The 72,089-nt window shown below is 38.2% G+C and overlaps 1 long non-coding RNA gene across 1 annotated transcript; it reads right to left on the reverse strand.

The window, feature by feature from the left end:
- Positions 1 to 5,649: 5,649 nt before the first annotated feature.
- LOC144456721 (uncharacterized) lies at positions 5,650 to 59,244 on the reverse strand. Its single transcript, XR_013485751.1, has 2 exons — positions 59,106 to 59,244; positions 5,650 to 6,509 (listed from the first exon to the last, which is right to left on the reverse strand). It is a non-coding gene; the product is annotated as an uncharacterized LOC144456721 (long non-coding RNA).
- Between the last annotated feature and the right edge of the window lie 12,845 nt (positions 59,245 to 72,089).

Below are 72,089 nucleotides of genomic sequence, written 5' to 3' on the forward strand. Positions count from 1 at the left end.
ATTTGATGGTGTCATATTAGCAGTAAATTAGAAGATGACACCCTCTCCATTTTCTTAAATGTCAAAGGGCTTATAAAAGAAATGTAAAATGTACCCTGAAGAGAGGATACCCAGGGAGGCAACTTTTTTTTTATCTTGGGGCTCCTTGGGCTCTGCTAAGTTCCATTTGTGGAAAGAGAGAAGAATTCTACCCTTTGGAACAAGCCAAAGCCCCTGTCTATTCTCTTTGTATGGATGAAACATTGATTTATATGCTCTTGGAGTGGGAAAGGACTGCAGAGATTGTCAGAGAGTGAAAAGAGGAAAAAGCATAGGTGTCAGAGGTCTGTGCTTTGTATCCCTCCTCTGATGCTAACTACCTGCACAAGCTTGGGTAAATTACTTCAACTCTCTGGGCTTCAGTTTCCTCATTTATAAAGTGAGGCTGTCAAATGAGATGGCCCATATATCTCTAGTTCTATGGTCTAACTCAGGGGTGGGGAACCTGCAGCCTTAAGGCCACATGTGGCCTTAAGATTTGTTCTGTAAAATTTGGATTCAGTCAAAAGGCTACATTAAGGACTTAGAAGGCCATATATGGACCTAAGGCCACAGGTTCCCCACCCCTGGTCTAACCAACCCCATACCTGAATAGGAATCTCCGCTAAATAGCCCTCTAGATAGCAGCAAGTTGTGGCCACATAACCTGGGCTCAAAGACTTCCAGTGGAGATCCAATCTTATAAAGAAGACTGTTCTATGTCTGGACAACATTTCAGATGGACTTTGGCAAGCTACAGAGTATGGAAAGTAGAGTGACTGGGAGGGTTAGTGATTTGAATAGAGGTTCAATAAACTTAGGATATTTAATCTTAAGGAAACTTAAAAAGTACATAAAAACAATTTTATACTATTTTACGGGCTCTTCTATGGAATGGAAATCAGACTTTTCTTCTTGGTCCCATGGATACTAAAGGCCAGAGCAGGATTTGCAGAGAAAAAATATTTGGATTTAATGTAATGAAAATACATTCCTAATAATTAGAGCTATCCACAAGTGGAATGGGAAGAAATAAGTTGTGACCTCCAGTAGGAGGTTGGAAGCCTTTGTGCCAAGAACGCTGCAAAAGAATTGGACCAGATGACCTCTAAAATCCCCTCTGATTCTGAGGTTGTGTGAAACTTCTCACTAGAGACCTATTTTTCAAGTGTTAATTATTTCTTCCTCCCACTGCCCCTTCCCTTATTGAACAATTTTTGAAAGAAAAAAAAAGAATGCTTCATAACAAATATGTATCATCCAGTAAAACAAATGCTTGCATTTGCAATGTCCAAAAATTTATGTCTCATTCTACGTTTTAAACACTTCACCTCTCTGGCAGGAAGTAGGTCACGTGTTTCATCTTCAATACCTTGGATTCATAGTTTATCAATTGCATTGATCAGAGTTTTAAAGTCCTTCAAAGTTGTTTTTCTCCACTGTTGCATTAACTTTTTAACCTAATTCTCCTTACTTCAATCTGCATCAGTTCATAGAGGTCTTCCCAGTTTCCTCTGAAACTATCCATTTCATCATTTACCATAGTTCAATAATATTTCATTATATTCATATACCATAAATTTTATCCATTTCACAGTTGGAGAACAGACCAATAATTTCTAATTCTTGACTACTATGAAAAGATCTCCTATAAATATTTTTGTATATATGGCTCCTCTCCCTCTTTCTTTGATCTGTTTTAGGTAGAAACCTAGTGGTGGTACATTTGAGTCAAAGGGTTTATACAGTTTCTTGACTTTGGGGACATAGTTCATATTTCCACCACCAACTTACATCATTCAGACAAGCCACTCATCACCCACAGATTTTCTCTTCTTGAGCCCAGAAGGGTAAAATGAGTTGGTCAAGGTCACATAATAAACAAATGGCAAAGCTGAGACTAAAAAACTGATCTAGATTCCAATTCACTGTACTTGCCTCCATATCTCTTCTGCCTCTTCTGAACTCATGCCATAATTCAGGAGGCAGAATAATCATTATAACCATAGCATTATAGAGCATTAGGAATTATAGAGTGCCGATCTCTCAGAAAGACTGTAAGGATACAATGAGCTCATATTTGTAAAGCACTTTACAAACTTTAAAGCTAGCTGAATGCTAGCTATCATCATCACCATCATCTCAGCATATGGTCAAAACCCCTAGTTTTATATATTCATTTCTAAACTTAGTAATCACTATCAAAAATAAACGAGCAAAATAATCTCTAAGACTATAAACAGCAAATTGTTTACAATTAGCTTAACGTTGGTATTGACTTGAACAAAAAACAATAATGTCCCTTTTTCTGTTTTCTATACCCACTCCTGGTCCTTTGTATTTTTTTTTTTAATCTAGAAGGTGTGTGCTATTGTTTTGGGGTTTTTTTACATCATGGTAATCAGGTTGTATTTGATTCTGATTCTGCTTTCTTCACTCTGCCCCTTTCCATATTTCTTTGTATGTCATTTTTCTGGTAAAATAATGCTCCATTAACTTATGTCCAAATAGTAAAACACATGAATATCCTCTGATTTTACAGATGAGGACATTGAGTGACAAAGAGATGAAGTATCTTTCACAACATCTCACATTTAGTTTTTGGCAGAGCCTAGAGTAGGACCCAGGTCTCCTGACTTTTAGTCTGGATTTCTTCTCAACCCACCAGCACCCTGTGGAATGTGTTTTGAAGAACGATAGTCAGCACTGATTTCATTGATACTTTATGTTGTGATACTCAGTCTTCTTTTCCTTAATCTCTTGTCTCCTCATCATTATGCCGCCCTAATCAAATTCATCAGATTTGTATTACCATTCCAATTCTCACTCTCTTTCCTTTCATGTGGAATTTACTTTCTCTTTTCAACCTGTACAGAATCAATACTTTCTGTTGGCCTTGCTTAATTCTGAACTTAAAGCAAATGGTAGATTTTTTGGTTTTTACCCATCTTTGCCTGTCTTAGCATTTTGTCCATTGTGTGACTAATAAGGAAGCAATGCTCACCCATCCCTTTCTCTGATTCCTGATATTTGTAGAGCACTGTGACAGAAAGAAACTTGAACCATAGTGTGTTTGCAAATTAACTGTGTACAGTTTCACTTTTCTTTCATAAAAATGGAAAATCAATTAGCAACAAGCTCTTTTAGGAATACCTACATTATAGAAGACACTGTACCCACAGAGCTATACATAGAGTAGGGAGTTCAGGACTCTGTCCCAGGGAGCTCTACTCTATAGCTCACTGACAGTATTTGCACTCCTTCAGCAGCATAGAAGCAACTTATTTTAGCAATTAGTCTGAAAGAATTATTAGGTAAAACAGGATTTTAACAAATGGACTTCCTAACCTCAACCTCAACTTCGCCTTTATATATTGTTTTGCAGGGGAGTTTCTCCCTAGTCAGTTTCCCCATGCCATACCTTGCTCAGTTGAATAAAGTTGACTTGAGGGAGTTTGCCCTGGGCACATGAGCACATTTCGTCCTTCTTTCCCCAAATGACAATTTTGTTGGTCAGGCACGTGGGGAAATACAAAAAGACCAAGACGTTTCTTACCCACAGGTAGCTAACAGACTAATCAAGCAATTGCTTTCATCCTGAAAAGGCTTAGAATATGATCCTGGTGTGTCTGCTTTCTAATGATCAGCCCAGGTAAAATATAGAGAAGGTCATTGCTAGTTGACACCATTAAGTAATGAAGTCTTTGGCCATGAAAAACTATGAAACAAAGAAAAATACAAAATGACCCTCAGTTCATAGGTCTGACTATGTCACCCTCTCCCTATTCAATAAACTTCAATGGTTCTCTATCACCTCCAGGATCAAATATAAAGTCCTGCCCTGCCCCTACCTTTCCAATCTTCTTACACTTATACCACCACCCCAGCACTCCATGATTCAGTGAGAGTAGCCTCTTTGTTATTCTCACACAAGATACTCCAGCTCCTGACTCTGAGTATTTACACTGGTTGTCCTCCATGTCTGGAATTTTTTCCCCTCCTCATTTCTGCTTCCTGATTCCTGACTTCCTTCAGTTCACTGCTAAAATTCCACCACCTGCAAAAAGCCTTTCTCTATTCTCCTTAATCCTGCCCTATGCTGATCACCTCCAATGTATCCTGTTTATAGTCTGTTTGTACATAATTGTTAGCATGATGTCTCCCCCATGAGTTCCTTGAGAGCAGGGACTATCTTTTGCCTTTCTTTATATCCTCAGTGCTTAGCACTATCCCTAGAACATAGTAGGCCCTTAATAAATGTTTATTGACTGCCTATGAAGCCACCTTTTCCTTCCGCAGTGTTCATGAAAGAGTAGAGAAAATTGGGGGAAGAAGGAAATAGTCACATTATTTTTTACTCTCTCTAGACATATACTTAATTATTGAATAGTGTGAAAATATCTGAATACTTGGATCCTGTGAGTTTTCAGGAGTACTGCAATTTGTCTATGTCAGGAGTGGGAAACCTGCAGCCTCGAGGCCACATGTGAACCTCTAAGTCTTTGGGTGCAACTTTTTGACTGAGTCAAGTTTTACAGAACAAATCCTTTTATTAAGGAGATTTGGTCTGTGAAGTTTGGATTCAAAGAGCCCCACCTGAAGACCTAGAGGGCCACATGTGGTCTCTATTCTGCAGGTTCCCCACCCCTGCTCTATGTCATATCACCATCTGGTCTCTATTCAGACCTTGTAGTGAATACTGCTAAGCCAAAATTGGCTTTCTTCTTTCTAGGTGTCTCCATAATGGTTGCTGGGTAACTTAGCTCCCATTATACCAGACGTAAGGAACGTAAGGATGCATGTGGGGGCCCTTTGACTGAATCCAAACTTCACAGAACTAATCTCCTTAATAAAAGGATTAGTTCAATAAAACTTGTACTCAGTCAAAAGGCCACATCCAAGGACCTAGAAGGCCACATGTGGCCTCCAGGCCTCAGGTTCCCCACCCCTGCCCTATACCCTACAGTTGAATGTCTGACACCATTATTCCATCAACTTGCTGTGTAAGCTTAAAATAAGTCATTTAACTCTCCTGTGCCTTAGCTCTCTTAGCAAAATGTTACTCATCTCACCTGTGTCATTGGTCATTATGCAAGTGTTATCTCTTCCTTCATCCAGCAAGCAAGAGGTATAATATGTGAAGGAGTCAGATGGCAAACAGTAGAGGAGTATGTGGGGCCCAAAGAGACATTCAGAGGGGAAGAGAAGAAAAAGGATAAGGAGAGCTTAGTGGATGATAAACTATACAGATAAATGAAATAGGATCAAACTCCTGGGACTCTGAGAATAAGGAATTCCAAGCCATAATTCCTTAGTTTTGGCCAAGGATATAGTCAGTGTTCTTTCCATATGCTATTGACTCATTGTATAATTGGATGACCTCAAATCAACAAATTTGTTAAGCAACTACTATGTGCTAGGGGGTCTGTTAGGTGCTAAGAATACAGAGAAAAAGATAAAACAGCCCTTACCCTCTGCATTTGATCAGAGGAAATAGCATATATATAAGTTTATGTGAAATATGTAAAGAAAAGAATAAAGGGGAATGGGGAAGAGGCTGTCACTAGCCACTATGGGGATCAGGAAAGAAGGTTGTATTTGACCTGAATTTTTAATGAAACCAGATATTCATTTATTTCAGGTTTTGATAACTTTATTGCATTAACATGCCAAACACTGAATGTCATACATAGTCCTCACATACCATATCACCTTTTAAATACAAAAATGGGCTATCAGAATTTTTAAATGTCAATTACTTAATAAGCAGACTCTGAACAAGAATCAAAAGTGGAAGGCACATTATAGATCATAGTTAAAACAAAAAACAAAAATGAAAAAGCCCCACCATTTCCTTTCAAATCCATGTACTAATTTCATCTAAAAGAAACCAAAGCAGTCCAATTCACAATATACTGTGTGTGATCATTGTTTCAAGGAGAAACCAGATAAGGTCCAAAATGTTGCTTGTTAGTTAAGAACCAAGTTCTTCATGTACAGGTGTAGTTGGAAATTACATGGTCAATTACATGAAAATGCTGAAATGGAGCAAACCCTCCAGGTTCCAAGTATCCTCTTGATTTTCCATGGTTGAAAAGAATGGTTTCTGACAAACCTCCAACGTATGCCTCCTGATATGGATATCCTTATAAGCGTTCACTGAAAAGCTAGTTTCTTCCACATTTTGCCCTGAAAACCTTTTACAACATCCCAACATACTGAGGATCTTCACTGTTAAAGCCATCTGTCAGTTAACTTCAGGTTGTGTCAGAAAACGTGGACAACAAGTTTTGAGCAAGGTATTCAAAATGTAGCTTGTCTTCAATTTCTACAATTCGTTTGGCCAATTCAATCGTCCCTTGATTAAATTCTGGATCTGCAGGTTGCAGAGGTGAAGGATTGGGCTCATTCGGTGGGAGGGGTTCAGGTGCCTTCTGCCCAGACATCCTGGTCAGGCTGGGGAGAGAACATGTTGCAGGCAAGGAGTCAACCTGTATTAAAAAAAAATGATGTAAAAGTATGATTCGTGAGAGGAATAGCAAAAAAGGCCAGTCTTTCTGGGCTACAGAATATGGGGAAAAGAGTAATGGGTGAAAAGGTTGCAAAGATAGTTTTGGCCCCATTTGTGAGTAGAGGGGTTTTTATTTGATCTTACAAGTAATAGGGAACCACACTAACTTATTGAGTAGGATAGCAGCATGGAGAATGGAATGGAGGCAGGAAGAACACTTAAGAGGCTAAAAAAAAAATAGCTAACATTTGTATAGCACTTACTGTGTTAAGCATTTTTCAATAATTATCTCATTTGATCCCCACAACAACCTGGGAGGTAGGTGCTATTATTGTCCCCATTTTAAAGATGAGAAAACTGAGGCAAACAGAGGTTAAATGATTTCTCCAGGGTCACCTAGCTAGTGAGTGTCTGAGGCAGAATTTGAACTCTTATCTTCCTGACTCCTGGCCCAGGAGCCACCTGACCAGTCAATCAATTAACAGTTACTAAGTGCTAAGCACTGAAGATACAAAAAGAGACAAAAGACAGTCCCTGCCCTAAAGGGGCTCATAAGCTAGCTGCCCTGTGATAGTCCACATGAGAGAGGTGATAAAAGCTGGAGCTATATTACAAGTGATTTAGTAGGCGATCACAAGTTGGGTAAGGTCATGCCAAATTGGGAAGGCTTGGATGATTCCCCCACCCCCCAGTGTAATTTGGAGTGAAGATCACTGGACATGAAGTCAAGAGAGGCCTGAGTTCACTGTATGACCACAGATAAGTGATTTTCCCTTTCTGATGTCTTCTCCTCTGTAAAATGAGGAAAATAGCAGGGTGGTTGTTAGGAGCAAATTTTGAGTGGGGGAGGGAAGGAGGAAATCTATGCAAAGTGTTTTACAAACTTAAATCACTACATGAATGTCAATTATAGGACAGACCTAAGCAATGTCCAAGAAGATTTATCACCAGAAAATTTGCAACCAAGAGAGGCGAATTTAATAACTTAGTTATTTTCAGCCATAAAAACTCTTAAGTTGAGGTCTGCCCAGTAGAGAATCCCCTTCACACACACACACACACACACACACACACACACACACACACCACACACACACACACCCCTACACCCCTACTGACGAAATGACAGATATTTCAAAGTGATTTTTAAAGTCTGTATAAAGATAATATTTTGGTATTAGTCCTAGTCTTCAGATACGGTTGTTAAAGATGAGAGATTATAGGAAGGAACTGATGAGTTTTGAAGGGAATTACCAAAGTGGAAAGGAGTCATTACAGAAAAAGGGGAAAGAAGAAAGGGAAAATGAAAAGGAAGCAGTTACTGCTGGAGCTCTATCTTCAACCTTCATCCCAACAGGGAAAGAGATTATAAAGGAAATTACTCATTGGCATACTCTTGCCTAGTAATGAGAATTGCTGTTCGGACCTGAAAATCCAGCTGTTCTGTGCCACCCTCTTCCTTAGCACCCAACTCGCAGGGTTGTAGTGAGAATCAAATGAGATAACATTTGTAAAGCACTTAGGGCAATTCCTGGCACATAGCTGGTGCTAAATAAATGTTTACTTCTTACCTTCTATTAAGAGGCCTCTCTTAGTTCTGGACACCATCTGGACTGGATCTAATACTAAGGAAGTACCCTTTTTAGAGGTAATAGGAGGGGTTAGGCTGTTTTATTTCACACTCTTTGGTTCATTACATTTCCAAATAAGAAAAAAAATGCTTAAGGCTTATTAGGATTTAGTACAAACTAAAAAAGTATGGGACCCACCCAGAGTTTTCCAGATCAGACCAAAATCCTTTCACAGAGCCATACACACGTTAGGCTGGAAGCAAAAAGGTTAGCTTTGAGCATAACTTTTTCAACCTCTATTATAATTGTAATCAGTGGCAGAGGCAGAGAAATATCTAGGTGATACGTTAGCCAATGCATAATATAAATTAGGTATAGGACAGCTATTTATTTCCTACACATACAAAAAAAAAAACACAAAAAGCTCGTACTGCCTATTGCTGGAAAGACTTAAAATGGAATTCAATGACTTTGCTTATAATTTATAATTATGCTTTCCTGGGAGGTTGATATTTAAATCTCATTAGAATATAAAACAACTTGAAGGTCTCTGAGCAAGTGTTGTTATATTTCACCTCAATTCTTCACCATCCAGACTACTTCTTGTCCGTGTATTTTTTCTATGGGCATTTTCTCTAATGAAGAAATTACCCTTGCTGCCGATCAGCTCCACACAATAGACCCCCATCTCTCAAATTCACAAGGTCACTTTCAATCCTGTTTGTTAAGGAGAGAAAATAGAAAACAGAAAAGGCATCCAGGGACCCAGGCACTACTTCCCCCCAATAGCTGAGTTCGTATTACATATTGGAACGGCAGGGGGCAGAAAGATGCTTGCTGATTGACTGACTGACTGACTGACCCATCCCCTCATGCCTTTCTTAGAAGCATAGTGATACAGACTACTGATCGCCACATGGAAAAGCTGAAGGAAGTGTGTAAGGCAGCTTTCTTTTCTGTTTGACTGAGGACACTTAGCACAGGGCCTGACAAGTGGTAGGCACTAAATAAATGCTTAATGGTTGATTAACTGATGAAGCACCTTGCCTTCTTGTTGTTGATGCAAGAGAAGCATCAAAGGACCCCCTAGAGTTGTCTAGGTCATACCAAATCTTTGCTGAGCTAAGTCACACACATGCCATAGGCTGGAAGGAGAAAGATCAGTATTGTGCATGCCCAGTTAATTGTAATCATCAATAGACGTAGAGGAACATAATGAATGTCATTGGCCAGAGTCTCGTGGGGCAGGGTATATTTAAGCGAGGATGCCACCAATATGCTTTTTACCAAATCAGCCCATCTTTTTTATAGTCCACAGAGGAATGTATGGGAAAAAGAATGGGAGCTAAAAGTAATCCTTGGAGAAGCTGGCAGTGACTTGGATGCAGTGCTCTGGTCTTCTTTTGCATTTTCCTCTTCTATTCACTTTGCATAGCCCTAGTTATTAAACCTCTGCTCTGGGGAAGGCAAATCAGATTATGTTGTGTATGTGTGTTCTCATGGCTTATTCTATGTCAGAGCCAAGACACAGAATATTGAATTGAATTGAATTACATAGGGGAACTGAAAAAATGATAACTTGTCTAACAGATTCACCCTAAGAACTCCAGATCTGCTACTTTGTGACTAAAATCAAAGCCCCATCACAGGGAAAGAATTCCCAGTAGTAGACATCGTATCTGACTCCTTTGCTGCCTCTGTGTGGGAGAAAGATTGGGAGAGGTTACCTTCAAGGGAAGATTCTTTATTTGAATGCAGTGGATATGAGAATAGCCCATTAGCAAGGGGCCATGAGATGGAGACCCTTTTCACCAAATTAACTGAAATTGAACTTGAGACATTTTGGGATAACTAAAATTCTTGGCCACAAGAAATTTAATGTGTTTGATCAGGAAAAAAAAATGGTTTAATTGTATCAAGTGTTAGGATCATAGAATCACAGCATTTTTTGCACCAGAAAAAGACCTTGATGATTGTCCAACCCAACCCTCCTAGGTTATAGAAGAGAGAACCAAGGCTCCATGTGGTGGGGGAGGTACAGTAGAGACTCGTCCAAAATTATACCAGGGGTTACACTGATATCATCTTAAGAAAACAAGGCCTAGGCATATAGGGAAAGAAAGCCCTTTATTTTCAGAAATGAAGTAGGTGATGTGGTAGACATTAGAAGAAGCTAGGTGGCCTGATGGAGAGAGCACTAAGTCTGGAGTGAGGAAGACCTGACTATGAGCCAGGCACTATGCTAGGTGATAAAGGTACAAATACACATACATAAACATAGATATAGCCATATACTATATATATGCACAGTGTATATATAAATATATACTCAAATTCATGTAGATATACATACAGAGAGCAGGGAGAGAAGGGGAGAGGAAAAAAGGAAGAGGGAGGGGGAGAGAGAGATTTGTAGATTTCGTGCACACATGTGAACAGCATATTATAGCAGATGGAGAGTTAACCTTGAAGCCAGGAAGTGCTGTGTTCAGATCCCATCTCTGACAAATGCTGGGCAAGTCACCTAAGTTTTCCATGCTCTGTTATAAACAAACTCTAAGATTATAAGTTGACAAGAGAAGTTGGCTGACCTTCATTGGTAAAGGGATTTTCCTCGCTTGAGAGTTCTCAATACTAATGAAATCACAGGCCTAGTCCCTGTTCCTATATACAATCATATTTAATGCACACACACACACACACACACACACACGTATGTTTTTGTGTGTACTTATATGTGCATATATGTACACAAATGTAATTTAAGTGTGTGATGTGTCTATAAACACAAATATACACCTGTGTATTTATGCACATACATACATGTGTATATGGATTGATATCTATATAATTTGTATATTTGTATTATGACATACAAAGTATCATAATATAATACATACATGTTAGGTTTTAAGAGCTGGAAATAATATTACAGATCATATATTCCAACTCCCTAATTCTACAAATGGGGACATATTGGATGGCACCCAAAAAGCCACAGAGCCAGTTGCTTACAAAACTGAGGCTTGACTAGAGTTCTCAGCTCCCATTCTGTGCTCTTTTCCTAAGTGACTCATGCTCCTTGTTCACTGCCACATAGCTAAACTGTATAACCCCATTTGTTTCACTCCATGTGAAACAATTGCTTCATCAACAACACTTTGAAATGCAATTTTATTCCATTTTTATGGCACTTAAAAATATAAACTGAAATACAAATATCTCCTCCGAAGGAAAGTTGACATTGAATCAAGTACAATCAGTCAAGGGACTTGTACAAGTCACAATGTGGAGAATGAGTGTAAAAATGAAAAAGGGATTGAAGGTTTCTCACTGTTGCCATAAGTGAAGATAGAAGAATACCCAGAAAGCCTGAGTAGAGGACAGGGTGCTGGACTTGAAACTATGAAGACCTGGATTTGAATTAAAGTTCTGCTACTCACATGACTTTAGTTAAGTCATTCCATTTCTATTAGTCTCAATGTTCTTATTTGCCAAGTAGGGATAATAGCACTAGAATTATACATCAAATAGGTATTTCAGGAATTTAAGTGTCATAGTGGTTAGAATGTTGGGTCTGGATTCAGGAAGATTTAAATTCAGATACAGCCTCAGACATTTATCTCCTGTATGACTCTGAGCAAGTGACTGAAATTAATATAAACCTGCCTCAGTTTCAACAATTATAAAATGGGGATAATTATAGCAACTCCCAAGATCATTGTGAGGATCGAATGAGATGATATTTATACAGAACTTAACACGGTGCCTGGTACATAGTAGGCACTTCATAAATGCTTGTTCCCCTCCTCCAATAAAGTTTTTGTGCAGGAATTCACACTATGCTAAAGGAAAGTATTGAAAAGTGTCATATTCCATGCAAAGGGCAGACACTCTTTAAGATCTGGAAGGAAATTTAGAGGTCACTGAATAATGACCTCATTTAATCGATGAGGAAACTGAGGTTCAGAGGAATTAAGTAAAGTGCCCCAGATCACATAGGCAGCGAGTGAGAGGCAGAGCTGTGGTGAGAACCTAAGTCCTCTGACTCCATACTCTTTTCACAGTATCACAAGGCCTTTCCACTCCCTGCTTCAGTTCCAGCACAAGGTCAAAGCCAGGGTCCATACAGACCTCCTATTACTTAATGTTTCTTGAGCTTTGTTCAGCTCCCTGTCCCTCACATCTGTTCCACCTATTTCAAAATCTTTTATCTAGGGAAGCAAAGAAAATGATGGGCTGTGGGCATATGGGGAATCCTCAGTGGAGGTGTGAAGTACCAGTTTTCAGGGAATATCTCAGAGCTATTAAAAATAGAAGTGCCAAGTAGTAACAACTCAAGAAAATATGATGAAGCAGCATTTTCCAAAGGTTTTCAGACACCTCAGGGGCTCATCACTGGTAAATAAATTTGTAATTAGAGGATAGGTGCAGTAGATTAGTCTCTATCCCATTTCAAATTAAGTAGAGGGATCTCCTGGTGCATATTGAAGTCTGGGAATCTGGCACATTTGTTCCATCTGCTGGAGAAGGGATTTCCACTTACTAATTTACATACCTGGATTAAATGCATTTTGTTTTTGTTACTCTTGTCCTCTTTTACCTCATACTTAGCCATTGTTTTGAAGTTGAAAAGAAATGACTACCTTCAGAATATTAGCTTCAGGAGACCGAGGCGCCATACTCAGCAGCTGTGTGATGGATCCATAAGAACACAGAATTATTTCTCTAAGGGACCTTAGGAATTATCAACATGATCCTCCACCTCTCATTTTACAGAAGAGGAAACTGAGCCCCAGAGGAGTTAAGTGATTTGCCCAAGATCACTGAACTAAAAAATATTTGAAATGCAGGATGGAAGCTCTAGATGAGAAATGTGGAGAGAGAGGACCATCCCACCATAGCATTTGTGATAAAGGAAAGAACAATCTGGCATTACATGGCATACGCCTTAAATTTGGAGGGCACATTCCAAAGTTCTTTATTAGACTTTATTATTTTTAGCCTTCAGCCACTGATTTTCTATTGGACCTCAGTTTCTTCATCTATAATATGAGTAGGTAAAACTAGATCTAAAATCCCATCCATCTCTGACATTCTATGCTCCATTTGTTCATCAAATAACAACTTACTAAGTGCCTGTTATGTCCTACGCACTAGGATATTCTAATACCCTTTATTCTAAGGTCACTTTAACAGCAATTTTACATGAATTAATCCTATGATGATACATATTGATTAATCTGAACACTAAATCTGAGCACAGTGCCTAGGCACATAATAGGTTCTTACTAAAAGTTCATCTACTGGTTCACTGATCATCAGAGTAGGAAAATAAGAGGTAATATAGTTCAATCCATTCGTGAGCAGAAATTCCTTCTCTAACATTTCTGTATCTTTGACTGATGTTTGTTGAACTGTTTCATTAATACCTCTGAAATGAGGACTTCCATAGCTCCTGGTACTGCCTATTCCATTTTCGGACCACTTTACTTGAAGAAAGCTACCATATGTCCTTTACATCTTCATTTCCCTAGGTTAAATACATCCAGGTTTTTAACTTATATTTTAAGACATGAATCTGTCTGGTGTATTTCTAATATTTTAAACATGCTGATCATCTTCTAAAAACAGAGTCTAACCTGTCCAACTGGCCCCTGTCACTTTGTGTCAATATGAACATAAGTCTTGTAGCCTTTCTGGGCTTCAGCTTCCTCACAGTTAAAATGACAATGCTGTTCTTGGTAGGGTTGTTCATTGCAGGATTTGGGGAAAAGATAATGAATTCTGTTCTGGACATGTTGAATTGAACAAAATATTCAGTTCAAGATGATTCTGTGAAGCACAAGAGCCAGTTCTTGAACATATTTCTTGATTTCAAATATAGCAGGAGAGTAGTTAGTAGGATATAGGGAAATTGAAAGCTAGATTGGAACTGGATTTAGAGGCCCCTTGAACATTGGGCTAAGGATTTGGATAGGTGATAGAGAGGTATTGAAAATGTTTTGATTATGGACAGTGGTGACTAGATTGGTGCATTAGGAAGTTTAATCTTTGCTATGTGAACAATCAAATGATGGGAGTTGAAAATGGAGGTGGGAAGACCAGGTATGAGGCATTGTAATTGTCCAAGCAAGAACTAATGAAATACTTAGACGGTAAGAATTCAAATGGAAAGGAAAGGACAAATGAGTAAGACATCATATAAACTGGGTGATTAGGGGGAGAAGGAAGAGCGAAAGATGAATTTGACCGTGAATACGTTAGAATGGTTTAGTTTATTAGATTATCTATGATTCTGTATCAAACAAGACTCAAGAAATAGGATTTTGGGGTGGCAACTGGAGGTCAGGGCATTGTCCAGAGATGGCTGGCCTGAATAGGGGAACTCTCCTATAGGAGCACATTTAGACAATGGGCATCAGAAGGGGAACTGAAAAAGAAGGGAACTACAGTGAAAATGAATGAAATGCTATTCAGGAATTTTTATGTATATTGATGAATAAGTCATCATTTTTCAATGGGACAACCATTTTACAGGAAAGCCAAAATGCTTTGTGTAGCACTTGACATGCATCTTTGATCCTCACAAATTCCCTTTGAAGATCACAGAATGATAGGAGTTAGTGTTTAAAAGAGTGATGATTTAGTCATATCTATATCTATGTGTATAAATATATGTATATACATTAGATAGATGGATAGATAGATAGATAGATAGATGATAGATAGATAGAGATAGATAGATAGATAGATAGATAGATAGATAGATAGATAAAGAAAAGGACAAAAATGCAGTAAGCAATCCAGCTGAGACTTACATCCAAGACCATGATTAAAAACCCCGGGCTTTTTCCACTATATCATGAAACAATCATGCAAGCATTTGTATAATCAACTTACAGATGAAAAACAAACAAACAAGCAAAAAACTGAAGCTCAAAGAAAATAAATGACTTGGCTTAGGTTGTACATTTAGTAAGTAGTAAGAATCAAACTTGAATCTAGATTTCAGGACTTGAGGATTTAGTGACCTTTCCATACTAACACATTTGCCTCCAAACTTAGTGGGCATTAGCAATAAACAAAAACAAAAGCAAACAGCATTAACAAAAAAGAAAAAACCCTCAGTTGCGTTGAGTCAAACAAGCTATCATTTACTGATTTCTCTGCCAAGACAGTTAAAAAACTGGAATATAAAGGAAACTAAAATTAAGAAATATAATGGATTAGATATAAAGCTATCAAACAGAACAGACGAAACACTTAGAAAATACAAATGAGGACTGAATGCCAATATTAGCCTTTAAGTAGCCACCAAAATAATAAAAACAGGACATCTGAGGAGAAAATGAAATCTGCAGTGCCTCCCTACTGCCTCTTTAATCAAATACAAACTCCTTGTCCTGTCATGTAAGGCCCTCCAAAAATATAACACCCCCCTCTCCTTATCTGTTCTTTTCATATTATTTTTCTTCACAAACTCTTCATTCCAGTTGAACTAGATCACTAGTTATTGCAGGAATATTATCTATGTAGCATATATGTGTGCTGTGTGTATCATGATATAGCATAGAAGATATATATAGATATAGATATATATGTTTATGCTGTTATTTGTCCTTCATTTTCAAAGACGACCAATGATATCATGGGGTGAAGTCTTGACTCATGAGTAAATTGAATTGAAATGAGGCAGAGTTTCACAGTCATCGGCCTCATTCTCTTTTCCAGAGTTATTGAAGTCCAGTGGCAAGAGAAAAGTCAGGATAACTGGCAGTGGCCTGGGATGCAGTGGATGACTTTGGCATCTTTGAAGTCTGACCAAGCTCTAAGCACCCCACAGAGCCTGCTTTAGCTGCCTTCATGGCTGCTGGAACAAATTGTTCCAGCAAAATTGAAAATTGTTCTTCTCCGGCCATTCCACCAGGGGAAGTCCTCACATTTGTGTGTGTGTGTGTGTGTCTGTGTGTGTGTGTGAGTGGGTGTGTAAGTGGATGCGTGGGTGTGGATGGGTGTGGGTATGTGTGTATGTGTGTGTATAACATATATCTTGTATGTACATAATTATTTACATTTTATTTTCATTATTAAAATGTGAGCTCCTCGAGGTCAGAGACTGTTTTTTGCCCTTCTTTGTATCTCTAGCACTACGCACAGTGCCAGGCAAACATCAAGTGCTTAATAATAGTGTGTTAACTGACTGATTGACTTAGCTGGGAGGAAAGAAGACTTATCAAGAACCTTGTTTGGACCTGAGATTTCACCAGTGTAGGGCTCAGTACCTGTGCAATAATACCTAGTCAGATTTGTAAAAATTCTGAAACCTTTAGTTTTGTAGAGCTGCCTGAAGTTAAGTGACTTGTCCAAGATCACCCAGCCAGTATATATCTGAGATGGCACGTGAAGCAAGGTCTTTCTGACTCTGAGGCTATACACCTTGCTGCCTCTTCTAGAGTCCATACATATGAGTAATATGAGATGAGGTGCTAGCAATGTGAGTGGAGAGAAGGGGATAGAGGTGAATAATGTTGTGGAGATAATAATAATAATAACTACCATTTATGCAGCGCTGAAGTTAACATAGCACTTTACAAATATCTCATTCTGGGAGGTAGGTGCTATAATGATATCCATTTTGTAAGTGAGGAAGGTAAGGCAGAAAGCAGTCAAGTGACTTACTCATACAGCTAGTTTTTTAAGAACAAATCTGAACTTGGTTCTTCCTGACTCCAAGTGCACTGGGCTAACTATCTAAACAAGATTTGGCAACTCATTATATATTGGGAGAAGGGGGCATGAGGCAGTGGGCATCGGTGGGGCCTTCCACAGAAAGGGGAAATTTAAAGGAAGGCAAGATTATGATGTTCTGACATGCTGAAACGCTGGTGATCAGTACCTGTGGACTTCATCAGGAAGTTGAAGACACAGGACTGAAAAACAGGCAATAACTACAGGATGAACGTAGAGATTATGCAATCATCCGTGCAGTGGTTCAGAGATATACTCATGGGAACAGAAAGTATCACCAAAGGATATCAGAAAAGGAGATGAGAAGAGTTCCTAAAAGAGAGGCAGAACCTTGGAGACCATGTGGTTTCAGAGAGAAGGATGAGAAGATGAAAGATAAATGACCAACCAGCAAAGCAAACTGGGAATGGTTAGAGAGGGAGAAGGACAAGCAGGAGAGACCAGTGCTGTAGAAGGCACAGGAGAATACAATCTCCCAGTTTCCCCTCCAGTTCTGTTTGTTATTCTTTGTTCAAAGATCCTTTTCAATGATAACATTATGTTTCTTAAGATATGATCATAAGATCGGTTTAGATCCTAAAGTGATCTTAGAGATCACAGAATCTAATCCCGTCATTTTACCAATGTTGTTGTTCAATTGCTTCAGCCATGTGTGTCTTTGTGACCATGTTTGGGAGTTTCTTGGCAAAGATACTGGAGTAGTTTAACATTTCCTTCTCCAGCTCATTTTACAGATGAGGAAGCTGAGGCCAACAGAGTTAAGTGACTTACCCAGAGTCACACAGCTAGTAAGTATCTGAGAACAGATTTGAACTCTGGATGTCTTTCTGATTCCAAACCCAGTGTTCTAGTTACTGTATCAACTTTCTAGGACTTTTAAAGATGAAGCAACCAAAATTCAATTAGATAATGTCCCTTGCCCAGGGTTGTACAGTAAGTAAGTTTCTGAGACAGATTTTGAACTCGGGCTTTCTAACTTCATGGTCAGCCCTCTATCTATTACACTTCAAACTAAGAAGCCTTCCAGATCTAACAGTATATATTCTAACATAATTTATTCTACAGATCTCCCCCCTGAGATTAACATTCAGTATTACCTTCTAACAATGTTCTAAGGCACCTCTCAACCCTAAGAGGCTATGTTTCCATCTAGTTTACACACTGTCTTGCATTATCTATTTTTCATTCCTAGATTTTATCACTTTATACTCCAAGGAGACATTGATTGCAGAATTATTGGCTCAACTGCCCTTGAAGCTTTATAATGAAGGAAAATCGGTGGCAGAACAGCAGAGATTTTCCCCCCTAGTCAGTCAGTCAACAAGCATTTTAAGTGCTTGCTTTGTGCTGGGAATTATGCCAAGTGCCAGGGACACAAAGAAATGTGAAAAAATAAAATCCCTGTGTCAAGGAGTTCACATGTAATGAGGTGAGGAGAGGGGCAACATAGAACATTTAGATACATATAAGATATATTTAGAGTAGGTAGAAAGTTATCTCAGAAAGGAAAACACTAGAATCATAGGGGAATAGAAAAAAAAATTCTTGCAGGAGGTAGAATTTGAGCTCAGTCTTAAAGGAAGGCAGGATGCAAAGGGGAGAGGGCAAAGCATTTCAGTCATAGTGGTAACCACTTCAAAGGCATGGAGAGAGTAGATGGCAAGTCATTTGAGAAATTTCAGATAAGCCAATGTAGCTGGATTATAGAATATGTAGAAAGGAAAAAAAATGGAGAGATAGGAAGGAGATAAGTTGCGAATAGTTTTACATGACAATATTTGATCCTGAAGGAAAAAAAAAAAAAGGAGCCACTGGAGCTCAATGAGGAGAGAAGAGTAACATAGTCAGAACTACACTTTGGAAAAATCACCTTAGTGGCAAAGAATTGGAAATTGAGAGGATGCCCATCAATTGGGCTATGGCTGAACAAGTTGTGGTATATGAATGCAATGGAATACTATTGTGCCACAAGAAATGATGAGCAGGTGGACTTCAGAAAAACCTTGAAAGACTTGCATGGACTGATGCTGAGTGAAGTGAGCAGAATCAGGAGAATGCTGTACACAGTAACAGCCACGTTGGGCGGTGACTAACGTTGATTCGACTTAGCCCTCCTCAGCAATGCAAGGATCTAAGACATCTCCAAGGGTCTCATGATGGAAAATGCTATACACATCCAAAAAAAGAACTATGGAGTTTGAATGCAGATCAAAGCATACTATTTGCTATTTTTTCTTCTGTTTTGTTTTGTTTTCTCTTTCTTGTGGTTCCTCCTATTGGTTCTAATTCTTCTTTACAACATCACTAATGTGAAAATATGTTTAATTGGACTGTATATGTATAGCCTATATTATATTTTGTGCCATCTTGGGGAGGGAAGCAAGGAAGGAGAGGGAGAAAAATTTAAAACTCAAAAGCTTATGGAAGTGATTGTTGATAGATCAAAATAAATTAATAAAAAAAAAAGAAAAGAAAAATCACCTTAGGAGCCAAGTGAAGAAAGGATTGGAAAGAGAAAAGACTTAAGGCAGGGAAATCAATTAGAAAGCTACTTCATTAGTCTAGGTGTGAGGTGATGAGGGCCTGTACAAAGGTGGTGGCTGAGTTAGTAGAGAATATAGACTTTTATGAGAAATGTTGTGAAGGTTAAAAGACAACATACGACACTAGAGTGGACATATGGTGTGAGTGAGAAAGAGGAATCAAAGAGGACAAGAAGGTTGCAAGTCTGAGAGGCTAATGGTGCGTTGACCAGCAAAGTTAAATAATAGGGAAGGTCAGAGCATGTAAGAGAAAGATAATGAATACTCTTTTAGACATGAAGACCTTGAAATGGCTTAGCCAACTGGCTACTGGCATATCTTAGAAGAGACCTGAGTCAATTCTTAGTTTAATTTTAGAGACTGGGTAAAGATTTCAAATATATGTCCATGCTAATTAAAAGATGATACAGAAATCTGCTGTGTGGCTGCTTGAGAACAATGCTCGAATCTCCAGAGAAAGTATTAAAGCAGAGATGCCTTTTTCATGTGTTTCTAAGGGCTGGCATGTTTATGAGACATCAATGGTGTCAATTTCATTTATTTTTCTTAACCAGGGAACTTTGGAGGTACATCCACTGATTAGGAATCAATTGCTACAACCTCCTTCATGTGACACTGGGAAGGTCATATAGGCTGTATTGATAGTTGTGATTAATTATATTTGGTCCCATCAGGTCTGGGCTGTCATCTGTCAGAGTTGTGCACATGCAAATTAATAAAATTTGAACAAATGGCATTAAGTCTCAGTGACACAAAAAGAGCCAGAATTATAGAGAACTGTGGGTTCTGGCCCAGCAGCTATGTGGTTAAGCAAAAGTTAGATGGGTGAGGCAGTAAACAAGATCAGATCAATTTTAAGCAGCAATACTGAGAAGGGCTGAAATAATACATGGTGAATAGCCCATCTTCTCAACTTATTGAAATCACTCATGTCTTTCAAGGTCCAGCTCTAAATCCTCTTGCTCCATGAAATTAAGCCAGCCATGCCTGGAAAGAGTTAAACTGCTCAGGGCTGAACTTCCTGGGATCAGATGTCCTCATCTTCATGCGCTCTTGCTTTGAGAACAGAAATCAAGTCACTATTTCCATTGCCTCTGAAAAAAGTGTATCAGTGGACTACTCCACTCATTGCTCCACTCATCATCCCATGACTTCTCAGATCAAAACACCCTTCTATATGTGTTCTCTCCTCCTACCTGTATGTAGGCTTCTTCAGGGTAGGGACCACTTTGCTTTTGCATTTGTATATCCAGACCACGGTACAATGCTTGTCATATGGCAAATGGTATTCACAAAATATTACAAGAACCAGAGGAAATCTTTGAATACACTATATACTTTAATTACATTTGTTCCCATCAGGTTTGGATTGCCATCAGAATATTAACATCAGATATAAGAATAAACACGCATTTCTCCCCCCTAAACAAGCACTTCGGGGCATACTCTCCCCTATACCACCTCAGCTTTGGGTGGAGGAGAAGGCTCAAAAGTTAGCTTAGCTCATTTACAACATTGGTTCCATCAAGTTTATTTCCAGATAAAATATGACTTCTGGAAGATTCTGCATCTTAGCTACCAATTGCTTGGGGTCTGCAACGTCATCCCCTCAAAGGTTGCTCCTTGCTCCTCAAGGCATCGATGCTGTGCTGCCAAACCAAACCCAGACTCTAGAACACTGGGATACCAAGGGAGACTCCATTCCCTTCACACCTTAGGGCATTGATGCTGGGCTAGCTATAAAGCCCAGATTACTCAGATGCTGAATACCACTCTATACCTGTTGAACTCACAAGAGTGTAAGCTCTCCTCATACCTTCACTGGTTCCCAAGATCCCCCAAGCACTGAGGTAATGAGACAGTGCCCAAAGCTAACATGCCTTTTTAGATGCCTCCACAGTCAATCAAAAATCCTCTTATTCAACATACGGTTATAGAAACCAATTACAGAGTGTTTACATGTGCTCCACAGTCTGTCTCTCTAAGGCATTTTTTATATATCATCATCATTCTGCTGGAAACAGGTTCCTCAGGTTCTCCACATTTTGAGGCCATCCCAGGTTCTCTATGCATATAATAGATCCCCATTACATTCTCCTCCACTCACATCTGAAAAATGTGTTGTTCCTTAAAAATGGGCAGGGGTGTATTTTAAACATATTGCCCACATGCTCAATCCAGACCCATCCTCTAGTGTCTCTTGGGAGACATACACATTGGCATTTCACTTGTTTTCCTAGTGCCATACGTGAATCTAAAATGGTCAATGTGGCATGATCTTCTACAGTTCTATATGAATAGGAGGAAACCACTCTCTCCAAAGTTTGGCAGATTCAACAAAAAAGGATATTTCAAAAAGTTCTACCAAAGATTAGTACTTAATTAACACTCGGCATTTTCCTGACTCCATGCTCTGATGACCTTCCTCAATCTATAAAGAAAAATAAATAAATAAAAATTAAAAAGTTGTTTCTTATCTCAAAAGGAACTCTGGTCCCTATAGCACCATACTCCAATTTCACATACAGAAACCTCAGTCACACTCAATGCCAATGTAGGCAGTATCTATTTGGAAAGAATGCACCACACTCTTGCCTACCCTATCAAAAAGGCACATGAGTAAAGAAAGCTCATGTATTAGTGCTAACTCTAAACTCTAAAGCTATAAACTTTAGTGTCTCCTTTCTGTCTTAGAAGCTGTCTATGAAAGTTTCTTGATTAATGTATCATTCATATTGAATTGCTAAACTGAGTGGATCCACACTATGCCTAACTAACCTCTCATTGGGTATGATGTTTCACCAGATTGGTCTCTCTGCTGGGTGACTTCTCTGATCTTTTGCTTCTGGGATGTTCCCCTGTTCAACTATACCTCTACCACTCCATATTTACTTTTCTCCCTCACCCAATCCCCAGAATCCATTCAGGATATCCAGGTGGTGAAAAGATTTGCTAAGATCAGCCTCCTCCATTGCTCTCTTAATCATTTACATCACTTGGATGAGATGGCAGTCACCAACTCTATTCTTTCTCATGACACAGAGTATCCCCAAGCCTAGCCATTTGCCCTGCCTCCTAAGATCCTCCAGGCTTTACTATATGTTCTACTTCTATCCTTCTGCAGTTGTCCAGCACCGTTTTCTGAGTCAATTATGTAATCTGAGGATCCCTAGGCTTGCCTTCTGCAGTGCTACTGTATCCTTGAGACTTCCAGGCTTTTCCATCAGACTTGCAATTTTTTAAAAATATATTATCTCCCCCAAATGGAGTATGAGTTCCTTGAGAGCACAGACTGTTTCACCTTTTCCATTTGCATCCCCAATATTTAACATACAGTAAGTGCTTAACAAATAATTTTTCATTGGTACTCAACTACAATTGTAGTATACATTACTTCTAGCCTCAAACTTGGAAGATGCAATTCTGAAATCTTTTCTTGCACTTCATTCCTCTTGTCTCACTGGATTTCACTTATGAATCTTCTCTGCAAATAATGTCATTTAAGATGACTAACCAAATTCTGGTCCTCTATAATTACATGAATTACATTTGCTCCATATCATAGAAAAGTTCTAGTGGCCAAATCACTCTAGCATATTACTGCTTTTCACATTCAAAGTAAACAGCATTTTCAGAATTGAGAAACAATAACTTTTTTCTCTTAGGACTCTGAGTAGACTTATGTCAGCAACGAACTGCTCAATACAAAAGGGCAGTGCTATAATGGAATTCTACCTTACAGCTCTATTGCTTCAGGTCTCCAAACTCCCATTCTTAGGTTTCTTTCTGTTACATCTCATTCCTTGCTCTAGCTGAAAATCATTTATCAGATCAGTTAAGCCAAAGTGCTGACAATACTCTCTGGCACTTGGACATAGGATAGATAAAGTGTAGTCAGTAAATATTTGTTGACTTATTTTCTGTATGTTTTCTACATCTTGTACACAGAAAGACAACAGTTTGGCCTAACAATCAGTGTGGCCCCAAGTTGGTAGTAAAGGCCCTGAAATCAAGTACTTCATTGTTTTTCACCTTTGTGTCCCTAGCTCCTGTTATACTACCTCTAACCTTACAGTTTCACAACGTGCCCATAACTTCTAGATCAAAGAGTCACTTAGGGACTTAGAAGTCAAGTGGTTTCTCCAGCTTTACACACCTATTACATGTCAGAGTCAGGACTGTAATCTAGACCTTTTTGATCCCATGCCTAGCCCTATAACCAATAAACCCAACTTTTTCTCTCCTTCCTCACAGAATTGTTTTTTATTTAATTTTTTTGAAGAGGTAAAGAGAAGGTGAGGTAGAAATCAAACTTATGTTATCATTGATGTAGGGGACCTCCAGTTAGGAAATCCCTTCCACCACTGTATCTGATCTGCAATTTATTGTCAATTTCCTGAATTGCCCAAAAGTTATAACCCTGTCCAGGGTCATGCTGCCTATATGTGTTAGAGGCTGGAATTGAACCCAGGGTTTCCTGTCTCTTAGGTCAGCAGACTTTTCATGTGACTCCACATTCCTCCCTCATAGTAGGAGCTGTATAAATATTTTTAATTAAAATAAATTCAGTTGAATATGCACCTGCCTGCCTGCCTGCACTGGACAACAATATAACTAAACACTGTGTTGTAACTAGTATAATATGGCTTCAAAGCTAGGATTCCCCATTCATAAGAATTTTTTTTCAGTTTTTGAATTGTTTATATATTTAGTTTTTTTAACCTCACCTTGATTTCTGAATATTAACCTCCCTCATCTTCTACCCTTATAATCAAGAATAAGGAAAGAGGGGGGAAGAATTGCCCCAAAATTAATCAACACATCAAAATAGTGAAATGAATTTCACAATGTCCAGAGGAAAAACAAATGATCCTAATGAGCCTAGTACCTAATTGTTGTTTTTATAGTTACACTGAGTCAGAAAGATAAGAGTTCAAATCCTACTTCAGACACTTCCTAGTTGTGTGACGCTAGGCAAGTTGAAAAATGAGGATAATAGCACCTAGCTCTCAGGGTTGGAGCAGGGATCAAATGAGATAATATAACAGCACTTTCCAAACCTTAAAACACTATATACATTATCAGCTATCATCATCATCCCCATCATCATCATTACTATTATGTTCAAAGAATATCACACCTGGCATTCAACAACAAGAGAAGAAAAATGTTCAAAAGTAATCAGTCCTGTAATTTTTGTATATGTGTAAAGAGGTAGTAAGGAGGTTAAACTCTTGCTTTTTATAATCTAGCTCAACCCTTTCATTTTACAGATGACATCACTGAGACCTAGGGTGCTTAAATAACTTCCTCACACAGCTAAAAAGTTACAGAGCTGAGACTCATACCCTGGTCCTTTAACTCCAAATTTAAAATTATTTCCTCTACAGAACACTGACATCATTCCAAGAATATAAACAAGAAAGGATTGGTTGTGGGAGCTGAACATCAATCATAGTATGTTTGAGCTAGAAGGAAAACTAAGATCTTTTAAAACAGAGCCAGTCTTGTAAATCCAAACCTGAATATTCCAGTTACACATTCCTGGTTGGACTAGGGATGGTGAAGTAACACAGTTTGGTATTTCACTGCACTCCAATTGTTTCATACATATCTATAAAGTAATTATCTCCTCCATGACAGTAGTGAACATTTTTGGATATTCCATCCTCTTTTACATGTCTGATATTAGTGGTCAGAAGTTCATAGAATGCAATTAACCTTATTGTTATATCCACCAAGAAAGCTTTAACATATGCATGGTAGGCATCCCATTAAGGGAAAGCCTTTAAAATGGTATTCAGATCTACCAAAACAAATAATTTTATAGTCAACAAGCAATGAGCAAAGTGGAATATTGTATCCTCTAAATCATTTAGTCTTCTATGTCATGACAAAGAAGTAGTATTCAGTAGAATAAAGCTTGAGAAAACCTTCCTGTTCTCTTCTAGTATCCTCTTTAAATTGGCCTTTGGAACATACATAGATTACTCTCATAAAAATTTTGAATAGGAAAGTAAGCATATGGGGTTCTATTTATTGGTGTCTTTTTCCATCTCCTTTTTTGTAATAATAAGATCTGAGAATCTTTTTCCATGTCCACCCACTCCGTCATTTGAAAACTTGAGAACATAGCCCTTGATATACTGAGAATTGTGTCACCTCCATGATGTCCCCCTGTGCATACTTGATCTGCTTGAGTTTCTTTTCCCATCTTTGTTTTCTTCAGTGTGATTTCCCCTTCCACCATAAACACACTTAGAAAGGTGAATTTATAGTCTAAATGCTGTAAATCCATTATCCTTGATGAGGAAAAATGGCTATAAAAATATTTGCATATCATTTCCATCTTTCATTTATTTGGTATATTTTCCCACTTCATTCTTAGATACCCACAGGATGAATTTGTTTCCTTAGTTTTCTTGGTAAGCTTTCTTTAAAATTGATTTTTCCCTCCATAGTTCCTTATTATTTTGTAAAGCATATTTTTAATGATCTTCTATTATTCTTCTCCACAATTTTTTACAGATGAGATTATATTCTTAACTGGGGTTATCTTTGACTTCTAAATATCTCTGCTTTGCAAATAAGTAAGATGCTTACAGATCAAGAAGTCTGAGAGATTCTTTTGGGTCCTTCATCATGCCAATTAATTTATATCAGTTAACCTCATGTGTGAAATTATCCTAACTGCCTTTCTGCAACCTATTTCCTTTTTTTTTTTTTTGCAGCAATGACTTGGTTAATATATCAGGACTCAACTGCTTATTTCCTCAGACAATTCATCACACTTCTGGATAACTCTAATTGTTAGGAAGTTTTCCTCAGTATCAAGCCTAAATTCACTCATTCATTCATTCACTCACTCACTCAGTCATGTTTATACATTCATTCATTCACTGATTTATTGATTGGTTGGTTGATTGATTGATTTTACAATTTCCACCAGTGTCTCCTAGTTCTGCCTTCTGAGACAAAACAGAATGAGTGCTACCAATATACATTCTACTAATTATTTTTCTATGGATTTGTTCCAAGAGGCCAAAGAGTGGTAGTGCCCCTTTAAAAATGTAATTTTCTCTCTTCATCAGATAACTGGGATATATGAGGTGATATGTAAAGGAATGACTTATAATGATGTATAACTATCTGATTGCTAACTAAGCATTTTGTAAATAACCTACATCCAGAATTAGATTTGTTCAATGTATATTTAAATTAATATTTAATATAATTTAATGTAAATGATAATCTAATAAATATTAATCCAAATCAAACATTAACACTAATTTATGCGGTTTCACTTGCTGTGAAGAAGCCATGACTTGAGTTTGCTCTATAAACATGAAATATTTATGCATCTTGTGTCAACAAGAGCATTGCAATACTGTGTTTCTGTGTTACCTCTTTAGCTATAGATGAAATAAAATATAATGAGAAGAAAACTGGAGTAGTGTGGCCTAGGGAAAATTGTCTTGCCTAACTGATCCTCAAGTTTCTCTTCTGCAAAGTGAAAATGATACTACATATGCTATTTAACTCATAAAATTGTGAGATAATGCATGTGAATACATGAATGAATGCAAGCATGAATGAATTCAAGTATGAATGAATGTAAGAACAAATGAATGAAAAAGCATTTATCAAATGCCTACTGTGTGGTAGACAACCACACAGAAATGCAAAAGTGAGACAGTCTCTGCCCTCAAGAGAGCATGCTAGGTTATCAAAAAACCATTTATTTATTCAAGTCAATTTCTTTCCCCCATTAGATACCATTCCAAGAGCATAGAACAGAGTAATCTGTGAAGCCTAAATGTAGTCATAGAATCTGAGAGGTGGCTGAGACCTTTGAGACGATCTAGTCTACCCCACTCTTTTTATAGTTGAGAGAACTAAGTCCCACCAAGGGGAAGTATTTGGCTTAGCGTTATCCAGGGAGTTAGTAACAGAGCTACATGTTTACATGTCTTGACACCCAGTCTGGTTCACTTTTCTTTACGTTGTTCCTCCTCCTCCTCCTTTCAGTGTTGAATTATTAACAATGATAACAATGTACATTTGCACTGACTTTTAATGATTTAACAAAAACTCTCTATAAATGTGTTATTATTATTGCAAAGAACTTTCCTGATAATAACCCTTATTAGTAAGAGGTAGAAATATCTTCCTTTCAGAGTTAAAGACACTGAGATTTTGAGGCCATACTTGGAGGTGTCAGAGACAAGACTCTAACCTAAGTAACTGGATTCCAAGTACAATGTTTATTACATTAAAATGCACTATATCTGTTGCCCAGATTTTAAGCTGGTGAGAGAGACAAACTGGCATAGTTGATAGCTTACTGGACCTGCAGTCAGAAAGTCCTGGATTCAAAACCTGCCTCAGATACCTACTAGTTGTGTGATCCAGGTAAGTCACTTAGCCTCTTGGAACTCAGTAGGAGAATATACCATAGGACCTTTATGGGTAAGGAAACTGAGGCCCATAGTGGTTCTATGGCTTGCCTGTAGTCACATAACAAATAGCTTTTAGAAGTGCCATTCAAACTCAGGCCTTCCTGACTCCTTCCTCTTCCAGTACTTCCCATTTACAATACTCTGCTCACTACATTATGCTTTCTCACAAGTGGAGAGATAAAAGTAATGATCTTTGAAGGTGCAACTAGGACTTTGAAAATTAAAGAATACAGGGTAGTGATTGTGGGCTAACAGCAAAAGAAAGTCAAATTCTTCTTCATTTTTACTACTAAAATTACATATCATATACAGTTTTATCCCAGTATAGGCCAATTCGATTCAATATACATTAAGTACAATGCGTTAAGACATTTTGAAGACAGAACAAACACTTCCAACAGGGTGATCAGGGATGACTTCATGGGCAAGGAGGCATCTGAGAAGTTTTTAAAAAACTAAAGACCTGGGGACTGTTTTTATATGTCTGTGTGGTATAGTGAGAAGGTCACTGTCTAGAACAGAATAATTTATTTATATTTTCTGTCCTAACTCTGAGTCTATACCAGTGATGTGAAGGACCATCCCTTGTGGCTGGAGGGAGTAATTGATTTTTTTTTCTTTTAAAGAACAGTAGATATTTGGGGATTGTAATTTAAAATACTCACAATTCTCAAGACAATTTAGAGAGATGTGGGCTAGACAGTAGCACACTTAGGTGGCTTGAAACAGATTGAATGTCCCGGAGAAATGTGTAGTAATTATTGGCTCAGTAATCAGCTTGAGCAAGGTCTCCAGCAGCATCCCTCCAAGGATCTGTGCATGGCCTGTGGTGTTTAGTATTTTTATCAAGGACTTGGATGAACTCATTGATGGCATAATTATTAAATACACATAAATAATTGTTAAATATATATATGACACAAAATACACAGAGCAAACATGTGAGATGGCAGTTAAAATCCAAGAAAAGTTCTCTACATCCTAGAACATAAGATTAAATGTCATAGAGACAAAGTTTTATACTTGAGTCCCAAAAAAGTCAGCTGTACAAATATTAGATGGAATAGTCACAGATAGACAGTGGTCCACCTGAAAAAAGATCTGGAGATTCTAGCAGACTACAAATTCCAGATGAATCCATCATGAAATATGTATACCATAGCTAATGGTATGGTTGTCCACACTAAGAGAGGCTATGTACCTTTGGTAGGCCTGTCGTAATCTGCCCTGGTCAGATCACGTCCAGAGTGATAGGTTTAGTTTTGGTCACCACCTTTTAGAGGTTACTTTGATAAAGGTCCAGGAGAGGGTAATCAGGATGGTGAAGAACCTCAAGTTCATGCCACAGAAGAATCAGTTGAAGGATCAGGAGAAGAGAAGACAAAATGTATGAGAGAGCCATGAGAGCTGTCTTCAATTATTTGAAGTGCTAACATGTGACAGAGGGTTCACATTTGTTCTGCTGGTCCAAGGACAGAACTAAGAATAAGGGATAGAGGTTTAAAAGATGTGAATTTAGGTTTAAAGTAAAGGGAGCAAAATTTTTTTCCAATAATTAGAACTATCCGAAAGTAGAATGGACTGCTTGGTGAAAGTAGATTTCTCCTTCTTGAAGATCTCCAAGAAAAGGCTGGATGACTATTTGCTAAGAGATTCTGGATAAGGTATAGGTTGGAGAGTAGGGCCTCTGTTTCCCTTACAACTCAAGAGATTCTTCAGTAATTTATTTTGTACACTCTGTCTTTATTGAAGTGACATCACCACCCAGACATGCATTTAGTAAGCATGCACTTGTATTCTATTGCTTCCATAATTCCCTATATTTCTGCTTATGGTTTCCCCATCTTCTTGGTATTTCAGGTATATAATCTCAAAGACAGTCCTGATTCTTCATTCTCCCTAACCCCAGATTCTAATCAGTTGGCCATCTCTTCCAGTTTCACCATCACACTATTTCTCACGTGTGCTCTCCTGTTCCATTTCCACTCCCTCTAAAAACACTTTGGTTCAGGTTCTTACCAGTGTTCACTATTATAATTGCTTCTCACTCATATTAGCTTTGTGACATGGGACAAGTCACTCAACATATCTAAACCTCAGTTTTCTGGACTGTAAAATGGGGTTAATAATGTTTATGTCTTGGGAGTTTGCCAGTTCAAGCAGACAGCTGATTATTGAGCTAGATAGAGGGCATGAGCATTTATAGCTCAGAAATCAACACACTTATCAGGGCCTGATTTATTGTTTGGATGTTTTATTGCTTGTCTAGACTCAGGAAAGTAATGGAGAATATGCTAATAGTGCAGATTAAACTTAAAAGTGTTTCATGTATACATTTTGAGGGAAAGAGCCTGTTGTTAAACATTTACCAGCCTACCACTGCTTAAGTCCTGCCTACTTCCTGGAGCTATCGTGAGGACCATATGAAATAAAGTATAGGAATTTCTTTGTAACCAGAATATGTTATAAAAATGTAAGTGATCATTATTATTCTTGGAGATCAGTTTCTGGGAAAGAGTGAGGGTACCCATCAGGCAGTCCCTTCAGAAAGCAACATCCGAAACATTCCCTGTGGGCTGTGAAATTCACAAAACTGTCATTGATGTGAACAAAGGGGAGCATTCATGAGGATGCCCCACTGAAAAGGAAAATATTGCCCTGCAAAGCAGACCATTTCATCCCCAGGCATATTTGCTGCTCAACTTCCTCATGTCATCGAAAGCCTGACATTGAGTGGCTACAGTTCATGACCATTTCCTGATACTACCAGATCGCAAATCATTCATTTCAGGCACTCCTACCTTAAAAGCACCTTCAAATCAAAGAAAGTCTATTCAAATTCCACCTCTGTGAACTATTCCCAGTATGAGCTTGGATGAGTCACAACCTCCTTGGGCTCCAATTTCCTCATCTCTATAAACTAAGGGGGTGGGATTAGATGATCTCTCAGGATCCTTCCAGCTTTATCAATCTGTGGTCCTAGGAGTCCTTCTTCCTTTACCTGCCTTGCTGTTAAGGTCCTTATATCTCCCCGACTGCTTTGAGAGATCTGAAACAACAGCCATAAGTGAGGGGCATAGGTCCCAGGAAAAAGACAGAGAGAGAGAGAGAGAGAGAGAGAGAGAGAGAGAGAGAGAGAGAGAGAGAGAGAGAGAGAGAGATCTGTTTAGATAGAAAGGTGATGGAAGGAAGGAAGGAAGGAAGGAAGGAAGGAAGGAAGGAAGGAAGGAAGGAAGGAAGGAAGGAAGGAAAGGAAGGAAGGAAGGAAGGAAGGAAGGAAGAAGGAAGAGGAAGGAAGGAAGGAAGGAAGAAGGAAGGAAGGAAGGAAGAAGAGAAAGAGAGAGAGAGAGAGAGAGAAGAGAGAGAGAGAGAGAGAGAGAGAGAGAAAAGAAAAAAGAAATGAAGCAATGTGGAAATGAAGATTGCTCCATCGGATAGCAGTGGGTGGGGCCAGTCATGGAGGTGCCTTGCCGCAAGCCCTCAGATTCTGTGACATTGAATGCAACTTCTGGGCTGCAGCCTTGCCTTAGGGCCCGGCCTCAAAATAAAAAGTGATCTGCTGCTGCCATCTAGAGGCCTGTATGAGTTTCGCAGTCACCAAGATCTTTTTAAAAAGACGCAGTCCCAGCCCAACAGAGGCTATTCAGTGGAGACAAAGGTGGATTCCAGTTGCCGGAATGAGAGAGATTTTTAAGAAAGGTCACCTATGACACTGAAAAATAGAATTGTGGCAGGCAGCATGTTGTTTTGGAAAGAGCAGTCAGATGCTGAACAACCTTGGGGAAGTCTTTTAGAGATTTGAACCTCAGTTTCTTTATTTATAAAATAAAAATACTTCATTCTTGCGCTCCACCCCTCACAGGAATATATTGAAGAATGCACTACATGTTCCCTAAAATACTCTCTGTGTATGTTACCATGATTGATACCCACAGCCTCCAACCAGTTTATGTCACTAATAATCCTTCCCTTAAATAATTCCACAGGGCTATATTTAGAGAAATAATGTCTGGGACAAGCAAGGTGATAGTCTTGTAATACTGTCCTTGGCCAAACACCATTTAGAGTATTGCTTTTGGTTCTGGATACAGTAATTTTAGGAAGGAATGCTGGCAAATGACATTGCAACCAAGACAGTCAAGTGATTGGAATTTATGGCACCTAAAGGAACCAGAGCTGTTTATTCTGGAGAAAAGAAGACTTGGGGAGAAGTGACACAGGGTATGGTAGCTGTCTTCAAGTATATAAGGAGCCGCCACATGAATGATACTAACTCTACTTAAGCCTCAAAGGCAAACAAGGAGAAACGTGTGGAATCTAAGGATAGTCAGGCTTCAGCCATGAATAAGGAAAATCTGCTTGTGGATTAGAGCTGTCCAAAGGGGGGATGGGCTACCTTGAAAGGCAGGTGGTGGATGCTTCTTCACTGGAACACCAAACTGAGAATGAATGACTATTACCTGAAGAATGTTTATAGAAAGAGAATTTATGTTCAGGTATTAACTGGCACAGTAGACAGAGTCCTGGACCTGAAATCAGGAAGATCTGAGTTCAAATTCTGCCCCAATACTAACTAGCTTGTGTGAATTTGGGCTCATCTGTAAAACGGGGATAATAACAGCTCCTGTTACTGTGAGGCTCAAATGAGATCATATTTGTAAAGTGTTTTGCAAGCCCTAGAGTGATATGTAAATTTTAATGGATATTGAAGTCCTTTCCATCTCTGAGGTCCTATGGTTTTATTCTTTTAGAGTTTTAATAATTCAGGTCAAGAGAATACTTTATAACAGGTACATCCAACATAATTGATTCTTGATTATTAGTAATGTAGCCAAGAGTCAAGAACTTGGGAAGACTGGAAGATGCCTTAAAACAAGAGTATTAGAGCATGGAGTGTGGAATGTTGCTACCAGAATTAGATCACGGAAGCTTGGAACAGAGACTACTGATTGTCAGGATGGGAATGGGCCTTAGAAAATGGAGTGTTAGAGCCAAAAGGGATGTTAGAAACTAGAAGCTTAGAACAAAAATGTCATCTATTAGAATTGAACAATACAATATTAGAAAATAGTATGTAAAGTTTGAAGGGATCATTCAGAACAAGCTTCATTTCATTGATGAGAAAAATTAAGGGGACATGACTTGTCTGATACCATAGGGCTAGTGAATTGAGGAATATGGGCCTCGGCTCCTTACTGTAGTCCAGTGCATCTTTTCATCACTATTCAACCTCTCAAAGACCATACCAGACACTAGAAAGAAGTGCTGTTGGCTGAATGTCATTCGTATTCACGGAAGCTGAAGAGGTTAAGATTCTTTGTTAAGGTTGACTCCCTTCACACCTAAAATGAGACTTTTTTTATATAGGAGTGGAAATAAAGGTGGCAAAGGCAGAAAGCGGGAAGGCAAGGACATGCAGTTTGAAAATATTCAGGCCCAGCTGAGATCCAAAATATGTATCTCCAATTCATAAAAATGTTGCATGTTCTCAACTCCAGACCAATCATTAACAGCCACTACTAAAGAAGTATCACCTTGTACAGCCTTCTATACCTTCCTCACCACCACTGTTATCATCGTCATCATTAACATATATGTAGCATTTTAAGATTTGCTTTTTAAGGTAACTTATCTCATTTGATTTTTACAATTATAACGACATGCACTTACTTTCCCCCATTCTACTGACAAGGAAAAGTGAAGTGACTTGCCCAGCTTTATACAGTTAGAAGCAGGATCTGAACCCAAGTTTCATCTTATTCCAGGTCCAGCATTTTTCCCAAAAAGATACCACTACTGTTCTCATTATTATAGTGGTTTTGTGATTGATAAAGAATATTTCTCAGGGCAGCTAGATGGCGCAGTGGATAGAGCACCAACCCTGGATTCAGGAAGACCTGAGTTCAAATTGACTTCAGACACTTAACACTTACTAGCTGTGTGACCCTGGGAAAGTCACTTCACCCCATTGACTCTCAAAGAAAAAATAAAAGGAAAACAAACAAACAAAAAGAATATTCTCACAATAACTGAGAAGTGTGTAACATAGTGTTGGGAAACCTGTATAATAGAAGTATGATTCCCATCAACGAAGGAAGAAATAAAGGACTTGCCCACAGCCCCAAAGTACTTGAGTAATAAAGCCAGGATCCGGGCCCAAGTCTTCTGACTCCAAATTTGACCATCTTTCCATTCTTCCACATGACCTGTCCATCAGCTGCCACTATAAAGAGTTGGAGATAACTAACTGAGAGCCTTACACAGGGGCGCTCATGAAGTGTTTGTTGAATTAACTTGAATTGAAACAAGCTGAACTGAATTGAACTGGAAAACTAAAGAAGAGGTTTGTAGTCTGTTGAACAATGTTAATTACATAAGTTGTGACTACTTCAGAGCCCTTGTCAAGCTGCCAACACTTAAGAGGATTGGTTTCTACCTGGTTTATTCTAAGATAAACTCTTCCAAAATTAGACATTCGGTTGAATTCAACAACTCAGTTCAACCAAAAAAAAAATTCTTTAACACTTGTTTTCTGAAAGGTCATGATCGAAGTAGATAGAAAGACAAAGAGGAATGAGCTTTACAAATCTGACAGAATTCTGTAAATCATGTAATTGTTGTTGACCCAGCCTGCTTATATGGTATGTAAGAGAAAAGTCATAACTAGAATGGAGCAGGAAGAGCTTTGCCCAAAGGTACTGACATGTAGTTATAGGATCATATGAGGATGAAAGGGGTCTTAGAGATCATGGCATCCAGCCCTTTCATTTCCAGATGATACAACTGAGTCCTAGAAAGGTTTAGTCATTTTCCTAGACTTATACAACTAGCAAGAGTCTGAGGCAAGTTAGAAGCCAGATTGCCCTGATTCCAAGTCTGGTGCTTTATCTCTACTCTACCATGCTCCCTCGCAAGGTACAGTACCGTGCTTCCTCCCCAAGAAGGTATATCTCCATGTTTCCCCCAAAGATAGTGATTTTCATCCCTACCCTCTGCCCCATGGTCCTCTGCTAGCTTTAGTCAGAGATACCCCTTTGGAACATTCTAGTAAGCTCACCTACAACTATGGTGAGATCGTCTTTCATTACATCATGCCCATCTTCATAAACTATTCATGAAACTCATGTGAGAAAGAAGCAAATTGGATCTTACCAAAATTTAAATAAATTACAACTGTTTCCTAGTCAATCTTTTTTTTTGTCTGAATCTGTGATTTTAGCAATCTAAAAAATTAACAATTAGGAAATTGTCTCCACCAATACAAATGAACAACTTTTCTGCAGTTTAGGTGGCACAGTGGATAGAATGCCAGGTCCTAAAGTCAGGAAGACTCATCTTTCTGAGTTCAAATCTGGCCTCAGACACTTACTAGCTGTGTGACCCTGGGCAAGTTATTTAACCATGTATGTCTCAGTTCCTAATCTCTAAAATGAGCTAGAGAAGGAAATAGCAAACTACTCCAGTATTTTTGCCAAGAAAACACCAAATGGAATCATAGAGTCAGACATGGATGAAATGCCTGAACAAGAATAACAAAGTTGTCTAGTGCACTGAGAGTTTATATGACTTGCCCATTGTTACGTAGCTAATCTGTGACGTAGGCAAGACTTGAACCCAGAACGTCTTGACTTCATGCCCATCTCCCCATCTACTAAACCACTGTGCCTCTTTTATCCTATCATTTGTGGGGAGGAAAAGGGAACATTATTAATCTGGTCTAATATGTTGTTTCCAAAAGTTCCTTAATTGGTCTGTGGTCCTTAGTCCCTTGTACACATAGATACTACATCCCACTAACTTCCCAGGTATCAGAATCAAGCTGATACCAGTCTATAATATCTGGGGGTGGTCCTTCTCCTTCATAAATAAGCATAATCTTTCTCTCCCTCCATCCTTGGAGACTTCCCATAGCCTCCTTTTTCCTTTTTCTTGTGCCTAGAATTGTGCCTTGCATACAGTACCTACTTAGTTAAATATTTGTTCAATTAAGATGACTTGTGAGCACTCAATCAATATTTCTCACACAGATATTTTTCTTAATTTCCAAACATTTTTCTCTCTGTGTGTGGGAAAATTCACAAAGTAAAATGGAATTGCTAGGGTCTTTTCCTGTCTGTGCCTGGAAAACAAAGCATCTCTTCCTGACTATGTGCTTTCATCATAAAACTATGGAGTGACAATGATATAAAATACTGACATTTTACATTCAAGTTACAAAGTATTTAACATCTGTTTTCTCTTTTGACCCTCACAACAACGCTCTGAGATAGACAAGAAAGGATTCTTAATCCCTTTTTGCAGTGGACAAAAAATGGAGTCCAAAAAATTCAAGTAACTTGCCTGAGGTCTCACAACTGGCAAGTGACAGGGCCAGACCTCAATGCCATTTCTTCTGACTTTAAGCCATGCATCTTTTCAATCCAAATCATCTTATATTTATCAAGCATGTAACATCTGCAAATTAATTAGAAGAAAGTTAAAATAATTAGATTTATTGACTCATACAGTTACTCTTACACATCTTTGCATTAAAAAAAAACAATATGCCACATGGCAGTTCTGGCCAAGATGATTGGCTGAACTAGAGGTAGACTAACCAGCTCCCATATATCTAGTCTAACAAAACCCTGAAGTCCCTGTCAGATTTAATACTGATCAAGAATTCCAAGGGAAAACTACAGTAAGTGACTTCTTCTGCACTAGAACTGGAAAAGGAGGTCCCTTACCAGCAAAGACAGTACCAAAGACAGGACAGAAGTAGCCTTTAAGACTCTGTGTCCAGAGGCAGTGAGAGTGGAAGGCTCCCCTGAGAAAGTCCAAGGATGGTCAGAAAACTTCAGGATGGGTACATTGGAAGCCCTAGGGAGTAGCCATGTGAAGTAGTCATTAAACAGCAGCAAGTGGTGACGAGCTATCAGTGAGGTATTCCATTACTCAGACTGGGACAGCTCAGGTCCCAAACACTCTGGCTTGAGGTACCAGAGAAAGCCCTGGAAATACAACAAGTGCTCCGAATCTCAAAGGTCCAAAGGGCACTAACCCCAGGAGGTAGAAGTCATTGGAGGTATCCAGGGGACCTAGGGCAAGACAAAAAAATGGCTCACCACCCTATCCAAAAGGAGAGCAAGAAGTCAAGTCTAGCCCTGGATCAAAAATTCAAGAACTGAAGCTGGATACAGGAGTAAATAAAAATAAATATTGACCAAAAACAAATATTATTCCAAATCTAGAAATACTCTCAAAAGGAGGAATAATTCCATGACAACTTAGCACAGTCCCCAGCACATAGTAAGGATTAAATAAATGCTTGTTTCTTCCCTTTTTTCACCTGCAATTATACTCTAAGGAAATAAAATTGATTTCCCATAAACACTCTGAATACCTAGAGTAAATGAAGTGAGAGATAAGCAAGCAATAAAATAAAAGCTCTGGAAGAAAGACTTGGAAGAAGAATAAATATCTTAGAAAAGAACATAGCAAATCTTATGAAGAAATGGACCCCCTGAAAACTTGAACAGACAAAACAGAAATCAATTCCTCTAAGAAAGAGCAATATTAGAATAAAATCAAAAATATTTTAAAAAAAAACAAAGAAAATATAAGCTCTATGATAGCTCATAAAAACAGATCAAGGACAGAAAATTTGAGAATCATTAGATCCCCTAAAAAGACCAATTTTTAAAGCATGAATGAAAACTATCCAGATCTGTTAGAATCAGAGGACAAAGTAAAGATAGAAAGACTCTGTCTCCTGAAAGAAACCCGTAAACCCTTGCATCATCATTGCACCTATACCATCCTCTCTTCCTAATCCTGAATCTCTAGTCAGCTAACCAGTTCAATTCTATGCTATCCCTATTCTTGACTCTCTTATTTCTTTGTCCTATTGCTGATCTTGCCTTGCGAAACTCAACTCTGGATTTCTGTTACCATCCCCCTCTGCTGTTCCTACCCTCAAGCGACTAAACAGAGCTGAGCCATGACTAGTTCCACTACAAACTGATGTTATCTAATCTCAAGTGGACCTTCTCTATGGTGAGGTAATCCTTCTATTCTTCACAGCTATTTGTGCCTACCCTTCTAGAGCTACCTCCCATCCATTCTGAAAACATCTTGTCTAGAGCTATATATGCACATTTTTTTTCTCCCTAGTTAGAATATAAAGTCTTTGAAAGCAAGAACTATTTTTTCTGTCTGTATCCCCAGAACCTAGGACATATATTTTTGGTAAGCTCCTTGATATAGAGAAGAAAGTGCTATATTTGGAGTTAATGAATCTGAGTTCAAATCCTACTGCTAACATTGCCTGTGTGATCTTTGACAAATCACCTAATTTCTTTGGTACTGAATTTCCTCTTCTGTAAAATGAAGAGGCTGGACTTCACAATTTCTAAGGCCTTATCAATCCTAAGTCTAAAATACATCATTTAAAGAATATTTTTGGTTTTGGTCTTTGTGCCAGCAAATGACACGATGCCTGCCGATCAGTAAGTCAATAAGCATTTATTAAGCACATGGCACTTTACTATAAATAGGCATTTAATAAATGCTTGTTGAATGAATGGAGTAATTAATTAATTCATGTATAAGCCAGGCTGTCCCTCTTTTAAGGGTCTGACCTGGGCCCACTAAGTTGTTGGCATTATCTCACACTTTTAACATGCTAAACATGTCACACTCCTGTGAACTTCCCTTCAAAGCATTCTGGTGAAGGCCTAGTCAGCTCATTTGAGATTTCTTTCTAAATAGGAAGATCCTAAATGCAGATCTCTATCTTTGTAGGCACATTTTCAAAGCATATGTGCTTAAAATATGAATGGTAAAATCTTGTTCAAGGATGGTTCTATTTGCATTCCTTGTCTGAGACTCATTATATTAAGACTAAATCTTCATAGACGAAAAGAGAGACACACTGTCCCTTTTTTCAAGAGCTGGGGGCCTAGGCTTTGCCAAGTTTAATAATATCACAGCAGATGATGTGGGCTCCCAGTCCCAAACCAAAAGCAGGCTTTACCAATTTTGAGTTGTATTTACATTTGGCCAACTTCAGCTCCCACGGTTCAAAGAAGAACATTTCAATAAATAAATAAATAAACAAATAAAGCATGAAGGGAGTGAGGTGGTGTAGGGAAAGCTAAACCAAGATTTTAATGAGGGTCGTTATTAGACTTATTGATAAGGTGTCATAAAGCCAAATTCAATTCTGCTAAGTACATAGTCCCCATAATGGGGTCCTGGTCTCCTAGCATGTATCACAGGCTCATTCGCCATGAGAAAATTGGCTGATTATGTGAATTCTGGATTTTGCCAAACCCCAAATACTGCATTGGAGACTTTTGCTGAAGACAGCATTCTGCTGGGTCTCTCCACCCTGAGGCTGTACCCTTTCAAACACCATCTTCTCTTGGGAGGAGAAAACTTCAGACCTGGAGTCTGACTCATTGCAAGCCAGGGCTTACAGGAGTTTGCAGTGATTAGCTCTGTTTGATACATTATCTTCAATTAATGCCTGTGGATGAGGAAGATTCAGCATTCCTATCCTACCCAAAGATGTGGGTCCATGGGCAGCTCCTTCAAGAGGGCCTCGTGACAAGAAGGTAGATAGTAGGGTAGGAAAATCCTGTTTGCTGTCAGAAGTAGGAAGGGAGACAATCATGGACATCCAAAATTAGGATTGGCACCAGCTGCAGCCAATGATTATTCCAATGAAGATGGTATATAAAGTGTGGTTAACTAACCATCTGGTGGGCAATGATCATTCCATGAAAAATTTGGGATAAGGATGAAGACTAGCTGGAAAAGGGAATCCCAAGCAGATGACTAGTTGGGGAAGAACAGGGCAGAATGTTTGGGAATCATCCCTATCTAGTGAACAAAATGTGTGGCAGCCAGGATTCAGAAACAGAGGAAAAAGGACTAATTCCCACATCTGCCACATACTCCCTCTGTGATTTTTAGTAAGTCATGACACCTAGGGGCTGGGTCTTAATTTTATTGGATCATAGGATCACAGATTGAAAAGTGGAAGGGACCTCAGGGATCATTTGGTTCAACCCTCTCATTTTACAGATGAGAAAACTGAGGACACAGGAGGAGAAGAGATTTAACCAAGGTCATATAGGCAGTGAACAGGACAGCCAAGATTTGAACCCAATACTATTTTTACTACCACATATTCAATCCAATTCAACAAATGTATTAAATGCCTATTGTTTGCATAACTATGTGAAGCCCCAAGGGAGACAGTTTTTTTTATAAAAAATGATCATTCGAGAAGATTCTGGGAAGATGGTGAAGTAGGTCAGAAAACTTTTGGCTCTCCAAATTTCCTCCACAAAAAAATACAGAACATCACCTCAGAGCGGCAGAACAAAACACAGGGTAAAGCAGTTGTCCTCCTAAGACAATTTGAGAAGACCCCAGGAAAGACCCAACCTCCAGGGGTGGAGGTTTGGCCTGAGTGAAGTGCAAACACCTCCAGGCTGACTCTGTAAAATCAACAAAGGAGCCCTAGGGGCAGCTGGGTTGAAAGGCAGCCTCAACCTTAGAAACTTTCCTCTAGCAGTGTGGAGGTCTGACAGCTGAGTAGGAAGAGATTGAAGGACCTTGCACTGCCAATTGTGGAACAGTACAACTATGCTGACAAGATACCTCTCGGGCTGTGGCTGTAGGAAGACAGAGCTAGCACACACCTGGTAAGTGAAGTAGCAGAGAGGTAGGGACCCTGTTGGCTGTGGGCACTTGCAAAAGAGCAAAGTCCCTGGTTTCAGTTCCATGACAAAGAGGAAAGCTGCAGTTTTTAGCCAAAGGAGGGACTACAGGGAGCAAGATCATTTGTGGGTGGGGGGCCTCAGCTGTGGCTTAGGAGTGAAGAAGAGAGCCCAAGGGGTCCCCAAGACAGACCTAAGAAGATAACAGTAAGAAGAACCTGAGGCTTGGGGAATCATTCCCCATACCACAGGACTGCAACTGGGTTACACTTATAGCTGCTAAAACAAGAAGATAGATAGATAGATGATAGATAGATAGATAGATAGATACATACATACATACATACATACATACATACATACATACATAGATACATACATAGATACATAGATAGATAGATAGATAGATAGATAGATAGATAGATAGATAGATAGATAGATAGATAGATAAAAATGAGTAAGCAAAGGAGAAAGAACCCAACCATAGATAGTTACTATGGTGATAGAAAAGATCTACATTCATACTCAGAGAAAGATAATGGAGCTAAAAAAAAACACTCTTTTTCAATGAGGAATGTCAAATGATCCTAAGCACAAAGAGTTCTTAGAAGAACTTAAAAATAACTTTAAAAATCAAATAAGAGAGATCAAGGGGAAATTAGAAAAGAAAAATAAGAACAATCCAAAAAAATCAAGAAAATTCTTAAAAGAAAGTCAATTAACTGGAAATAGAGAATCAAAAACTTAAGGAAGAAAACAATTCCTTGAAAACTAGAATTGGGCAAGGGAAAGCTAATGGCATCTAAGACACCAAGAAATCATGAAACAAAATCAAAAGAATGAAAAAATAGAAGAGAAAGTGAAACATCTCTTCAGAAAAGCAACTGATCTGGAGAACAGATGGAGGAGAAATAGTAAAATAGTCAGACTACCTGAAAATTACAATAAAAATAATCTTGATACAATATTATAAGAAATTATCAAGGAAAATTGCCCTGAAGTTCTAGAACAAGAAGGCAAAGTAGAAATAGAAAAAAAAAATTTACAAGTCACCACTTGAAAGAGATCTCAGGAGGTAAACTTACAGGAATATCATAGCCAAGTTTCAAAGCTCCCAGGTCAAAGAGAAACTATTAGAAGTAACAAGAAAAGAAAACAATTTAAATATCATGGAGCTAAAATAAGGATTACACAAGACCTAGCAGCTATTATTACTATATTCCATAGAGTTATAACCAAAGGTAACTTACCCAGCAAAATTAAGAATAATCCTGAATGAAAAAAAAATGGATATTTAACAAACTCAAAGTCGTTCAGGTTTTTGTGACAAAAACCCTAGAACTTAAAATTTTACATATGACATCCAGGAGAAATATAAGGTAAACATTAAAGACAAATTATAAGGGACTCAATAAGGTCAAATTGTTTACCTCATATGTGTGAAAATATTAGTGGTACTCTTATAATTATCATCATTATTATTTGGGTAGTTTGAAAGAAAGATGTGGGATGGTCTGAATATGATGGGGCAATTCTAAAAACTAAAATTACATAGGAAGAGATAAAAAGGAGCAATTGTTTCATATAAATGAGACATAAAAGGAAAGACTGATACAGAAAAGGCTAGTAGGGGGGAGGGTGGGTAGTTCTGGAACCTTATTCTCATCAGGAATGTATTAAAGAGGAAACTATATACATCTTCTCAATTCAAAAAGAAAGAAGAGGACAAGGGGATAGGGAGGGGGGAGAAGATAAGGGAGGGACTCTTAGAAGGGTGGGTAGGTTAAGGAATAGGAGAGCAAGGTAGCAAGATGAAGTAAAGCAGAGAAGTGAGAGAGATAAGGCTGGTTGGTTGTTGTCCTTCATTCTCTAAGAGGACCAAATGACATCACTATGCTAGAGTTAAGTTTCAATGTGTCTGACTGTGGCCGATCAGACCAATAAGAACTTGGAATGCTCTACCATAGGTTGGGCACAAATGATCCAAGGGAACGTTTGAGGGGGTTTCTCTAAATGTGCACATCCTTCATTTCCTTTGAGCCGTTTCAATTCTGCTTTGTCATGGAGCACAGCACCTTCTCTGATGTGGGCCTGCCATGCTGAGTGGTCCTGTGCCAGTGTTTCCCATGTCACACAATCGATTCCAAAGTTTTTAAGAGATACCTTGAGAGTCCTTGTATCGTTTCTTCTGACCACTATGCAAAAGTTTGCCCTGTGTGAGTTCTCCATAAAATAGTCTTTTTGGCAAATGTACATTTTGCATTTGAACAACATGGCCAGCCCATCAGAGTTGTGCTCTCTGAAGCAGAGTTTGAATGCTTGGCAGTTTAGTTCAAGAAAGGACAATGCATGCTTCAACCTCATTATCAATGTGTACATCCCTGGAAAGTATACTACCAAGGTAAGTGAACTTATCCATTACATTCAAAACTTCTCCATTTGCTGTAACCGATGGTTCCACATACGGATGATGTGATGCTGGCTGATGAAGCATCCGTTTTCTTGCTGTTCATTGTTAGGGCAAAATTAGCACAAGAAGCAGAGAATCAATCCATACTTTGCTGCAATTCAGCTTCAGAGCTGCATTGAGTGCACAGTCATCAGTAAACAGAAAATCATGCACCAACATTCTCCACTTAGTCAACCAGCTTGAAGGGATAGGGTAAAAAAGGATAGTGAAGTAAAACAGGAAGGAGCAAAATAAACAAGTAATTGTAGCTTGCAATGGAAATGGGAAAAATTTTACCTGTATAACAGAAATGGATAGCAGATTAAAAATTTGAACTCAACAATACATTGCTTTCAGGAAACATAAAATGAGAGATACATATAAAGATAAAGTAAAGGGCAGGAGCATAATTTACTATGTAAAAAAGCAGGGGTAGTAATCATGACTTCAGACAAAGTTAAAGTTAAAATAGATTTTAATTAAAAGTGAAAAAGAGAACTACACCGTGAGAGCAATCTTATTAAATATTGTTTTTAGACCATTTAAAATGACTAGATAGCATAAAATACCTGAGTGCATACCTGCCAAACAGACACAGGAACTAGATGAACATAAACATAAGACACTTTTTATACAATTAAACTCAGATCTAAATAATTCGAGTAATACTTATTGTTCATGGGTAGGTAAAACAAATAATTTTTTAAATGACAATTTTACCTAACTAATCTATTTATTCAATGTCATCTCAATTAAATTATTAAAAATATTCTACTGAGTTAGAAAAAATAATAACAAAGTTCATTTGGAAGAACAAAAGGTCAGGAACCTCAAAGAAACTGGGGGGGAAAAAGATGTAAAGGAAGTAGATTCAGCAGTATCTGACCTTAAACTATATTATAAGGTGAGAGCATTGTTGAAGCATAAAAAGGATAATTTTGATTATTTTCAATTAAAATCTTCTTGTATAAATAAAACCTATGTAGCCAAGAACAGAAGGAATGTAAAAAATTGGGGAGAAACTTTCACACACAATCTCTCAGATAGGATGTGATTGGGTTGGAATATTACTGTGATTTAGGAAATGATGAGCTAGTTGATTTAGAAAAACATGGAAAGATTTGTAGTTATGAAAAAAGATGCAATCCACCTTCAAAGGAACAGATGATAGGAGGAAATAAGCATAGTATGGACTTACATATATGGATATGAGTGTATATGTATAAACATGTGTATATATATGTGTGTGTGTCTGTGTGTGTCTGTGTGTGTTTGTGTATACACACAGGCTTAATGGTAGCCTTCCTTAGGGTGAGGGGGTAGAAGAAAATGAAGTAGAAAGTGTATAGCAAAGAACAAAAGAAAACCAACAAGGAACCAAAGAAAATCTGATCAGTGCGTAGTATTTATTATATAGGTTTTCTTGAAATGGAAATTTATTGTCTTTATTGACTCCTCTGCTGTGTACATCAGAAAAAAAAAAAGAAAGAAAAGAAATGATCATTCCTCCCATGGATTTTATAGTATAATATGAATGCATGAATGAATGAATGAATGAATGAATGAATGAATGAAAAAGCATTTATTAGGCATATAAAATGTTCTGGTTATCACACTAAGTACTGGGGATGCAAAAAAAAAAAATTAAAGCAAAACAATTCTATTTCTGCTCTCAAGGAACTCATATTCTAATAAGCAAAGATGTCATATAGAGACACAGTGGCCAGGAAAGAAGCTTTTCCTTTGAAAAGTCCCAAGTACAGTAAGTGGAGTTACAAGGATATTGTGAGCTCACTAATCAGAAGAGCATGGTCTCAGTGCCAGAACTAGAGAACAAGACTAGAAATAGAGAGTGGAGTAGTGGTGGCAAGACAGAGAGTGGTAGCAGAATCAGCAATAATAGAAGGAAGGAAGGAAGGAAGGAAGGAAGGAAGGAAGGAAGGAAGGAAGGAAGGAAGGAAGGAAGGAAGGTCTTATTATGTACCTACAATGTGCCAAGCACAGTGCTAAGCACTTCACAAATATTACATCATTGATCCTCACAATAACCCTAGCTGGTAGATGCTATTTTCATCTCCATTTTACAGTTCAGGAAACTGAGACAGACAGAAGTTAAGTGACTTGCCCAGCATCACACAACTACTAAATGTCTGAGACTGAATCTATACTCAGACCTTCCTGACTTCTAGGTCCAGCACTCTATCTACGGAGCAGCCTAGCTGTCTATAGCTTATGTTGAAAATTAAGCAATACCAGGACCTAAGAGTCCTGGGTTCTTCTAGTCCAGCCTCTGCCAGTAACTAGCCTTGTAAGTTTAGGCAACTCATTTAACCTCCCTAGCCTTGAATTTCCACATGTGTAAAATGGAGTTGGACTAAGTGGTGTTTCATGTACTTTCACGCTTAAAAAGTCCATAATCTTGTGAATTTATTCAAAAAATCTGCAGGGTATGTACTATGTATATATTTCTACCTGAGGTGATCTCCAAGATGCAAGTTGGTGTCTCCCTGCAACAAAGAAAAGTGAGAGTAAATGAAGACTATCCCTCTATCCTTTGCCTTATAGAAGAGGGAGGATTTTTCAAGATGGGGTGGAAGAAGTTATTCAAAAAGGAAACCAGTAAGAAAAATATTGTGAGAGTTTGGAAAGGAATCAGAGAAAGTTACAAGAGGTTTGTGAGTGGAAAAATGTGACACATTGGAGAATAGGAAAAAAGAAACTTTACACCACTGAATCTACAACACAGAGGAGGAAAAGAATGAACTCAGACCTTATTAAAGGAGGAGTAAATCAAAATCAATGAAATGATGACAACTTTACCTGACTAGCATGTGTAAAAAATTGTATTATTACCCAATGGTGCAACCTGCTCTGAGTTGATTCCTTTGTGAAGAATACAAAGGAATCTATATGATCTATCATAGTTATTTCAGAGGAATGCTATCTTCTTGAAGTGTGGATCAAAATAGGACTGATGGTGTGCAAGACTACTAAAGTTCACCAACCATTACGCACATCTACACACTCACAGGAGAACAAAACATGCATTCAGAAGAAACCCAGACTGTATCTCTAATGACTAAGAAATCCTAGGAAACTGAAGGAATTTGAGGCATAGGTAGATCTTTTTTTCTTCTAGTTGAAGGTCATCATTTTGAAAGAAAAAAAAGAATATAGGAAGTAAAGAGATAGTTACATGAATAATGTCAAAAACAGGATTTGGTTCAGTAGGAAAAAAGCATATAATATTATAAAAATGAACTCCTGTCAAGGGGCAGAATTAATATCACTAAAACATGGTAAATTTAGTGGCCTTTTCTCAGTCTTCATGCTTCTCTATCTCTCTGAAGCATCTGGCAGTTAACCATCCCCTCCTTCGAAGCTCTCTCATTTCAGTGCGATTTTCTGTGACACTATTCTCTCCCAATTCTCCTCTTATATATTTACCAGCTTCTGTACAGTCTTCTCTATTGCATTGTCATCTTTATGTAAGTCCCCATGAGTGGTTTAACCCAGGGTTCCTGGACCTATTACAAGTCTTCGTGTCTTATCGATTTTTATGTCTGTGGAGAACAGGTAACAGGGCGTCTTCAGGAATAGTGCTTTTCAACAGAATGCAATTTAAGCCTGAAATACTCTTGTTTCACTTCCTCATTTCTGATATCATTTATCAGTAAAGTATCACAGACCTATACTGGACAGTTTCTCATAATTATCCTAAGTATGACATGCATTAAGTAATTTTGAGAGGCAAGGCTTAGCTCTTCATATGAGGCCTTGTCCCATACAGGCATCCAATAATTATTAAGATAATGATCTTGGAAGAACTCACTATTATCTTAGAGTGAGGGATTCAGGGTTGATAATAGGGATAATATCCCATATGACTATTTGCAAAAGTTACAAAGCAAGGAAATAACTGTTGGACTTATAATTGGCCAGCTAAAAAGACTAAGAAATTATGATCTAGTTTAAAAAATACTAGGAACTTTTGTCATACAAGAAGAAAGTATGACAGCATACTTCACTTAGTGCAAATGTTTCTCAAGGAGTTCTCCCCAAATGGGGATTGCAATGGTGTTTTTAATGTGCAATAAATAATAAATAGATACAACCGCATACATGAAAATGACCCATCACTTAGCTTTCCTTCAACAGGAAGAAATGAATATATTAGTATCACTTTGAATCTCGAGGTGAGTCATGTCAGTGACATAAGGCACTGTCCAATAAAAAGGCCAGGCACAAGAGATGCCCACTGATTCCTAGAAGAAAAGATTGAGAAAAAAGAAACAAAAATAATGGTCTCAGATGTTTTGCACAGAGCAAAGAATTTTTTTTGTAACTGTCATGTTAATTGAACAATCAAATGTAAGCCAGATAAGAATAGTAGCATTTTATATTGAGGGGCAGGGAGGAGAGAGAGAGAATAAACACAATTTGGAATCAAATTGCCTGAAAGTCAAATGCTGACTGTTGCTTACTAGCTAAGTAATGTAGGTAAAACTATGTTATTTCTCTAAAACTCAGTTTCTTCACATGTAAAATATTGAGATTGGACAAGATGATAATATGTTCCTTTCTTCTCTGAATCCTATTATCCTATTACCTTTGAATATTATGGATTTTTTTTGTGGAAATAGGACTGGAATATAGTAATGAAAGGATGTATGTTCCTGGTTCAAAAGAAACGTATCTGACACAATGGGAATATCACACCATGCCTTAAGAAGCTATACACCTTATGAAAATTCATGAATGGCTAATCACTGGGGAAAGTATTCAGAGACATTAAAGAGAGAAATGAAACATAGAACATTGCACTGGGATGTTCTGAACTGGTGATGCTTTTTTTTTTACATATTATATTAATTTATTTTGATTTATCAACAATCACTTCTGCATGCTTTTGAGTTTAAAATTTTTCTCCCCCTTCCTCCCCACCACCCTCCCCAAAATGGTGCACAATCTGATATAGGCTATACATTTACATTCCTATTAAACATATTTTCACATTAGTGAAGTTGTAAGTAAAAATTAAAACCAATAGGAGGAATCATCAGAAATTGGAAACAAAACTCAACAGATGAAAAAGAAAGATAGCAATTCAACCTTCACAGTTATGATTACTATCTGTGTCTTTTTTTCCATCTTTTTCCCCCAGTTTATGCTTTTCTTTCTCCTCTCTCCTTCCCTCACAGTACTTTGCTTTTGACCACCACCTCCTTCAGTCTCTCCTCCCTTCTATTATCCCTCCCCTCTTCCCCTTGCCCACTGCTTCTTCCCTCCCTTCCATCCCCCCTCCCTTTTCTTTCCTCTTTTCCCTCTTACTGCCTACAGGGCAAGTTAGATTTCTATACCTAACTGATTATGTTATGCCCTTCTTGAGCCAAGTCTGATGAAAGCAAGGTTCAAACGATGCTCACACCCCCTCCCTTCTTTCCCTCTGCTGTAATAGGATTTTGTCTTTTCCTGTAATGCAATTTACCCTTGTCTGCCTCCTCCTTTCTCAATACATTTTCTAAGATCAGACTAATCCACTTACTTGGATCCATTTAACCCACTTGATTAGATTTTTTTTATCATTACATCAAAGTCAACTAATATCCACCCTTTATGTATACTCCTTTAACATGGTGTAATAACAATACAGTTCTCAAGAGTTGCAAGTGTCATCTTCCCTTGTAGGGATGTAAACAGTCCCCCTTATTAACAACATTTTGTATCTTTCTGTCCCATTTACCTTTTTATGTCTTTCTTGAATCTTGCTTGAAGATCAAATTTTTTGTTGAGCTCTGGTCTTTTTATGGAAGGTTTGGAAGTCCCTATTTCATTGAATATCCATCTCCTCCCTTGAAAAATCATGCTCATTTTTGCAGGGTAGTTGATCCTTGGCTGCAATCCAAGCTCCTTTGCCTTATGGAATATCATGTTCCATGCCCTGCAGTCTTTTAATGTAGAAGCTGCAAGGTCCTGTGTAATCCTGACTGTGGTTCCATGATATTTAAATTGTTTCTTTCTGGCTGCTTGCAGCACCTTCTCTTTCATCTGGTAATTTTGGAATTTTGCTATTATATTCCTTGGCATTGTCAATTTGGGATCTCTTTCAGGTGGTGAGCAGTGTATTCTTTCTATGGTTATTTTCCTTCTGGTTCTAGGACTTCAGGGCAGTTTTCCTTTATGATTTCCTGAAAGATACTGTCCAGGCTCTTTTTTTCATCATGATTTTCAGGTAGTCCAATAATTTTTAAATTGTCTCTCCTGGATTGATTTTCCAGGTCAGTTGTTTTACCATGAGGTATTTTAAGTTTTCATCCATTTTTTCATTTTTTTGTTTCTGTTTGACTGATTCTTGCTCTCTCATAGAGTCATTAGTTTCCATTTGTCCAATTCTAGTTTTTAACAGATTGTTTTCTTCTGTTAGTTTTTGTACTTCCTTCTTCAGTTGGCCAATTGTATTTTTAAGGGATTTGTTTTCCAAAGTGTACTTTTTTTACAGCTTGCCAATTGTGTTTTTTAGGGACTTGTTTTCTTCAGTATACTTTTTTTCCCATTGGCCAATTGTATTTTTTAAGGACTCTTCTACCTCTCTCATTAGACTTTTAAAATCCTTCTTGAGCTCTTCTAAGAAGGCCTTTTGGGCTTCAGACCAGTTCATATTCCCTTTTGATGTTGCAGATGTGGGTTTGTTGACAATGTTGTCCTCTTTAGAATTTCTGTCTTGATCTCCAATCTTCTCATAATATGACTCTGTGGTATGTTTCTTTTTACTCAGGGCTTCTTTATTCCCTGGCCTTTAAAGCGATTGAGCTCTCCTGCTGGGGAACAGAGGGCACTGACCCAGACTTCTTGTGTTGGGAGCCTAGGTCTTGGTCACTGACTTTGTGTGCTGGGTCCTCTTATGTTGGCAATTGGAGGCTGTAGAGTTCTGGCAGCTTACCTCATGTTGCGCTGGAATCAGCAAGGCTGGAACTTTCAGGGAATTCTAGGTTGCCTGCTTTTCCTTTCCTTTAGCTTTCTTCGGCTCCTTTTAGATGGTTGCTACAGGGTGTTTATCTGCCTGGGGCTCCTTCCAATGCTGCCTCCCTCTTTTCTGCTAATGCACTGGGCAATTCCTTTGCGATAGAGTGCAGAGGCACCTGATGGTTTTCTGAGCTGGTTTCCACCAGTTTCCCTGCCCTCACTGAGGCACTTGGAGGTCCAGGTGTTGGTGTTTGCCTGCTCCACCACCTGGGCTTCAGGATCTCCTCCTGGTTGACAGTTGGAGTTGTTGGGTTGGAATCAATAAGGCTGGGCTTTACTAAGACTCAAGGTTGTTTTCTTCAGCTCCTTTCAGATGAGTGCCACAGGGTGCTTATCAGCCAGGGGCCCTTTGTAGTACTGCTTCCCTTATTTTTGCTGAAGCACTGGGAGACCAGTTTGCTGGGTTGCTGCACTGCTGTTCCCCATCTTTCTTCTAGTTCAGCTATTCCAGGGGTTTTTTTTCCTAGGGGTGATATTTTCTGGATTTTCAGAGGTTGATCTGACAATGCTTTTTCTGAAGTCCACAGTCTCACAGCAAAAGCTTTACAGTAGTGAGTCAGTTTAGTGTCAATAGAATGCTGTTATATGTTGAACCTAATAAATATAGGTATAACTAGTGACATGCTGGTAAATGGTTAACAAACAGCCTTCTGAAAAATACATATGATACACTTTAAAGTTTTAGCTGCATTGTTCTTTCTCCATCAATTTTGTAGGTTCAGTTCATCAACAAAACAATAAATCAAGGCCTGATTTGTTCTAATTTCCAAAGTGTAAATGCTCACACTGAAAATTTTTAACAACTAGCTTGTTGTAATTAACAATTAGCCACATCAAGGTGCTCCAGCCACCTATATACCCCTGGATATAACTGAATAAAATTTCATCCTAATGCGTGCCAAGACTATTTACAATGGATAAAATGATGGTAGATAGATGGTGTCAAAGTATTGTTAGTGATTAAAAAATTAGGCTCCCCCCATTATTTGGTGGCTGAGGAGAATGGATGTGAGTAGCCTGAGCATGAGATAGACAAGAAAGTGATATCCTTTGTTGTCTCTCTAGTTGTTAGTACTCTCCCTTTTTTCAAATTATTTTGTATCTCTTAATCTATGTGTGTTGTATCCTTCAGTAAAATGGAAGTTCCTCAAGTGCAGAAACGATTTTGTTTTGTTTGTTTGTTCTTGTATTTGAATTCCCAGTCCTTATTTATGTACTTTTCACAGTAGGAACTAATTTAAAAAGAAAGCTTGTGAAATTGAAGTGAATAAAATACACAATTGATGGTGTGTTGGAAAGTCTGTTGTTCCCCTATCCTTTGGTGAGGGCTTTCAGTGTTTCCCTTAAGGAATCCATAAACTTTATCATATATCAATCCAGTGAGGTTATATCTTTGCCTATTCCCCATAAAGAGTAGTAACTGGGGGTCTCACTGGTCATATCTCTTACACAGCAGAAGTAATCAATGTCTTCAAGTACCTGAGTTATTTTAATGTAGAAAAAAAATAATCTCAATCTATTTGGATCCAGAGGGCAGGACTAGGAAGCACTGGGTTTGATTTAGAGGGAAGCACTATTGTGCTCAATAAAATGAATACCTTCCAGGGCAGCTAAGTGGCATAGTGAATAGAGCTCTGGCCTTGGAGTCAAGAGGACCTGAGTTCAAATCCAGCCTCAGACACATAATACTCACTAACTGTGTGACCCAAGTCACTTAACCCCAATTGCCTCACCAGAAAAAAAGAAAAAGAAAAAAAATTAATACCTTCCTAATGTTTCTATATTTTCCATTCAAAAATAGAAAAGGCCATCTCCATTTCTGGAAATGGTCAAGTACAGGCTGAATGATATTCAACCATTACAGCCAGAATCAGAGGCTGCCTCCTCCAAAAAAGTCTTCTTTGATCACAGTGGTCACTAATGACCTCATCTGAAATTCGTTTTTGTCACTTTCTTGTGCACTAATGTTCATACTGTGATGCTGTCATTTGCCTATATTTTATATTCCCCATTGTACTACAAAGTACATGCAAGCAAAGAATATGTCATAGCTAACCTTTTTTTTTGGGGGGGAGGAGGGGAAGCTAGGTGAAACAGTGAATAGAGTGGCAGGCCTGGAGTCAGAAAGACTTATGTTCCTGAGTTCAAAAAATCTGGCCTCAGACACTTATTAGCTCTGTGACCCTGGGCAAGTCATTTAACCTTGTCTGCCTTAGTTTCCTCATCTATAAAATGAGGTGGAGAAGGAAATAGCAAACCACTCCAATATCTTTGCCAAGAAAACTTTAAATGGGGTCACAAAGAGTCAGACACAACTGAAGAATAACAACAATTTATGGGGAAAGAACCAAACAAGTTGACCTCCATAGTCCAAAGCTGAGAATTCAAGGGTTATGTGTGCTAAGGATCATTCACAGTTAAAGTTACTATTGTTATGGAACAGTGGTCAACTTTCCCAGAAGAATTTTGTTATTCTATTCTCTTCTCTGAATTCCTGAAGCCTGTGTGGTTTGTAACACGATTTAGCTATCAATGACGTTTAATCTCTGTATTGTATGGAGATCTGACTTTCCATTAATTCTAATCTTTTCTTTTCTATTAGATTATAAACTATTTGAGGTCAGAGGCTATATTTTACATTTCTTTTGTACTTCCCATAGGAGCTTGTACAAGGGTGACTAGTAGGTATTCAATGAATTGCATATTAATTCTCTTCTTTGTCACCCAAGAGAACTTTATGAATGAGCACATAGTTCATTCTTGATCAGTGCTGGTTGAATGAATGAATGAATAAATGAATACAGGCTTGGATAACTTCTCTTAGAGTTCATATGGCATTTAAAAAGAGGAAATGGTTTTAATATCCTTTTCAACTGCTCTTGCCTTTGCATTCATGGATGGTTTCCTTCATTTGCACGCATGTGTATCTCTTCCTCAAATGACTGGAATCTCACAGTTGCTGTCTTAGTTCTCTTTATTTTGCTGGCAAAACCACTGCTCACTTTTTTGCCACTGTGCAGAAGTGTAGCTATATTTAAACTATGAGGCAAATACTCAAATTAAAGCAGATTCCCTAGGGTTCTCAGGCAGAGAATAGAAATAAACAGCTAAGATGTAGGTTAACGTGAAACAGTCAGCACAAGAAGCATTCCAGAAAATATTCTAAACACAATAGACTCACAGAATCTCCAAGCCAGCAGGATTCTTACAGACCATTCAGACCAACCTGTTCCTAAAACAGAATTCCTTCTACAATTCACATGAGGAGTGACCATCTAGCCTTTGCTTGAAGTCTGTCCAGAAACTTCTTTTTCCATTCCACTTTTGGACAGCTCTAATTGTGAAAATGTTTCTTCTATGAAGCCTAAATAAGCTTCCTTGCAACTACTACTCCTTGCTGCTAATTCTGTTTTCTGGGACTGAGCAAAAATAGTCTAATAACCCTTCAACATGATGGCTTTTCAAATACTGCAAGGGCCATGCAAAGAAGTTCACTCAGAGCCAGACCAAGGCTCAGAGTCTAAGTTTAAAACACTATGAAGTTTAATGGACCTAACACCCTAGAGTAAGAGTACTTAAATGTTTTTGTCATGGACCTCCTTTGTTATTTGGTGAATCTTATGAATCCCTTATCAGCAAATGTCTTTAAATGCATAAAATAAAATTGATAAGATTACAAAGCAAATCAATCAAATTGCACTGTAGTTATCAAAATATTTGACAGTTCGTAGATAGATCATTTGATCTCACAACACTTTGAGGCAGATATTATTATTCCTATTTTACAGATGAGATTGAGAGAAAATGAATGACTTGCCCAAGGTCACACAGATAGTAGGTGTCTAAGGAAGGAATTGACCTCATATCTTCTGACTTCAAGCCTACTACTCAATCCACTTACTCTCTTGCTAACTCAAGTAGAGATGGTCTTAGTCATAGAATCCTAAAATGCTAGAGTTTGAAAGGACCATGGATAACCTTTTTCCAAATTCCTGTTTCTCTCCACCATCATCTAATCTCTACTTAAAGATCTCTAATGATAGGAAGGAAACTAATTTCCATATCTTGTAGTTCATTGGATGTTTGGACATCTCTAATAGTTAAGTAGCCTTTCCTAACTTCTTCCCTGTAACCATCATATACTGTTTCTAGTTTTATCCTTTTGGGCCAAGCAGAATAAGTCTTGGCCTTTCTTCCATGCTAATCCTTCAGATATTTGAAGGTGATTATTATATCCTTCCCCAACTAATTTCTTCTTTATGTTAAACACCCTCTATTCCCTCAATCATTCCTTATGTAGCTTGGTTTTAGTTCCTTTCACAATCCTGATTGTTTTCCTCTGAATACATTCTAGCTTGTCCTCAAATATGGCACCCTGAATTTAACAGAGCTGGCCAGATATAGAGCATTTCTGTGTCTTTCAGATTTCATACTTTCTGTTCAGCTTTTGCAACTTCCAAACAGTATGAAAAAAAAAAACTTCCCCTTCTCTTTAAAGAAGTTACCTCTGCAGAAGGAAATTAGGGTCATAAAACACTCAGGCTCCTTGGCTTCACTTCTTTGTTTCAGGGTCATTCATAATTTTTTTTTCAAGTGACAGTTGATGAAGAAACTGGCAAATCCTGGTATTAGGGTGGTATTCAGATGATTGGTGTTGCGTGTCTTTGGGAATAATTCATGCCAGACTTTCACACTTGACAAATCATAACGGCTATGATTATCAGCCTACAAGTTTCCAAGTTACTGCCCACCAGAGAAATTGTTAGAAACCATGACAGAACCACACATGCTTGTCCATAAACACACACTTTCTCACACTCCTTCATTACTTTTCTTCTCACATATCTTCTCCCCCCAGTTTCTTGAAGAATAAAAAAGAAAATGTAAATAAGCTTAGCTTAGTACCCATACCTCTTCCTAATCCTAAAAAAAAAGAAGAAATAACTATACCTTATGTAATCTTACCAGAATTCTTCCTGAAATTTCATTGCTGATGCTACTCTTATCTGGACAATAGTAATAACCTCCTAATTGGCTTCCTGGCTTCCAACCCCAGTCTTGCCCAGTTCACCCTCTGCACTCCAAATAATCTTCCTAAAGAACCAGTTTGATCATGTCAGTCGTCTAAGAATCTTCAGTTGCTACCAAATGCCTCTATGATAAAATACAGGCTATTCTGTCTGGCATGATGATCCTTTTCCTAGTCATCTCCAGCCTCCCTTTCTAGGTTTATTGCTCATTACTCTGCATTTCAGGCACACTGCTGCCTATAAGCCAGTATTCCTTCTCCCTACTCTCTGCCTAGAATACACTTTCTTCTCATTCACACCTCTCACACCTTTTAGAATCCTCAGCTTCCCCCAAGATTCAGGTCACGTGCTGTAGAAGGTGGAGGAGGTTGTGCTGAATCTCTGCTCAACTCAATTTGTTTTTATTATTAACCTCCATTTTCAAAATTATTTACTTTTTATTGGCTCCCATCTAAAAATGGAAAGCAAAGGAGAATTCTGGTTACTTGAGACATCAATTAATTGAAAATTTCATCTGTATATACATATCATTATTCCACAGCAACTAAAATTAATTATTATAATTTACTATATTGCCCTTATGGTGTTCAACAAAGTCTGATATTATAAGTGTTGTAAATCCATATTCCCTCACCTCTACAAAGCAAGGGATGAAGGGGTATATTCTTATACCTCCTCTTTGAGGCCAAACTTGCTCATTATTATTTCACATCATCAGTTTTTACATTTTGGGTTTTTCCCATTTATATGGTTATGTTCATCATGCATAATATTTTCCTGGTTTACCTTACTTTGTATCAATTCCTGTCTTTATATGCTTTTCTGAATTCTTCGAGCTTATTTTTTCCCCAAACCAGTAATACTACATTACATCTATGTACCACAATTTGATTAGCCATTCCCCAGCTGATGGGCATCTACTGACTACATCTATTGTTAACTTGAGCACTCACCGGAAAAGTCTTTCATAATAACAAAATTCATGGAGGCCACAGGAAAATACTCATTGTGATTGGATTGAAAGTGCATTCAGGCACTGAATATTAGTGGAATTTTGTATAGTTGCATTCATACCACTGGAGACTATTACAGTGTGAATAGCTCTTCTCCTTGCTTTACGCCCCACTCCCACTTTGCACACAGAAACACACACACACACAACACACACACACACACACACACACACACACACATGCACATACAAGTCAGGAGGGATATATCTAGAACAGTCTGAGCTATGGACACAGCAGCATCAGATAAAGTCCTAGGCTTAGTCTACAATGAAGTTTATTATCATTTGTATGAACGAGTTGGAAAACAACTATATAGTCCTGCGGTTTTCTGAGATTTCATCAAAGCAAAATAAGAGGACTTTTGTTAGGCCTCACACTGCCCTCTTCTAGTTAGCTAAGATTCAAACCATGTGAAGTTGCACTTCACATTTCTATGACATAAATTCCACCACAGTGAGTGAAAAGGTTACTTCTCCCGTGTATCTCTCTCATCATGACCACCACTAGATCCCATCATATGCCTCAGAATGAATGTAAGGCAGAAACTGTGTGCAGCTGAAAAACCACTTCTCATTTGTTTCCAACTTCTATTTTCAAAATACTAAACTGGATTGTTGTCTAGTCTGTTTCCAGGTGCATCCACCCCACATCACTGGGTCTGGGAGTTGGGAGGGACTTCACAGGGAGTATCTGGTCCAATTCCTCCACAGATAACAACCTAAGTTTCAGTTGAAGATGTCCAGTGAAAAAGAACTCACCATTTTCCAAAGTAGCACATTTTACTTTAGGACAGCTTGTTTTTAGGGAGTTTGGAGGTGGTTGTTATTTTTTTTCCTTACAGAAAACCAAATCCATTTCTCTACAACTTATGTGGGGCACAAGCTACTCATATTTTTATGACAGGTCTTCATATGTTTAGATATATCTATCATCACACTCCATCACCTACAAACCATCCCAGCCACCAAGTGTTACCCTCTTCAAGCTAAACATTTCTGGTTTCTTCAGCTAATCCCTGTATGTCATGGCCAATGAAAGAAGGAAGGAAGGAGGGAAAGAAAGAAGGAAGGAGGGAAGGAGGAAAAGGGAAAGAAGGAAAGAAAGAAGGAAGGAGGAAACAAACGAACAAACAAATAACAAAAACTCAAGGATAGTCCCAGGAGGAAAATGATGGATAGTAAGCTGGGTTAGCTTCTTCCACAAAATGAAGTCTCCAGGAGGAACTCACCAGTGGAAGAAGGGGAGTGCCTTGCAGAGGAATGTTCTACGATGTGCAAGCAGGCGACAGGGGTGATAAGCTAATCCAGAGCAAGAAGACCCCAGACACTGAGGGAAGTTCTAGGGTAAGTGAGAAGTAGAGATGGCATGATTCTAAAGTACTGGAAGTCAAAGACAGGCCCAAAAGGAGAAAGTGCAACCTTGAATCAAAATAGCTTTCTAGGCAGCTGTGTCAGTGTTCATCCAGATTGATTAGCTATGAATCATAGGCAAAGTTAACAAGTGGAGGACGTGGCTGTGGTCATGAAACGTCTGCTGTTGTTTGTTTACCGTTCAATTCTTTTGTGAAAGCAACTGCACTCAGTCCTGTTGTATGGGAGAGCCAACCCTTCACTTATAAAGGGATATTGTAATACTGTCTGTGGGTTTTGGCAGAAAAGAGACATTCATTTTTAGTGCAGGCATTCTCTCTTATCTGGGTTCATGAAACAAGCACTGTATTTGGAGTTAGAAGATATAGGCATGAGTTACAACTCCACTTATTACTACCTATGAGACTTGTCCAGATCTTTGTTTTCTCTGCTGTTAAATGAGGGGGTTACACAAATGACTTCTACATTTCATCGCAGCTATAAATTCTATGATCCATTATCCACCAATTTACCCAACTCATCAGTTACAAGAAAAACCATGGTGGCCTTATGAAAGGCCACCAATCTGTGGTTGTCTTTGGAGGTTGGATGTTTCTCTCTTTCAAGCCATATAGAAGCAGCAAACACAATAATGTGGCAATTATTGGCTGTGGGGTGTGTCTGTGTGTGTGTGTGTGTGTGTGTGTGTGTTTTTGTTTTCCCTTTCCATGGCTCCAGAAGGCATAGAGTTTCTTGCAAGAAAAATTAAAAGAAACAAGTTGATTCAGCTCTTCATTCTAACTCTGCTCTAGCATTTTTAACTTCTTACTAGAAATTATTGCTTTATGAATACTTCCTGCTTCTAAGTGTATGTCCATGCTGCCGCTCTCTGTCCAACCTGTAATGCCTTCTTCTTCTGCTCAGTTCCATCTATTGAAATTTCGCCCCTCCCTCCATGCTCTCTTGAATGCCCATGTCCTTCCTGAAACCCTTCCTAATCCCATCAATGGAATACAGTCTTCCTCCTTTGACTCCCCATAGCACTTTATGTCCACATCTCTTGCAGCATTTATCTCACATTACCTTAGATTATAAGTTCGATCAATTCTAAGCTCACATTGATGCGGCACTTTACATGTAATGAAGCACTTTCTTTCAACAATGCTGTAAGTCCAGTTAACACAAATATTGTTATCTCCATTTTACTAATAAAGAAACTGAGGACCAAAAATGTTATGTATCTTGAAGCATAACGACGTGACTAAATCCTGAGTCAGGAACAAAACTTTAGCCCAGGTCTTTATACTGTCTTTAGCTTGGCCACACTTAATTTTAAAGTTCTTGAGGACAAGAATGATATATCATTTATTTTTTAATTCTCTTGAGTGTCTAGCACAGCAGCAAGTTGGGACAATAGGGAGTACTTTAGAGAGTACCTAGTCTGATTCTAACTTTATATAGATGAGGAAACTGATGTTCAAAATGACATGGGAGGTAAATAATAGGAGGAATATTCAAACCCATGCCTTTTGATGCCAAATTAGTAGACTTTCAGCTATGCTGTGTTTTTATTTTGATTTAATTTAATTCTTCAGCAAACATAACAAACACATAGTAACCCACCCATTCCACAATCTTACAAATGTAGAAACTGAAGACTACAAGATGTGTCACTCACATAGCAAGCAGAAGAGCCAAAACTCATCTAAGTCTTCTGAATCCAAAGCAAGAGTCATAATTAGGAAGTTTCCCACATAGGGCAAAAAAAAAAATTTTGTCTTTGAAACTGGGGTAATGGCATAAGCAGCAGCAGCACAGAGAATGGTTTGAAAATGGGTGGAGTTGCACAGGGAAAGGATATGGTTGGGTTCTCATCTCTGAGAGTTGCAGAGGAAAGAGGTGGTGACTTGAGATGTTCCGTGACTCATATGGCGAGGGATGATGTTCACCACAGAGAAGATGTATGCTCTTCCTAAATCAGTGCCTCACCACAAAGCCCCATTTACTTAATTTAAGTTAGAGCTCTACTCAAACCCAGTACTATTTTGGTATCTAATACTATGCTACCTCAGAGACCAAGATTTTTTTCCCCAGTTTTCATCTATTCTCCCATTCTGGTAATTGAATTTCATTTTGCAAGCCCAACTCTTATTAGGTGGCTTTAATACCATTCAATAACCATTTCTTTATTAAGCACCTAATAAGTATAAAATGTGATACTAACCATAAGGGCTATGAAGACAAGACAAAAGAGATCCTGTCTTCAAAGATTCTGCCCTTATATTCTATTGATCTCAGGTGTTCACCATGCAGCCCACAGTGGAGCAAAATGAAAAGGGAAACAGGAAAATTTTATCACAAGGATTAGACACAATGGGCTTGAAACCTTCCTCACTTTCTCCCAACATCACAAGGCTTCAGAGAGAGAGAGAGAGAGAGAGAGAGAGAGGAGAGAGAGAGAGAGAGAGAGACAAGAAGAGAGAGAGAGAGACTTCAAAATACATATATGTATGTATGTATATGTGTGTGCTATTTTGTCCTTATTTTACAGAAGAGGAAACACAAATATATACATACATGCATATATGAATACATATACATATATGAGAGCAGGGACTATTTTTTGCCTCTTTTTGTATCCTCACACATAGCACAATGCCTGGAACATGATAGGCACTTAATAAATTATTATTATTATTACTATTATTATTATTAATTAGTATTTGTAAATGTGCACAGACATATGAATGTACATGTATACATATGGGTGTGTACATATACATATATTGTTGTATATGTCTTAAACATGTGGATCCTTTTTTCTCTTCTGTAGGATAGGGATATTAATACCATCTACCTCACAGGGTTGTTTTGAGGATCAAATGAGGTAGCACATGCAGCATGCTTTGCATACTTTAAAGAACTATAAACATTGTAGATGTTTTACCCGTGTGTGTACATATATGCATATATACACACATATACATACACGTATTTGTATTTGTTGCAGACTTGTGATTTTGCTATTGTTACGGAGATTCCAATGTAGAAACTACTTTCACTGATTGAAGACTGTCAAAGTAGTTCCTTTGTAACTTAATTGTCTGGGAGAGTTTTCTGGAGGCAAGAAGGATCAATGAATTTCTCAGGGTCAGAAAGCCAATATGTACGAATTCAGATCTTTCCCATTCTGAGTCTGGCTTCTCCTGTTACACAATGCTGCCTTTACTACATATTCCTTATGTGTTTGTTTTTTGTATGAAACATCTTCTGCAGAATTACTTTTACAATTCCCACTTGCATTGGTCTATGAGGTCCTCAGAGGGTTCCTAACTACATTTCCCCAGTGTTATAGAGGTAACTCTGAGAAGAAGAATTTCTAATACTGACACTCACAAGTCCCCCACAATGTGCTTCCAATTTCAGTCAGCCCTTGGACATCGTTTCCTTTTTTACAAAAGGTGCTAAGATGGTATAGTAAGAATATTTGGCACAAATATCCTCACAAAGGCCCGGGGCTTATTGTCTCTTTTTTTTTTTTGCTTTTGTTAGGCAATGGGGTTAAGTGACTTGCCCAGGGTCCCACAGCTAGTTAAGTGTTATATGTCTGAGGCCAGCTTTGAACTCAGGTCCTCCTGACTCCAGGGCTGGTGCTCTATCCACTTCACCACCTAGCTGCCCCCAACTTGTTGGCGAAGGGGCTTATTGTCTCTCAAGTGCACACAGGTCTATGGAATAAAGGGCTGTAACTGTGGAGAATATATGTGGCCAAAAGTATAAATTCACAACTTCTGGTTGCTCAAAATCCTTTCTTGTGTCCATGGTGTCCAAGTATTTCTTCCTGATACTAGCAGTTACACTCCTTGAAGTTGCTTCCTTCAATGGGCAGTTATCTTTCTGTATCCATGTTTGTTTCTAGTGTATCTCTCTCTGCTTCCAACTGTACATATTGTCTCCTGCTGGACCATTCTTTCTGACTACATGGTCATTGAAAGGTGAGGCTGCCTTACTTCCTATTTCCTCTGGGCTCACTCCTCTACTTTGATTCCCGCTGGTACAAGTACAAGGAAGGGCCTACCTCATCAAGACTTTCCTTAGCCAGGATTCCTCTACTACCTGATTGCTCTGCTTCTGGATTAAGTCAACTATTAACATTTTTCTGCTGTGAAAGTCACCATGACAAGATTAGCTTATTTGGTTTGACAATTAAATTATTCCTTTCTTGAGCCAAAAATATGAGTTCATGCCTCATAAAGAATCACAAAAGAAGAAACAGGGACAAAGAGGGAATAGCACTTAAAGCACTTCCAGAACTCAAACTATATTATAAAGCAGCAATCATCAAAGCCATTAGGTATTGATTAAAAATCGAGAACTAGATCAATGGAACAGACTAGACAAGGGAGAATCAGAAATAGTAGAATTCAGTAACCCAATGTTTGATAAAATGGAAAACACCAATTACCCAGGGGGGAAAAAAAACTCCTTATTTGATTTTTTTTTAAAAAAAACTTCTTAGAAAACTGAAAAACAGTCTGGCAGAAAATAGGATTAGACCAACACCTTAAACTACATTCCCCAATATATTCTAAATGGTTATGTGATGTTACTAATATAGATCATGCTATAAATGACTGGAAGAGAAACAGATCATACACTTCTCTCAGCTATGGGTATAAGATGTGTTCTCATCAGTGACAAACAAGAGATAGAGGCAATTGCAGAAATATAGCTTTGATTACTTGAAACTGAAAAGCTTCTACGTAGATAACATTAATGCATCTAGAATAAGAAGGGACTTAGTTGACTGGGCAGGGACAGAATATCTTTGTATTAAATTTCTCTGATAAGAGTTTGGTATCCAAGACATAAAAATTATACATACATACATACATATATATATATATATATATATATATGTATATGTATTTATATATTTACATATATATGTATGTATATGTATTTATATATTTACATACATGCATATTATGTATATATGAGTATATAAATATGTGGGTAATGCAATAGATAAGTGGTAAAAGGATATGAGCAAAATGATTATCAAAAGAACTGCAAAGTATTCACAATCACATGAAAAAATGTTCCAAATTACCAGTAATAAGAGAAATGCAAATCAAAACAACAGTGAGGTTTTATCTTACACCCTGACCATAAAAACAACACTAGTCACTGTTAGAGAGGTTTCATAATAATAGGTACACCATTACATTGTTAGTGGAGCTCTGAAATGGTAAAAATCTTTTTGGAAAGTACTTGAAATTACGCAAATAAAGTTAACAAAATGTCCATACTCTTTGAACCAGAGACTCCTTTACTGAGTTTATCCTACAAGGAAGCCATCTATAAGAAGAAAGTCTCTATATACACCCAAAATTTTATAGTAGCACTTTTTTGTGATGGAAAATAATTGAAAACAAAGTACATACCCATTGGTTGAGGAATGGCTAAACAAATCATGATACGTTAATGTAATGGAATATTGCCGTGCTATAAGAAATTATGTGTTTGATGAATACGTTAAAGCATGAAAATATCTATATGAACTGATGCAGAGTGAAGAAGCAGAACTAAGAAAACAATATACACAGTAACTACAAAAATGTAAATGCAAAGAAAAATTACATACCAAAAATCAAAAGTGAAAGTAACAAAATTATAAAAATAAATCATCATTTAAATGAAGAGATATGAGAAGACATCCCAACCTACCCTTCTATGGAAGTGAGAGGTCCAAGAGTGTTGCAAATTGCATGTGTTTTTGGACACTTTCAATGCATTGCTTAATTGCGCTGATTTTTTTCCCTTTCTACAAAATACTGTTTTTCATAATTAGATCACTCTCTAGAAGGAAGAGGACTACTTGAGCTCACTATCATGATTCAAGAAACAGAAAATATCTATAAAAATTATTAAAAGACAACAACAAGAGAGCACAAAGCTCAAACCTTGTTGTTCACATGTTGGAAACTTCACTGTGTGTGTAAACCTCAACATCTTCTAATTATTTTAATGGGGGTTAAAGTGAAACCTACCCCTTATATTTACACTACACACTAACATATATTTCAAGGAACCTATTATTTCCTTTTGGAAATACCTAGCACAGTATCCTCCTTGAGGGCAAGAACTGTCTTTCTTTTTCTTATTTGCATCCACTGCACTTAGCACAGTGCCCAGCGTATAGTAAGTGCTTAATAAATATTTAGTGATTTGAATAGACGGAAGGGTCCTTGGAACAAAGATTGTGTGGGTATAGAAAATTAGAACTGGAAGGATAATAGGACACAGTTTGTTAGAACCTAGAATATAGGACACTGAGGTGAAATGGGTCATCTGAACCTCCCCCTTCATTTTCATATAGTTTCTTCCCCAAGACAATGTAAGGTCCTTGAGGGCAGAGACTGTCTTTTTATCCCCAGCACAGAAATTGGCACATAGTACATATTTAATATGTTTGTTGATTGATTAATCATCAGTGATAGTAATTTAAATACAAAAAGCATGAATTACAACATACAAACTCATCCCTCTAACACACCTGCCTTGTTGCCTTCCAAACTAACCTCTCTCCATTCATGTTCATGGGAATTCTTGGGATACAATGAGAAATCCACCAAACTTAGAGGAAAATTTAAATCCTCAGACATCCAAAGAAAAATTACACATCAGTAGGCCGCATAAGCAATTGTTTTAATCAAAGACAGATTGTCTGAATTAAAATACTGTAGGCTATTTGAAGAGCTCCTTGGTTTTAATTAGACCAAGCCCATCTTAATATGGAGTGTTTTACAATAGATTCTGAGGCCCTGTAGAGTGACAAATGCAATTAGCCCATGATATGCTGTGTCTAATCTGCCCCCAGTTGTTGCCTTTGCACAGCTATAGATTAATGTCATCATCCTATTCAATTACCAGAAGTATCATCTGTTAGGGGGAATCTAGACAGCAATTCAGGTGCTGGTCTTCAGGGTCTGGCATTTGTTACTAGCATACCAGCCCCATCATAGCAGCAGCAGCAGTAAATTAAGGACTGAGTACTCTTCAATGGAGGTATTTAAGCTGAGGCAATATTATCACTTGTTATGAATGAGGTGGAAGTACAGTCTTCTTCAGGTACAGTCTGGACCCATCAGTCAATAAACGTATATTAAATGTCTATGAGCCAGGCACTGTGCGAAACCCAGGGGATACAAAGAAGGGCCTGACACAGTCCCTACTCTCAAGCTCATAGTCTAATGGAGAAGACAACATAGAAGCAATCATGTACATACAAGCTATAAATAGGATAAACTGGAGATAATAAACAGAAGGAAGGTAGTAGCATCCAGGGGAATAAGGAAGGCTTCCTGTAGAAGGTGTACTTTTTGCTAGTCTTCCAGGAAGCCAGGAGGTGGAGGGATGACATTCTGAGCATGGGAGACAGTGAACAAAAATGTCTGGAGTTGAGAGATGGGGTGTCATGTTCAAGGAATAGCAAGGAAAGTGTCACCAAATCATACAATATATGGGGGAATGTAAGGTAAGAGAAGACTGTAGAGTTGGGGAGGGGGTGCAGGTTGTGAAGAGCTTTCAACACCAGGCAGAAGAGTTTACATTTGGTACTGGAGGTGATAGGGAGCCACTGGAGTTTATTAAGTGGGGGAGAGTGATGACATGATCACACTTTGTTTTTTGGAAGATGAATTTAACAGCTCTCTGGAGAGTGGATTGGAGTGGAAAGACTTGAGGTAGGGAGATGTACCAGCAAGTTATTGCAATAGCCCAGGAGCAGAGTGATAAAGTTTTGCACCAGGGTGCTAGTAGTGTCAGAGGAGAGAAGAGGGAATATGCTAGAGTTGTGATGAAGGTAAATTAGCAGGCCTTGACAACACATGATTCCAAAGGTCCTTTCCAGTTCTGAGATTCTAGATTCCCTATGGAACAGCTATTGTGTCCCAGAAACATAATGAATTGGGAATCAGAACACCTGGATTTCCCATGGGATTTTGAGACCCCAGAGCTCATCTAGTCCAATTTTATTTTACAAATAAGGAAAACTTCAGTCCAAGAAGAGAAGTGACTTGCTAAGGTCAAACTAGTCATGTAGTGAATAGAGCTCTGTCCATCAAAAAGATATGGATGCAAGTTATACCTTAGAAATTTGCTGAACATCACTGTGCAATGACCAACTTTGATAGACTTAGTTCTTCTCAGCAATACAATGATCTAAGGCAATTCTAAAAGACTCATGATGGAAAATGCTATTCACATCCAGAGAAAGAACTATGGATTCTGAATGCAGATCAAAACACACTATTTTTTTCTTTTTTCTTTTTTTTTTTTGTTTTTTCTTTCTCATGTTTTTCACTTTTGTTATGATTCTTCTTTACAACATGACTAATGTGGAAATAGATTTAATATGATTGTGTATATATAGCCTATATCAGATTGCATGCTGTCTTGGGGAGGGAATAGGGGAGGAGGGAGAAAAAAAATTACTGCTCAAAATCTTATAAAAATGAACATTGAAAGCTATCTTTATGTGTAATTGGAAAAAATAAAATGCTATTAAGTGGAAAAAATAAATAAATCTAAAAAATATTGCTGCAGGTATAGCCTTGGATAAATCAGTCAGTTAACCCCTCTAAGTCTCACTTTCCTTATCTGTAAAATAGGCATAATCATAGCCCCTACCCCAAAGGGTTAATTTTGGGATCAAACAAGGTAATGTCATGTAAAGCACTCGATAAAGCTTGATATAAATGTGAGTTACTATTATCAGAGAAAGAATTTGAACTCAGGTTTTCTGATACTAATGCCAAAGCTCTTCCTACCATATGAGTTTCCTTGTAATTATTTCACTCACATAACACTTTCTTATGAAAAATAGTAGAGAAAGTAATGGCCCAATTCAAAATATAGACTGGGTTTATTCATACACCTAGCTAAGAAAGAAGACACTTAAAGAAATAAAATGTGAATGTGGTGTTCATGGCAGCCAAGACACTTTTCTTAATTTGAGGCCAAAGGAGTAAAAGCAAGTGTTTATTTCATCTGCTTCTCCATCACCAGGCAGGACAGCTTTCCAGGGAGGTCCAGAAAGGTCTTGACTTAGCCAGGAACAACACGGATAGGCAGAAAAGGCTGCTCCAACCCAGTGTGATTTCACAGTGAAGGCTCTGATACTCAAATAAATACTGACTAACTCACCCTGGATGTTCCCAATAGACCTGAATGCAGCTGTTGGTTAGAAATTTCCATTAACTTAAAGCTTTGAGTCCTGTTACAGTAAAAAGCACCTTGGAAGAGATCATGTTATATGCTATTATTAGTCATTTATGTGTTAATATGAATGAATTTAAGAAATACTTTACTGAAAACGAATTTTGGTAGAGGAATGAGAGATGTCACTTACTTGGGTGGGGGGGTCATCCTTAAGGAAGGTGCTAAGAAGATAGGGGTGGAGGAAGAAGACCACTGAATAGGTGGGATGAGAGCAACAGAACAACAATCAAGACTCGAGCTTGGTGTGGCTAGGTGGGGTAGTGAATAGTGTTTTGGACTTCAAGTCAAGAAGGTCTGAGTTTAAATCCCGCTGCCGTCATTTCCTGTGTGGCCCTAAGCTGTCAGGACCTCAGTCTCCTCACTTGTTAAAATGAATGGGTTAGAGTCATTGGTATCTAAGGTCCCCTCTAGTTCTAAATGTGTGATATTATAATCCTAGAGTGTGTGAGAATTATGCTAGGAGAGGACAAAGAGAAATACAAAGGTTCAATATGCATGGACTCTGTCTTCAAGGGACTCACAGTTTACCACGCAAGACAGACAGAGAAAGGAGGGGGATGAGGAAGAGAGAGACAGAGACAAAGAGAAAGACACAGAGAGAGAGAGACACAGAGAAAGACAGACAGACAGACAGACCAACAGAAACAGAGGGAGACAGAGAGAGACAGAGAGAGAGAAAAAAAAAAAGAGATTGCAAGTTTAAGTCATCTAGTCCAAACCATCATTTTCTAGGTGAGAAAATTTGGTCCCAAGATAGTGAGATGCTTTGCCTGAGGTCACGTAGGTAGTAAATAATGGAACCCGAACTCAAACCTAGGCCATTGTCTCTAGTAATTCGAGCTAGGACAATTGACAGAAGACAAGAATAACCTATTTACAAACCTTACTGAGGGTTGACCCTTCCATTCATGTGTGCTAACATAACTGACAAAGGGCTCTGTGTTTTCCAAGTCAGTTTGGGGAGGATTTTTTTTCTTTTTTGGCTAGGCAATGGGGTTAAGTGACTTGCCCAGGGTCACACAGCTAGTAAGTGTTATGTCTCTGAAGCCAGATTTGAACTCGGGTCCTCCTGAATCCAGGGATGGTGCTCTATCCACTGGGCCACCTAGTAACCCCATGGGGAGGATTTTTGAAGGAGATAATTCTTGGTCGACAATTCCCTCTAATAATTTTTTTTCTGATTTAACATGTGAATGAGCTGGACTTGGACCCTAAGAGAATCAAGATCAGATGACAGACCTTCAATAATACTTCATTCAGTGAGTTAAGACATTTATCAAGCATCTACTATGTATCCTACCCTATTGGGAATGCAACAAAAAGACTCTGGACTCTATTACTTATGATGTTCATGGGGCCAAATGACATTCATAGGATCTCAGAGGTGGACGGGATCTCAGAAGGCATTTAGTATAACCCATATCTGAACAAGGATCTACTCTACCACATTCCTGACAGGTGATGATGTGTACTTTGTTTCAAGACCTTTAAGTTAGGAGGAACCCACTACCTCCTTAAGTAGCATATTTTGCTTTTGAATAGTTCTTACTACTACAAAAGTTTCCTCCCTACCCTAACCCACCAACCGTCACCCTTATATAAAGCCTATAATCGCTTCTATGCTTCTTCCAAATTGCCTCAAAATGTTCTTCCCTCTAGGGCTAAGAAGAAAAACTTCAATCCTCTTATTACTTTCAACTCAATTGAGATATCTGACATGAACATGAAGTGGGCTTGTAATATAATGAACACGAGATTAACAGTGGATAACTTGCTGTGTCTCACAATATCAAGAGATACAGAGGAAGACATTCAGTGCATTGAGCAGACCCCCTCAACAGAGGATTTTCAGGACATGATCAAGAATGGCACAGGAGGGAGAAGGCATGGATAGGTTGTAATCTGCATGATGGGAAGGAAGACCTACATTAATGAGATAAAATGTAGTTTCAGGATGCCAGGATCACAGGTCTATAGCTGGAAGTGACTTCAGAGGTCATTTGATCCAACTTCCCTATAGTACAGATAAAGAAACTGTGCATAGAAGCTTAAAAGATTTTCCCAAGGACACAAGGGTAGCAAGAGAGAAAGGTTATGCCTTCATGGAGCTCACAGTTTGGCAAGAAAGACACAAGAATACAGGCTTATGGATTTGAAGTTGGAAGGGACTTTATGGATGACCTAGCCAGAGGTGGGCTATGAACCTCAGTCCTTTGCCTGTGGATTTTTTTTTATCTTTGTACCCTACAAACCAATATGTTGATTAAGCATCATCCATGTGCGAAGCACTTGCCAGGCAGTGGGACTACAAAGAAAAAAATTAGAAAACAGTCTATGCCCTCACATAGCTTCCATTCTAGTGAGAAGCTAGAGAACAAGTACTAGAATGAGTATATTTGGGTCTTAACATGTGTGGAAGAGACAACTCTATTGGAAGTCAGAGAAAAGAAAAATCATTGTAGGCTAAAGTAGTATGGAGAAGGCTTGAGGTGGGGGTGGAGCAATTTAAGCTAAGCTTTGAAGGATGGCAAGAATTTGAATTAGTAGAGAAGTTGTATGGAATGGCACTAGAACTGAATTTCTGTCTGAAATATGAAAATGTATACATTTAATGTCATTTTATTATTGACAAGCAAGAATGTGCTGCAGCTGGCTCATACAGTTCACAAGAGAGCCAACTGTTTTTTTAATCAAACATTGCATATTTAATTATTAAGCAGCCATTAATTATATAAGTAAATGATTGAATCTAACTTCTCCAGTAGATGTTTGGATGAAATTTGGGAGATCATAGTTTTAAACCAGACACTTTAGCTTTTCTCCACTCTCAAAATTTTAATTACATGGAGTCTTTTACACCATGATTCTATGGTCTAGCATAGTACACTGCTCAAAGCAAACACTGAAAAAATTATTGAATGAGTCATAGAAATGATATACATATATGAGAAATATTCAAATATATACATATATAAGAAATATACAAATAAATCAAATCTACAAGACATATTTCTTGCTTGACTCTGCAATATATTTTGTTCTTTTCTTTTAGGTTAGTGCTTCTCTGGATGTCAGGCAATATCTACATGTGTAGGACTGGGTTTTGTCTGTTTAAGATTGTATTCAGTTAGACATAATAGTTTAATAACGTTTCATCCTTATGATGTATGAAATTTTAGGATGAAAAAAAGTAACCCATTAGTTTTCAAAGCAATCTTTAAAGGAAAATGTACATCCCACTGACACATTCATATTCTGAGAATCTGGTTGTGTTCACTATCTATCCCAATATAACCCATTTTCTTGTGAAAGCTCATGCCCAGCCTTCCACCAGGCACTCTGAAACATTGCCATGCAATCACATTCCTTGCTGTGGTAATGCCATCACCTACTGCACTCCACACAAGCTTGTGGAGGATATAGTTCCCAAGAAATTGCAACATATTGATATAAACATACCTTTCATAGGAGCTCCATGGATGGAAAAGGCTTGATAATAGAGCTAAAGACAAGAGAAAGGCATATAAAATTAAACCCCTTATTTATTTTTTCTGGAAACATGAAACACAGCTAAATTAGAAGAGCAACATGGAATAATGGAAAAGACTCTGATCATGCTTTCAGGAAAACCTGCTTTCATTTACAAGCTCTCATTTTTCCCAGCCTTGTGATCCTGGGGAGGTCACTCAACTTCTTTGGGCCTCAATCTCCTCATCTGAAAAATGGGAACAATAATGCTTGCATGTCCTACGATCTAAGGTTGTTGTAAGGAAAATTTTTTGAAAACCACATTCAATAACTAAAAAAATAGTGCAGAATGCAAAAATGGAATGTGTTGCCTCAAGAGATGATGAGCTCCTCCTCCTTGGAGGCCTTTAAGCAGAGACTGGTTGATCACTTTCTAGGCAAGTTAGAATGAGGATTTGTTTTATATATCGTTGACCTAGCTATCCATTGTCCCTTCTAACTACCCTAAAACAAAGGTGAGTTGTTATTACTTTGTGTCCTGCTCATCCCAATCCAAAAATGATTTAGGTTGGGATCTTCATTATTAATTATAATAATGAATAACCATAATAATCATCATTATTTAGAAGTGGTCCTAAGAACATTTCACCAGCTTTAACAAACTGTCAAGAATCTGGCTAATTATTAAAATGCCAGCATGTTTACCAAATATATTCATTCGTACTGCTATCTTAATGCTCCATTATAATATGGTTCTTATTGTCATCAATCTTGGCATCTTCTTTAGTGGAAGAATTCTTCCCCATGGAGTTCACACATCACATGAATTAGACAAGAATAAGTCATTTTGACGTGAAGGAAAAAGTAGGCACCATTTTTAGAACTCTGAAACACAGAGGAAAGACTATTTAGAGGAAGCTCAGAGGCCCACATTCCTCAGCCACAGAAAGCCAGCAGTCATGTCTAGTTGCAGTCAGACGTAACGCGTGGATTACCCCCAGGGAAAGAAAGCTAGCCATATGGTTGCACATCCTAACCACTGGTCAAAGGAGTGGAAATATTAACTAAAGCCAGGAAATTGCCCCTCCCATTTCTACCCAACAAGAAAGCATTCAGAGTAGTTGCCACTTGACCAAAAATATTTCTGTACCCTCTAACTATTCTCCACGGCTTTCACACTTATGATGCTTGACGTCTTTTGGAGAAGACACTTATCTCCAGCAATGCCTAGAAGAATATACTTGGGATTTACTAAAATGAGTATCATGAATTAAGGTCAAATTTCAGTTCATGGAAAAGTCTGAGCAATGAGAGGCTTTGAGCGAATTTAATTATCTGGTTGGCTGAGGTTGTCAACTCTGATGGTAGAAAACCTTCTCGAGCATCATCAGTCTAAGTTCCTGACTCCATGACTAGGATCCAGCAAACTTAATTAAATGTGCATTTAATGTTGTACGTTTTTGCATGACCAAAGGAGAGGGAATAGGGATCAAGAAGACCAGGTGCCAGGTCTCACTCTTCCTCTGAATAACTGTGTATCCTTAGACAAGTCACTGCTCTGGGATTTCCATTCTTTATTTCCAAAATTACAGGGATGGGATGATCTCCAAAGTCAGGCAGTCAGTAAACATTTATTTAGTACCTACTATGTTGCAAACACAGTACTAAGTGATGGGGACCCCCAACTATAACATTATAAGCTCTAAGGTCCCTTCTGGGTTCTCTATATATTATGTCTCTCTCCGAAGGCATACTAGTTGAAGAAACAGGACTTCTTGGTCTCTGGGGTACAATGTAGGTGAATTGAAGCTGCTTCAACATGACTCAATATAGCCCTTTAAAAATAATCATGGAGGGCAGCTAGGTGGGACAGTGAATAGAGAATAAGCCCTGGAATCAGGAGGACCTG

The sequence above is a fragment of the Phascolarctos cinereus genome, unplaced genomic scaffold, assembly GCF_003287225.1.
Source record: "Phascolarctos cinereus isolate Bilbo 61053 unplaced genomic scaffold, phaCin_HiC Scaffold_4;HRSCAF=312, whole genome shotgun sequence".
NCBI classification, from domain to species: Eukaryota; Metazoa; Chordata; class Mammalia; order Diprotodontia; family Phascolarctidae; genus Phascolarctos; species Phascolarctos cinereus.